The 69651-nt window shown below is 55.6% G+C and overlaps 3 protein-coding genes across 5 annotated transcripts; 1 reads left to right on the forward strand and 2 right to left on the reverse strand.

Annotated features, from left to right (window-relative positions):
- Positions 1–6353: 6353 nt before the first annotated feature.
- TADA3 (transcriptional adaptor 3) lies at positions 6354–21014 on the reverse strand. 3 transcript variants are annotated; one of them, XM_032966399.2, is made up of 10 exons: positions 20833–21014; positions 19827–20065; positions 18638–18771; positions 17001–17168; positions 15740–15845; positions 12722–12854; positions 12492–12601; positions 10994–11103; positions 10029–10214; positions 6354–8024 (listed from the first exon to the last, which is right to left on the reverse strand). In XM_032966399.2, the coding sequence occupies exons 2-10, from the start codon at positions 20031–20033 to the stop codon at positions 7832–7834; spliced, it is 1347 nt and encodes a 448-aa protein (XP_032822290.2). In that variant the 5' UTR covers positions 20034–20065; positions 20833–21014; the 3' UTR covers positions 6354–7831. The 3 variants fall into 3 exon arrangements, with proteins under 3 accessions (XP_032822290.2, XP_032822287.2, XP_032822288.2); XM_032966396.2 differs by having other exon boundaries at positions 17001–17198; XM_032966397.2 differs by having other exon boundaries at positions 17001–17198; positions 20885–21009.
- A 1993-nt stretch (positions 21015–23007) lies between these two features.
- Positions 23008–31785, forward strand: ARPC4 (actin related protein 2/3 complex subunit 4). Its single transcript, XM_032966394.2, has 6 exons — positions 23008–23112; positions 25822–25940; positions 28057–28168; positions 28293–28388; positions 29693–29863; positions 31039–31785. The coding sequence occupies exons 1-6, from the start codon at positions 23110–23112 to the stop codon at positions 31042–31044; spliced, it is 507 nt and encodes a 168-aa protein (XP_032822285.1). The 5' UTR covers positions 23008–23109; the 3' UTR covers positions 31045–31785.
- Positions 31786–31848: 63 nt separating this feature from the next.
- Positions 31849–60683, reverse strand: LOC116949466 (prestin-like). Its single transcript, XM_076071977.1, has 16 exons — positions 60627–60683; positions 58869–59129; positions 58138–58290; positions 49524–49606; positions 46769–46916; positions 45693–45806; positions 44767–44844; positions 44334–44429; positions 39911–40017; positions 39642–39711; positions 38243–38335; positions 37146–37226; positions 33708–33929; positions 32815–32869; positions 32548–32693; positions 31849–32012 (listed from the first exon to the last, which is right to left on the reverse strand). The coding sequence occupies exons 1-16, from the start codon at positions 60681–60683 to the stop codon at positions 31992–31994; spliced, it is 1785 nt and encodes a 594-aa protein (XP_075928092.1). The 3' UTR covers positions 31849–31991.
- Positions 60684–69651: the final 8968 nt, after the last annotated feature.

Here is a 69651-nt window from a genome sequence, read left to right on the forward strand (position 1 = left end):
GAGCTGGCTCGCTGACTGGGCTGGCTCGCTGACTGAGCTGGACTGAGCTGGCTCGCTGACTGGGCTGGCTCGCTGACTGGGCTGGCTCGCTGACTGGGCTGGCTTGCTGACTGGGCTGGCTCGCTGACTGGGCTGGACTGGGCTGGCTCGCTGACTGAGCTGGCTCGCTGACTGGGCTGGGTCGCTGACTGAGCTGGCTCGCTGACTGGGCTGGCTCGCTGACTGGGCTGGCTCGCTGACTGGGCTGGCTCGCTGACTGGGCTGGCTCGCTGACTGAGCTGCCTCGCTGACTGAGCTGCCTCGCTGACTGAGCTGGCTCGCTGACTGGGCTGGCTCGCTGACTGAGCTGGCTCGCTGACTGGGCTGGACTGGGCTGGCTCGCTGACTGAGCTGGCTCGCTGACTGGGCTGGCTCGCTGACTGAGCTGGCTCGCTGACTTGGCTGGACTGGGCTGGCTCGCTGACTGAGCTGGCTCGCTGACTGAGCTGGCTCGCTGACTGAGCTGGCTCGCTGACTGGGCTGGACTGGGCTGGCTCGCTGACTGGGCTGGCTCACTGACTGGGCTGGCTCGCTGACTGGGCTGGACTGGGCTGGCTCGCTGACTGGGCTGGCTCGCTGACTGGGCTGGCTCGCTGACTGGGCTGGCTCGCTGGACTGGGCTGGCTCGCTGACTGGGCTGGCTCGCTGACTGAGCTGGCTCGCTGACTGGGCTGCCTCGCTGACTGAGCTGCCTCGCTGACTGGGCTGGCTCGCTGACTGGGCTGGCTCGCTGACTGAGCTGGCTCGCTGACTGGGCTGGACTGGGCTGGCTCGCTGACTGGGCTGGACTGGGCTGGCTCGCTGACTGGGCTGGCTCGCTGACTGAGCTGGCTCGCTGACTGGGCTGGACTGGGCTGGCTCGCTGACTGGGCTGGCTCGCTGACTGAGCTGGCTCGCTGACTGGGCTGGCTCGCTGACTGAGCTGGCTCGCTGACTGGGCTGGACTGGGCTGGCTCGCTGACTGAGCTGGCTCGCTGACTGAGCTGGCTCGCTGACTGGGCTGGACTGGGCTGGCTCGCTGACTGGGCTGGCTCGCTGACTGGGCTGGCTCGCTGACTGGGCTGGCTCGCTGACTGGGCTGGACTGGGCTGGCTCGCTGACTGGGCTGGCTCGCTGACTGGGCTGGCTCGCTGACTGGGCTGGCTCGCTGACTGGGCTGGCTCGCTGACTGAGCTGGCTCGCTGACTGGGCTGGACTGGGCTGGCTCGCTGACTGGGCTGGCTCGCTGACTGGGCTGGCTCGCTGACTGAGCTGGCTCGCTGACTGGGCTGGACTGGGCTGGCTCACTGACTGGGCTGGCTCGCTGACTGGGCTGGCTCGCTGACTGGGCTGGCTCGCTGACTGGGCTGGACTGGGCTGGCTAGCTGACTGGGCTGGCTCGCTGACTGGGCTGGCTCGCTGACTGGGCTGGCTCGCTGACTGGGCTGGCTCGCTGACTGAGCTGGCTCGCTGACTGAGCTGGCTCGCTGACTGGGCTGGACTGGGCTGGCTCGCTGACTGGGCTGGCTCGCTGACTGAGCTGGCTCGCTGACTGGGCTGGCTCGCTGACTGAGCTGGCTCGCTGACTGGGCTGGACTGGGCTGGCTCGCTGACTGGGCTGGCTCGCTCGCTAGTCTGGGGTCGGCAACCCTGTGTGCTCTGGAAGGGAGGGACTGGCTTCGTGCGACGTGAGGAGTTATCAAGGGTCCCCCCGTGGCGTGTTCACCACAGTGCAATTGCGGTTCCTGAAAGATTGAGGGTTTTTTATTGTTGTTCTTGAATTAAAACGAATTCGAAATGAGAAATAATGGCTCTGTCTTGTTCTTTTGGTTGCACCCCCCACCTCCACGTCTGGGCCGGATGGTTGAAGCTGGTGGCCGTGGCTGCTGCAGCTCCCTCTCCATCCCTCTGTGGTGAATCTCGCCGCGGTGATCTCCACGCCACAGCGTCCAGCCACCGTCTGGGTGCGGATTCCGTGCGGGGTGCGCTCCGTGCTCATGTCCAGAGGACGATCTTTAACGTCCCCATGGGTGCAGTTTGCGGGGGGGGGGGCACGGGGGCAGGGGGCAATACCCCTCCCAAGTGTGAGAGGCAAAGCGAACCCCTGCCCCTCCTCCCAAGCCCCCCGAATATAGAAGTCAAACTCCGCTATGCCCCCCCCCCACCTCCACTTTGACATCCACGCATCCGCCAGCGCTGTGGGTGGTGAAGGTTCGCAGCGCGAATGAGGCTGGCGCCTGTGAGCGGGATCTGTCTGGGCCCGCTGGGAGCCGGATTCGTGTGGTGATGATGACAACAGCGACGACGATGCCAATAATGACGATACTCTTTTTATATTCAATCAAAAAATGACGATACTCTTTGGTTCTTTCGGTAAAGCCACGTAGGTAGAAACAGAATGGATCACGACATTCGATCGCAACACAAGCGACCGTCTTCAGGTGACACAACCACAGCCAGAAAAAAAAAACTGCTGTTTTTTTTTGCGATCGATTCTTTTTCTACCTACAGTGACTTTACCGAAATAACCAAAGAGTATGGATTCCTGCAGCCACGAAAGCTTCAAATCAACAATGACGATGCCGTTTATAACGCGCAGGCAAAAGTCAACAACTCTGAGGGCGCTGAGCCAAGCTCGAAAGCCGCCTGATCCTGGCAGAGATCGAGAGAGGGCCTTGAGGTGCTCCTTGAAAGCCAGAGTGCGATTGCTCCGAGTCGCGAATCTTGACGTCGAGTTGCGTTTCGTGGGGCCGCTCTGCTCACACCCCGGCGACGGCGTCTCGGCTATTTGCCTGCTTTACCGTTCCTCTCCGTTGCACTGCTGTCCTGTTTGCTGTACTCTATTGTGTGTATTGCGTTTGCTGTAACTTCGTGACTTACTCTCTGGTTCTTTCGAGTAAAGTCACGGAGATAGAAACAATAATAAAAGAACACGACGGTGACGGACGCTTGTGTTGCGACCGAAACGTCGTGTTCTTTTATTGTTGTTGTTTTTTTCTACCTACGTGACTTTACCGAAAGAACCAGAGTATATGGATTCTTGCAGTCACGAAAGCTTCAAATAAACTCTGACTTCTTTACTGGAAACAGCTGTGATAAAAAGAGCTTTATACCTCATCGGATTCCTCCTCCAGGATGAACAAAGATTCTAATTTTTTGCACGCAGTGAGCGCCTCGCGTCACTTCGCACCTCAACCACGGATTTTTTTTATTTTAAAGGGCACCCCCAGCGGCTGGTTTTTAAAACGATTTTCTTATTATACCACGTAGGGCCCGCTGAGCCACAAACTGTAGCTCTTTTTCAGAAGCGACCTGGCTATCACAAATGATAGCTCAACGAAGTGGCCTTAACATCAGGTGGACATGTATAGCAGCGAGAAAACTCTGAACGCGTGATGTTGATTCTAAATGTGGAGGGGAATAAACGGAGGACTCTGAGAAAAAAATCCACGTGACCACGAGGAGAGAGACATGCAAACTACAAATATACTATTTAAACGATTTTAAAACTATTTTTTAACTAGGTAATGCTCACTGAACTATATATAGTTCTTTTTCAGACGTGACCTGGCTATCACAAATGATCGCTCAACGAAGTGGGGTCGGGAGAGTTGGGAGGAGAGCGAGGTGAGAGACGGGAGAGAGGGGAGGGGAGAGTCTAGAGAGAATGGTTTGTCAATGTTTGCCCAGGTGGTATGCTCACTGCGATTTTTAGAATGGAATTTGACATTCAAAGTTACGTGTTGCAGACTTCATGTTTGTTTAGCCAGAAATCGCGTTAGTGCACTGCTGGATATTTAGGGAACGTTGGCAATATCTCGCAGTGGATTTTTTTTCTCGAGACAAAATCGTGGATGTTTGTCGTTGTCGGAGTTTTCATGCCACATTTCAGCGTGTCTCTTGGCGACTGGAAATCGCACTTTTACCAATTTCACGCCACTTTTTTTGTTGCATTTCGCTGGCAAAGTTCGCTGTTATGTTGCAAGCCACCCCCCCTCCCCTTGGCTTACGGCTTCAATTAATCGAAAAGCCCGGTTTCAGTGACAATGTTCGTAAAATGACACTCCCAAGTCAATTTAAATGCAACGGCGCCCCCTAGTGACATAATCGCTTAATTTGCCAGTAGGCAAACACCGGCGTCAGAAAATTTTCAATTTTTGGTTGTTTCACCAAGTAACCCCCACTGAGAAATAAAATCTCTTTTTTTGAGACGCGACCTGGCCACAATTATAGCTCAACAAAGTGGCTCATCGTATGGAAATTTATAGCAGCCAAATAACCCTAAACGCGTGACGTTGATTCTAAATGTGGAGGGAAAAACCTGGAGAAAAATCCACATGACCACGGGGAGAGACACCGTAAACTCAAAATATACAACACGTGTCAGGGTCGGGATCGAACTCACGGCCTCCTGTATACCCCGCGAAGTAGTTAACATCTCTTCACCATCGTGCCCCCCACTACCCCACGTGGGCTCTATGCGAGCAGTCCATGTCCTGCTTATTACATCATTGAAATTTTTGACATTTGTATTGCAGATTTAGTTTGTACGTGCATGAAATATTTAGTAAAATCGAATAAACACATTCCCCGTTTTGCTTTGTATGATTCAAACAGAAATAAAAATGAGATCGAGTCAGCCGAACACGTCGTGGGCTTTCACGACCAATATTACACGTTTTGTTGGGTTAGATCGCGTACATTTTTAACATAATCGTTTGACTCGAAGTGTCAACGTTGTAGCGAGTTTACTCTCCGCCACACCGGTGGATGCTATACTAGTAACTGGGTGGTGGCAGGTGTTAACGACATTTACGCAAAGTAACCCAAAACAACCTTTTACGGATGAGATGTTAACGACCTCGCTTGGTATACAGGAGGTCGTGGATTTGAACCTGGGACCCCATGGCTCACAGCCCGGCACGTAGTTATTGTAAGCTCAGACAAGGTCATCACGTCACCTTTCTAAGTTAGCAAAAGTTCGTTTGGGGATTTGAACCCAGTTCACAAGCTTCAGTCGCAGCTGCGATATCCACTGTGCCACAAGCGATTGGTGGATGAAAATGCCCTGGGTTCTTAAAATGTTTATAATTTTACATAGCTGTATTTAAAATGAGAAAAAAGTCGAATTTGAACCGAGGACCCTATGAGATGTTGACTACCTCGCCTGGTAAACAGGTTATGGCTTCCATCCCAACCCCGACACCTGCTGTATATTTGGAGTTTGCGTGTTCTCCCCGTAGTCATGTGGATTTTTGTCCGGGTCCTCCGGTTGTTTTCCTCCACATTTGCATTTATAGAGTTTTGCCTGCAATAAAATCCCACCCGATAAAGCCACTTCGTTGAGCTGTCATTTGGGAAAGCCAAGTCGATTCTGAAAAAGAGCTACATAGCTCAGTGGGACTTACCTGGTAAAATAAAAAAAAGTTTAGTTTAATAGTTGTGTTTTTTAGAACTCACAGGGCCGAATGCTCACCACTTGGCCACCATGCGACCTGCATCTGATACCACGTAGACTTCGGAACGTCTAAACAGTAGCTGCCACGGTTTTTCATTTTTCACGGATGACTTTTGGCTCTTGGCCAAAACTGCTTCCAGGCACTAACTGCCAAAATGTAACAGCTTCTTGCACAATCCTGCAATGCAACAATCCATCCATCACGTGCGCATGGACTGATCCCATCGTTCCATCTCTTGGACATTTATGGGTGATTAATGTTGAATGATAAGAAAAGTGAGTCCAAAGGAGGTATTTTTTGGGTTAGATTACATAAATGTGTCGTTAAACCAGCCACCACCCAACACAGCCAGTTAAAAAAGTATATATTATATTCTTGGGTCTTTTGGTAAAGTCGCGGAGATAGGTTCAAAGAAAATAAACACAAATTTTCTTTGAACCTATCTACGTGACTTTACCGAAAGACCCAAGAATATAAAATCCTGCAGACACAAAAGCTTTTAAGTCAAGATTTAATATTATGTGTATATTGGACGCGAAAGCCTTCGTGTTAAAAATAAAAGTGAAGCTTGGGCAGGACACATTAGTAAGGCTTGAAGGGATGGTGGCCAGTGGTCAAGATTAACGATGGAGTGGCAGCCAAATGGGAGAACGATCCTCGCCCCAGAAAGTTTCTCACTCGTCCCGGAGACATTGATTCACACACGGTCACTTGTACACACACTCGACACACAACACATTCGCCTGTGTACGATCTCACCTAACGCACTCGTTCACACGACCTCCGACTGATAATACACCACACCACACTCTTCTACGAGGCCGAGCTGCAGCCGAATTTAAAACGGCACGTATTTGTGCGATTCACGACAAGCGCTTGGGATTTCAAAAATATTTATTAAGTGTTCAGCAACTCAACATTGCTCTTGTTTTAACTTGTCATGTGCAACTCACGTGGAGCAGAACCACAGAACCGCACTGACATAAACCACACACCAGGTACCAAAACTCAGGAACCAACCACACTCGCGGACACTAAATCACACAGACGAGTACAAACCGACCACAAATACCAACCACCCGGGTACTGACCACACGGTTATAAACCATACATTGGTCGCGACCACACTCAAAGTGAAGTACAAACCACACACATACACGAAGGTAGAAACCACTCACACAGAGGTACCGACCACACCGCACGCACACGCTACTTGTGGAGGACGAGGCGATACACGCGTGGCCCCGACGGCTCGCCAAATATCCACAACCGAACGCCTAACACCTGCGGAAAACCACAACCCTAAAACCTTCTTGCAAAACACTACCACTACCTCAATACACGGCACAGAACTACCCAGATACCCTAACCCCCTAAAACAGCACTAACCCTGTCCCGAACTCCTAGTGATGTTACCTGTGAGGTTAACGCCTGACCTTTTCTAATGCTGCGAGCACTAGCCGAGACTCTAAACCCTTAACACCAATACCAATGCTGTGTTTTCCACTACCGCTGGGAAGCATGCCGGTTTGTTAGCGAGCCGGGCAACTTGGCTCAGGCCGGATTCCCACGTTGGCTTCACCGGGCCCAGCTGACCTGCGTGCAAGGGCCTCTGCTTGGCTCGCTTTGTGAGCTGCACGCCGTCAGCCGGGCCCCGCCCTTGGAAACCAGCGGTGGCATCGCGGCTTCAACGAGGAAGCGAGAGGTGTGGTGAATCGCGCCCATCGCTGAAGTTAGTTTCGGGGCCGTGCACATCTAAAACACGGCTGAAAAGCATAAATCAAGATACTTACTTGGGAACTCCTAACACACACCAGGCCTGCATTATTTTTATCTGTCCTCTCTTCCCTCCCAGGCCTCAGGAGGGAATGGGATGTAATGATAGAGGCCTCCAGGACCATTCCTGGGCCAATGAGCCGGCTTCTTCGCAGTCGTGGAAACGCAGCAAACCGATTACCCAGCACCCTACCCACCGGGCGTGTAACGGTGCATCGGGTTCAAATCGATTCCTGTTCTCAAGATGCACACGTTATCTAAATCGTGCGCGAGAAGTCGCGACTTGCAAACTATACAGAGGACGCGGTCGCGTTACAAGTGTCGGCGAGTGGGGGGTAAATAAAACTGTACAAACGAAGCGGAGGAAACGCGAGAACGAGACGTTTAAAAACGAGACGAGAACTGACCGTTTAACGGAATCGCCAACCCGTCAAATCGAACGGCGACGCACGCGAGGATCGGCACGCGGCCGCTGTCGCTCCCACGCCCCCTCCCGGAAACAACGGTGCAGGCGCGAGCCCCGGAGGGCCGACGACGCGGCGATGGCCTCTCTCCCCCCGCCCAACCCGTTGCCGTCCTCACGCGTCCAGCAGCTTGAGGATGCTCTCCCTCTCCTTGAGCACCTTCCAGGCGTGCTCCTTCTCCTTCTTGGTGGGCGTCCGCTTCTTCTGCCGGGCGCCCATGATGCGCCGGTAGGCCTCCATCACCTCCGTGTCGGCCACGCGAGCGCGGGCGCGCAGCTCCTGACGCCGCATCTCCTCCCGCGCCATCCTGCGCGAGAAGACGCGTCACGGTACACGCTAACCCGAACCTCGGGGACAGAGAGACGCGTGTCCAGCGGTGGCGCATTCACCGCTTGTTGCGGGGATTGGCAGTTCAAGCCGCCCCGGCTGGCCTGGTTAATACCGCCGGTGTATTCACCGTAATAAAGGAGTAATACAACCCCCCTGGGTTTACGTCGGGGGATTGCGTCCCTGTAAATTTTGCGACGAAGAATATCAAAACGACGTCAATGGGAGCGGTTTACAGGGTAGCAGTACGGTGGTGGGGCAGGTGAAGGCTGAGAGGACGACGGATAACGAGTAAGGACAGACGATGCTGTCGGCGACGCGAGTTGCGTGGGGTTGAGGCAACGCAAATCGGGTAGCTGTGTTATTAACACAGCGACGATGTGCTTGCGAAATGATGTAAAAAGGGGGAAACGTAAATCGGAGTGTCACTGTGCAACGAAGAGCCTTGCTTAGCGATGGGACGTGAAGTCTCCCGTGATGTTATTTGACAAAAGCAGTAGGCCATGTGCGCTGGAGTCGTCGGTCCAAAAGTGCGAGATTAGAAAAGTTACACTGCAAATTTTACTTAAATTGGAACGACCACTAGAAACATCGCCCCCTGCTGGCAGACCGGTGCCGTGTTCAGGTTCGCACTGCACACGTTGGACAGCTGCCACTCGGCGTTTTGAGCTACGTTATAGGCGCAACGTAATTGTGAGGATTGTTATTATTTATCCGAATATTACTTAGACTTCCCCGTTCCGAGACGCCTGCGTAGTGTGGGTGTCCCCGTTCACCGCCGAATCTCGTAAATGCGCAAGCGGCCCGGCATCAATTTTATTTAGAGAGGCGTCATAGTAGCGCCGCTTTTTATAAAGACGTCGCGACTCACGGCGAAGAACCGTAGCGACGCGACCGTAACTTTACGATAGCTGCCGCCAAACTGTGCCACACACGCCCCTCCCGCATGGCCTTTTAACTTTGAATCCGTTTTGATGACGTACGTGACGTACGTGTACGTCGATCGGAGCAAAATCGGAAGAAAAACTGATGACGTACGTCATGGGAATGGGTAAGGGTTAACAGACTAAAAATTGTTTCCCAAGCTTGTAACACGTGCATTGAATTGTGCAATGCTGTTTTTCCCAAAATATATATACGACACACACAGTAGAGAACAAACAAGCGGAGGTTAATAAAAAAATATCACATTGACCGTCAAGACAAGTGCTTGGGCCTGGGCAGGACGAGTCGTGAGCTGGGCACGACGATAAGCGGCCGAGAACGTTGCCAGGGAAGGGAGGCAATGTGCCGGGGAGGACGTCCACCGCAGGGGCTAAGAGGAATGAAATCAACCCGATTGCCGGCGCGACGTTGGCCATCAAAGCGAAACACCACGAGAGAGATGGCGACGGACTTTGGGAGGTTCTCATCCAGCAGCGGACAGAGCGTGGTCCGATTGCGCGGATGATACGTCGCACGCAGTTAAGTTCACGTTGCCCATGCGATCATGAGAGGCGCGAGCCGTTCACCACGATGTTAAACAAAACCATTCATGAATTCATTTACGACTCTGAAATTGCGACAATTCATCAAATGTCCCAGTGGGATTAATCGATCCGCTCGGGTGGGGATGGGCAATCTGGTGAGGTGGCTTTAGCGGTAGAGCGAGCGGCTCACTACGGGAAGGTCGCCAGGGGTTTACTCGGCCAATTATCCCTCCGAGGGCCCTATAAAACAGGTGCCACTTTGTGGGAAAGTCAAACAGTTGGTTTGTTCTACGGACAAACACTCGTCCCCGCCATTGAAATGTGGAATTTCTACCACTGGCTCAGAGTTGTAAGCAGGAGATGTATGTATGTATGTTGAACTTCTTTCGCACCGTACGTAGCCAATCGTGCTAATCGGAGGTGTGGGGGGGGGGAAGGACAACAAACTAAACACAAAAAGCAGTTTGAGATGAGCACCAATGCATCAATGCTCATTTGAGTAAGCAGGACCTCACCGCAGGAGGTCCTGCTTGCGTGCGCGGTTGTGCGCGGTGACGGCGCGCAGCTCGGCCTGCCGCTTGCGCAGCTCGGCCAGAACCTCGTCCTCGGAGTCCTCCCCGCCGCGGCCCTCCGAGTCCAGCAGCCCCTGCGCCAGCAGCTCCTCCCGGATGCGCGCCTCCAGCGACTTGGTGTGCGGCACGCTGAGGTGGGCGAACGCGCGCACACGCACGCACACGCACGCACAAGTCCCAAAGCACGACCGACACGTGAGGTCCTGCACACGGGTACGGCGCTCGCGGGCGCACGTTACAAAGGCAAAGGTCCCCTGGGATAGACATGAACAGACTGTTGGTTCTGGCGGAGAGAGATGTTTAGTTTAACACGTAGGCTTTCATGACCAATATTATCTGTAAGAAATTTTTTCGGGTTAGATCGCGTAAATATAAATGTGTCGTTAAACCTGCCACCACCCAGCACAGCCAATTAGTGAGGTTTGTTACGTAAACAAGGGGATCAAGGTAATTTTAAATGTTGTAGATACTCTCAAACACACTAGTAACTCATTGGCGAGATTTTAACGACCCCGCTCAGTACACAGGAGGTCGTGGGTTCTATCACGACCCTGACGCCTGCTGTATATTTGGAGTTTTCCCGTGGTCATGTGGATTTTTCTCCGGGTACTCCAGTTTCTCCCTAACATTTACAAACGTGCATCTGGAGTATTTGGCTGCTATAAATATCCACATGACAAGCCACTTCGCTGAGCTTTTATTTGTGGCCTGGTCGCTTCTGCAAAAGAGCTACACAGCTCAGTGGACCTTACCTGCCAAAATACAAAAAATAGTTTAAATAGGTTAACCACTCGCCATTGTTGCTTACGGGTCTCCTCCACAGAGGCCGATCTTGACACTGCTGGTAACCAGTCTATCAAACAAACATGGACCGATACAGATCCTCACACACACACACACACGTCTACCTGAAGGGCTTGGCTTGGCTGCGGGGGGATGTGGCCGCCCCATCCCCTTCACTGGCCTTGCTGGCCAGTTCCGGGATCGGAGACTCCTCCATGGGTGAGATGATGTTCTCCTGCAAGGCGGACACCGTCGTTACAACCAGCAGAGCCTTGTGTGTGTGCTAAGCAACAATGCCATTTATTTTTTTTACCTGGGAAAGCCTTGACGAATCCTGAGACTCTGTTTAGGAGGGTCCTACTACTTTAGGTCCTTTGACCAATTCCATAAATGGCAAGTTTTGCATACTTGAGAGAACCAGCGTCCCACGGTAACCACAGGCAGACAAGGGAGTAATATTCAAAACGGCCCTAGGGATTTGAGAACCCACTGCTGTATTGTCACTTTGTGTGGCCATCCGGCGAATAACTATGAGTCTTGACTCCATTGGCACTATGAGATGTACTGCATCATGGGAGGCAGGCCAAAAACCAGAGGCGGCCAACCTGTAAAAGGCCAAGAGCCAAAGAGTACCCATGAGTTCTGCAAAGAGCCAAGTGTATATATATACATATAATATATACATATATATGTATATATATACATATATATGTATATGTGTACAGATAGTCCCCGAGTTACGATGCTCCGACTTACGACATTTCGATCTTACGATGGCGATAGCGATACGACAAAATTGTTAAATATTTTAACTTTCGCGCGGCAGGCAAACACAGCAGAGGACGAGGTACGATGCTGTACGTTGGGACGCTGCAGGGATGTACGCGTCTCCCGCCCTGTGTGGTGATGCCTCACTCTCACCAGCGGTCGACGGAGTTAAGTTGTCTCGGTGTTAGCGCGTGTATTTTTTTCTGTGTTTTTTGTGTTTCAAAGCATGTTAAAAGTTTTTATAGCAGATAGGATTGTTTCCTGAAAAAAACTCTATTAAATTGCAGCTCATATAGGTAGGCTAAGAATTTACCTTGTTTTTTTACTTTACATTTTACTGTGCAATATAGCATTGTAATGAATAAATACATACAGTATATAGTTTATACAGTACGGTACTGTAAATTGCTGTTTTGCTAAATTATCACCATTCTTTAAGACTCCTTGGTAGGCTAGGCCATCTTCGACTTGCGATATTTTTGACTTACGATGGGGTCGTCGTAACGCATCTCTGCATATGTAATGACAGTTTTCGGCAGACATTCATAATTATTTGCTACCACTGTGATAGTACGTTCTACGTTATGCCCCTTCGATAGAGCCATATGTGGGTGCACTGCTGGCTGTAAACAATAAATGACGGTGATGATGATGAACACACTATCGGCAGGAAGGGCCACAGTGAAGAACGTTGCTTTTTGCCCTGCACGTAGCACCCACGGCCGTCGACGGCACATCCACGCCCGAGCAATCGGGTCGCACGACCGAATCGCCTGCTTACAATGTGGACGTCGTCTCTGGTAGCAGGCAACCAAGAAGCACAACCAATTGCTCAGGGGTGGACCCGGCCATTACCTCCACGAGGGCCTGCACCAGGCGCTGGGTGAGCGGCCCAAAGGGGCACGCGTCCTCCGGCTGCTCGTTCTGCGTCCCCGCATCGTTACGCCGCATCAGGTTGTCCACCTCTGCACACGCACGCACAGTTCCTGCCGCGCTCCGGAAAAACGTCCGCACTGAGAATCCGACGGTGGCTGTGGCCACACACCTTTAAAAAATGTGCGCTTCTGGTGCCAATGATCCCTGACCTGTGTTTCCCAGGGTGCCTTGGGTCCCCTTCTTCCTGTCGGCCGCGCTTGCAGGGCGAGAGCCGTCCCTCTGCTCCTCCTGCAGGTCCTCCTGCGCCCAGCGCTGGCAGTAGTGTTTGCCCAGCGGGGGGACCTGCGCTCCAACACACACACACACACACCAAAAACACACTGACATGAGCCCCCAACACGTTACATGAGCTCCAACTAGAATACCAACAAACTCCACACACACTCTGATATGAAACTAAATATTTTTATTTTAGATTTGAAGCTTTTGTGACTGCAAGGATTCATACTCTTTGTTTTTTTCAGTAAAGTCACGTAGGTGACTTTACCGTCAAGGACACTGTACTATCTCCTGACGATATCCTCGTCAGCTTTGATGTGGTCTCGCTGTTCACCAAGGTCCCAGTGCCTGACACCTTAACAATAATTGAAAATCTGGTCCAATATGGACTGAACCCTGAATTACCTGCGCTGGTTAGGCACTGCCTCACCAACACTTACTTTACCTAGAATGGTACCTTCTACAAACAAAATGATACCCCGATGGGTTCTCCCTTGTCACCAGTGATAGCCAATGTTTTCATGGAGAAATGTGAATCAGACGCCATCCAGACATCCACCCTTCGTCCTTCCCTGTGGAAGAGATATGCGGATGACACTTTCGTCATTTGGCCACATGGCCTCCCAGCTTTGAACCATTTCCTAGACCACATAAATTCCAGACACCCATCCATCAAATTCACTATGGAAGTGGAGAAAGATGGCAAGCTGCCATTCTTGGATGTTCTGTTTGAGAGGAGGACGGATGGCTCTTTGGGTCATTCTGTTTACAGAAAGTCCACCCACACAGATTCATACTTGAAGCCTGATTCCCACCACCACCCGGCTCAAAAGAACCCTCTCATCAAAACATTATACCATAGGGCTCATTGCATTTCTGACCAACACCACCTGACCAGTGAATTAAAACATGTACATCTGGCCCTCAAGAGGAACGGATACTCTGACCGTACCATCCGCCAAGCTGTTTCTCCCACCATACAGAAACAACCGCCTGATACTCCGATCAAAACCATCACACTGCCATACATAGCAGGCGTTACCAAAAATATTTCCAAAATTCTAAACAAACACAATATCCAGGTCCGGTTCAATAGAATACACAAAATCCGGGATCTTATCCCATCCGTAAAGGATGTCATTCCTGACTTCCAGTACCCCGGTGTTTACAAAACTGAGTTGTACCTGTGGTGACTGCTATATCGGGGAGAAGAAACGACATATTTCTGACCGAATTCGTGAGCACAAATCAGATTTGAAACACGGCAGAACGAATTCTTCGGCCGTGCCTGATCATTGTTTCAACACAGCAGGTTATCATGACATTAATTTCTCTGATACCAAAGTACTATGCAAACCTCCCGGTTATTACCAAAGATTTGTCCATGAAGCCATCCAAATATACAAACATAGACACAACTTCAACCGAGAGGATGGTTTCAAATTGAGCAACTTTTGGAAAGATGTCATCAACCAAGTTAAACGTTAGCTGGGTTATAATTATACAGCTGTTTCCGTTTACACCAGGATGGTGCCTGCGCTCGTGCAGCACGCCATCGGCCTCCCCCCGAACCCCCTGCAGTAAAAAGGGTGTTGTACTCGCTTTCTTGCAGTGCACCACCGCTCCCCCCGAACCCCCTGCAGCATAACAAAAGGTGGGTTTTACCCGCTATCTTGCAGTGCACCACCGCTCCTCCCGAACCCCATGCAGCATAGCAAAAGGTGGGTTTTACCCGCTTTCTTTCAGTGCACCACCGCTCCCCCCGAACCCCCTGCAGCATAACAAAAGGCAGCTTAACTTAGCCCTCCCCTCCCCACCCACGTCCCTTCCTGGCTCTTCCCCCCCCACCCTTAACCTGTACATAATCTCGGGTATTCCAGAGCTGTTCATTTGTGGATACAGCGAATTTTGCTGTGTCTGTTCCACCTGAAGACGGAAGCTTGTGTTGCCTCCGAAACATCGTGATTTAATTTAGTTGTTTTATTTTATTTTACCTACGTGACTTTACCGAAAAAACCAAAGAGTATTTTTATTTTACCAGCTAAGGCCCACTAAGCTATATAACTCTTTTCAGAAACGACCTGGCCTCACACAATAGCTCAATGAAGTGGGTAATCATGTGGAAATTTATAGCAGCCAAATACTCTGAACGCATGTTTCTAAATGTAGATGGAAAAACCGGAAGACTCGGATAAAAATCCACACGACCACGGGGAGAATATGCAAACTCCATAGACACAGGCGTCAGGATCGGGATCGGACCCACGACCATCTGTATACCAGGGGAGGCAGTTAACTTCTCGCCCCCGTGTATGCATATGAGCCCCAAATACAATCCCAACACAGATCCTGAGACCCCAATAACAGTCCTTTTCTACGAAGCAGGAGTGATGTCACCACAGCGCTCATGCAAGGCGAGCTGCACGTAAAGCGTCAGAGGATCATTGGTAGGTCACAGGACAGACCCGTGTGTTATTGGCTGACTGACATGACTGGCACCAAGTGTGCTCCCAACTGCGCTACCTTGCAACGTTTTAGCGGCCCAGAACTCTGCCCGTTGTTATTGCTGGAGGGCGACTGCCTCCAAGTGTCCAGTGGCATCCTTCACGAGCCTCCTCCACAGAGGGCGATCTTGACACTGCTGGCATCGGTCGGCGGCAAGTTCACTCAGCTCCACATCCGGCTGTACCAGATCAGCCCATTTCTCCCTCTATCCATCTAAACGAAAGCTGCTGGGGCAAGTGGTGGCTGGCATGGGCTACATGACCCAGCTAAAATAAGAACCCCCCCCCCCATTAAAGCCGAAACAGGCTGCTGGGGCAAGTGCTGCTAGCGAGCACCTACGACGGTCCAGCCAACACACACGTGCATTGAGCAACGCACGGAGATGGGGGGGGGGGGTAGCGCCTGTGACCGCCCGCCAGGGCGACTCCTGGGTGAGAGTTCACCTTGTAGTATTCGGCCTCATCCTCCGGAACCTTGAGCAGCTCCTCCAGGACTCGGATCTCCTCGGCCGTGATGTCGGCACAGTACGGCTCTACCGACGCCCAGAAGCTGTGCATCACGCGCAAAATACAAAGATTCCCCTGTATAGCGTTAACAAACTGGTGGGCCAAGTGCTGTTAGCGAGCACCCTATTAAAGACCATACAGCAAGCAAACAGGTGGGTGGCCAGCACTACGCCTGGCTGCTATCGTCTCCCCAATGCTGATGCTTACACAAGGCACCAGGAACCAATTTAAGGCTAGATCGCCCTGGGGGAGGCCCAGAACGAGTTGAAGTATTTATCAAGTTGCAATGTTACATAGGTCACCGGGTTTGTAGTGCAGTGAGCTAAAAGTCTGTTGACAGGGAAAGAGTCTTCGTTTTATTTTGTTGTGCGCACTTGAGAGTATATACGGGTGTCCCCGTGTGTAAGCATGTGTGTCGGCAAACACGTTCATATTTGCGCACGCGTGCATATATGGCCGTGTACGTGTGTAATTGTGCAAGTATGCATTCATAATAAAGGTTTTTGGGTTAGATCGCGTTTATTTATAAATGTGTCGTAACCCTCCACCACCCGACACGGCCAATCAGCAAAGAAAAGTGTCACGTTGACAAAAGACAAATAATTCACTACTTCAGCCCACCGGTGTGTTGAAGAGTTAATCCACATTTATAAATAAACGCGATCTAACCCAAAAACCTTTATTATGAATAATATTGGTCGCGAAAGCCTACGTGTTAAACCAAGTATGCATGTGCGTGCATGTATGTATATGTGAGCGTGAGCCTACATTTGTTTGTGCGCGCATACGTTCGTGAAATTGTGCATCAGTTTAACACATGGTAGGCTTTTGCGACCAATATCCATAATAAAGGTTTTTTTGGGTTAGATCACGTAAATATGAATGTGTCGTTAAACCTGCCACCACCCGACACGGCCAATGAGTAAGGGTTGTCACGTAAACAAAAACGTGCCAATTTGTCACGAGTTCAGCACACCGGTGTGTTGGTGTGTGTGTGCATTTTGGCATGTGTGTGCGTGTGCTTCGGGCGTGTGTAAATGTGTGGGTTTAAAATGTGTGGATTTTTGTGCGCGCCATAGCATGCACGTATGCGTGTGCACGCGTGCGGGCATCTTGCGAGTACGCATGTGCGTGCTACGTGGGTGCATACACGGGCGTGTCCGTGCTGCGCGTGCTACGCGCTCCGTGCGCATGCTACCGGCTGGGCGCGTCGTTCTTGGGCGCCCGGGGCTCGTCCATCACGTCGTCTGGGAACTCGTACTCCTGGAACTTGGGCTGGAGGTTCTTGGTCTTGGGCCGCCCGGGCCCATGGCCCCCACCGCCTCCCCCCGTCCCGTGGGCGCCCCCGGCCCCCGCCGAGCCATGCCTGCGACCCGCACCGACGGTCTCGGCGTCGCTACCGGCACCACGCCGCCCCACCACCAGCCGCTTTAGCGTCAGCAAACGACGGAAGGCCGAACCTCCGAGGGGAGCCAGAGGTTGAGCCAGGCTCGTCCCACATTTCCGGTGACTTTGTGTTCCCAAAAACATCCTCGCGGTGTTGAATGAAACAAACTACTTTGAAGGGCGTATTTTGTCTGAGGTGCGAGCACGTGCAGGCCAATTTCTGGTCAAAAACTTTGAATGAGATTTGTACATCCATCTCTGGCCAAGCGGCGTTCGAAGGAATCGACGGGAAGATAATATTTATTCAGATAAATGCAGATGATGTTTAAAACCAGGCCACCGAACAGAGGGAAAGATCAGAAAAGCCGATTGTTGTACCGAACTTCTACGATGCTCCCTGCGCCTCCACCAAACAGCACTGGCCAGCATGGGGAAGTATGGTCAAATTACCCCCACAACCCGTGTGGAGTGAGGAGGCCCTCAGCCAGCAGTGGAAAAATGGGCTGGACAGTCTGTTCTGTTCCCCTATAACACGGTAGTTCCGTTCCTGAAGAGCACCGCGTTATGGGAAAATCGCGTCATAATAAATATACAATATAGGGCGTAAAGCAGTCAACAATAACACGTGAGATGCGTATGCAGGCCAAACAAAGATTGAGGCACGTGGGTAGCATCTAGAAGCATCCCAATGCCTTGTGTGATCACGCTACGATGAAGCAGCTGAACAGCTGCTTACTCCTCCTCGCGTGACGTAGTTCCATTCTCTCGATCACGTTATATCCAATTCACATCCGCGGCACAACAAAAAAATGTGTTCCCTAACATATTCATGGCGTTATATCCAATTAGCGTTATGATAACAACACGCTTAACAGGACAACAGACTGTACGTGTACACTGGAGGCATTGAGAGGTTGTCAAGGAAAACCTGGGTCAGAAACTTCAAGAAAGTGCCGCAAAACACGAGTAAAATCTAGGGGATAAGTTGTGGATGAAAACAATTTGGATTTTGGGATATTTAAAGACAATTTCACATCTCTTTTGGGGTTTTCAGATCTATTACATTTTCTACTCGTGCTAACACAAGCGAGGTCACCCACCGCGCCCGTGAAGTCGCGTTTGGTAGGAGACACACACGCGCTCGCAAGCGAGATGGCGTCAACCCCTTATGAGTGCCTACCTTATTACATACCAATTCATAATGTATTGGTCAACTCGTGCCCTTATAAATCTCAACGTTCATCCTACAAAGTCCCATCACAAGGGAGAAACACAAACGAAGGCACTTTTTTTTGTCCATATTGAAACGGCTGTACGCTGTATGGAACTCAAAACTCAATTTTCCTGTACAAGAATAAGGGTAAACGGTATGGGTTGACAGGTATGATTATTGTGTGTAGTTTCGAAGACCGGCTGGCTGGCAGTAAGGTCCCCCCCCCAAACACTCACCCATGGCCCCCCTTGCTGTCCGGCTTCTGTTTCTTGGGTTTGCTGCCTCCGTGCTTGCCTGTCGAGGACGCCACATGCTCGGCCGCCTTCGTGAACTTCTTATCACCCTTACGATCCTGCCAGTCGGTCAGGATCTGTGCGGCACCACAACAGAGGGGCAAGGGCAAGGGAGGGGTCATGGTCATGGTGCCATACCTTTAAAGCCCTTAAGAATGCCTACCTCTTCTTTGGTTCTTTCGGTAAAGTCACGTAGAATGAGAATAAAATAATAAATTAATAAAATAACACAATAAAATTCTCACGACGTTTCGGCCACAACACAAGCGGCTTTCATCAGCTGAAGGGACGAGACTGTCTGGAGGACAGCGCTTTATTATTTTATTCTCATTCTACGTGACTTTACCGAAAGAACCAAAGAAGATGAATCCTTGCAGTCACGAAAGCTTTAAATCGAAAAATGCCTACCTCATTACAGACCAATTCAGCCCTTATTGGTCACCCCATGCCCTTATAAATCTCAACGTTCATCCTACAGTCTCATCACAAGGGAGATACACAAACAAATCGACAAACAAAAAATGCCCGTATTGAAACGGCTGTACGCCGTATGGACCTGAAGACTCCCTGTACAAGAATACAGGTAAACCGTATGGGTTGACAGGTATGCAAATGCATTCGTGGCTCAAACACGCGTGAAAGATCCCCTTAACCAGCCGCGCCTCGCGACCCCTCATCACCTGGGTCTCTCATGCCCTCACCTGCACCTCATTTGGACCACCAGCTCACTCATCATCATCCCCTCATCTGATCACACCCCTCTCCTCACTCCCATCTGTCGTCTGCTCACCCCATGTCTCTGCTTACCCTTTATTCACCGGGGTCTCAGTCCGTTAGTAGCTCCCCTCACCCCTCCACTCTCCCCCTCCTCTCTCCTTACTTGGGATCTCTCCCTTCACATATCCTATCCCACTGCTGGATTTCTATTCTTCTGACCCCTGAACTCTCAACCCTCTCCTCACCTGGATCTCTCCTCCGCTCATCCAATCACTCCGCTCACCCCTCCACTCTCTCCTCGCCTGGGATCTCCTCCTCCTCCTCTGCTCATCCCATCTCTCGCTCCCCAGCCAAGTTCCACCCCATCACCTCCACCACCACCGACCACCCTCAAAGCCCACCACCACCACCACACCTGGATCTCCGTCTCGAGGTTACGCAGGCGGCGTGACGCCGCTGCAAGCAGAGTCTCGAGCTCGAGCTGCAGCGTGTCCAGCTCCTCGGGACCCACGCCGTCCTCGGCCGGGCGGCTCAGCACGGCCGTGTAGCGCGGGCACTGGCGCGTGTGCTCCACGGCGCGGAAATCGTGGAACTCCAGCGGGCACTCCTTGAGCTCGCTCATGGCGACCACGGTTCCCCGCCCGTCACGCACGCCTTCAAGAGACGCCACAAACAACAGAATCTTTGTACTGTACCGGAGGAATCCGATGATCAATGAAGGTTTTTTTTCCGACAGATGTCCAGACGGCGCACTTAAAACACCGGTTCCCACACACATAGCACAACACTCACAAGTCTCAGAAAACTCACTCAGTTCACACACCACAGCATGGCTCACCAAGCCCAGACTTTGCTCACTGGGATTCCAACGCCACAAGGCGGTCACCGAGACCCAGGGCCCACGCTCACCCAAATCCCAACCCCACACGGCGGTCACCGAGACCCAGGGCCCACGCTCACCCAGATCCCAAACCCACAAGGCAGTCACCGAGACCCAGGGCCCACGCTCACACAGATCCCAACTCCACACGATGGTCACTGGGACCCAGGGCCCACGCTCACCCAGATCCCAACCCCACACGGCGGTCACCGAAACCCAGGGCCCACGCTCACCCAGATCCCAACCCCACACGATGGTCACTGAGACCCAGGGCCCACGCTCACCCAGATCCCAACCCCACACGATGGTCACTGAGACCCAGGGCCCACGCTCACCCAGAGCCCAACGCCACACGATGGTCACTGAGACCCAGGGCCCACGCTCACCCAGATCCCAACCCCACACGATGGTTACTGAGACCCAGGGCCCACGCTCACCCAGACCCCAACTCCACACGATGGTCACTGAGACCCAGGGCCCGGCATTCACCCAGAACCCAATGCCACAAGGCGGTAACCGAGACCCAAGGCCCAGCACTCACCCAGATCCCAAGCCCACAAGGCGGTCTCACGGACCCAGGGCCCGGCACTCACGCGGCCCGCAGTCCCCACTGCTCGCGGTCCCCTCTCGCTCGGCCTCTCGGCCGCTTTCTTTCCGCGCGCGCCACAGCCAATCGCAGCCGCCTCCGCGCGTCACGTGCCGCCCATTGAGCCAACCGAACGTGGGTTTTGTTAATCCGTATTACATTTTCAAATACGCGGTTTGGTCGTGCCGCCGGTCACGCGGTGCGGTTGGACCAATAGCGTTCACGACTGGAGGCGGTTTACGCCTTATACGGGGTATGTTTTTAAATTTCAGGTGTTCCCCATTACACACATAGGGGAAACGCGTAAAGTAAAGTGTGCTTCTTTATATTCTTAGTTCTTTCGGTAAAGTCACGTTGAAGGGAAACAACAAAATAATAAAGTATATATAAAACAATACAAAATTCTCACGACGTTTCGACCATAACACAAACGGTCGTCTTCAGGTGTGTTGGTTTGCATACATTTATTTTTAAACGGTGTGCTTCTTTATATTCTTGGTTCTTTCGGTAAAGTCACGTAGAAGGGAAACAATAAAGTAATACAAACATAAAACAATAAAATTATCACGACGTTTCGACTGCAACACAAGCAATCATCAGGTGTGAAAACCACAAGAAAATTTGAATTCTTTAATTACAAATATATATTCTTAGCTCTTTCGGTAAAGTCACGTGACTTTACCGAAAGAGCTAAGAATATGAATGACTGCAGTCACGAAAGCTTTAAATCAAAATACAAATAGATAATTGCTCTTTTAACGCCATCGCTGTACAACTACATGGTTTACAGTTAATTTACAAGAGTAAATCAGAAGTCACCAGATAGACGTGTCTGAATTCAGCGAGAGATTCGTTCATGAGGCCATTCACATATACAAGCACAGAGACAATTTTAACCGAGAAGATGGATTCTGGCTTAGTAACCATTGGAAAGATGTTTTAAACCATTTATGTTCTTAATTAATTGTATTTTATGATGACCTTCAGACCGCAGCTCTTTCGCTGGCATTGACTCTTAATACCTCTCACACCACGGTTAATGGTATGGTTTACAACATGGAGTATAATAGCGCCTCGCAGCTGTCTCTCTCCCCCTCCTCTGTTCCGACAATGGATGAACTCGTCCGTCTGAACGGGGCTCGTAGCTGTCCGTGGTGCTAAAGTTGAGGGTAAGAATCCACCCATTTTTTCGCCATATAGCATTGTGATATATAACGACTTATTGTTGGTAGCTTAGCTGATTGGAGAATATAGAGTTTATTGATAACATTGAGGTAATTTATATTTTAGTATTTTTTATTGGTTCACTATATAGTATTCATTATATATTGTATTGTATACCCAGTTACTGTGAACAGCTCAGATGTGTAGGCCTTGACTTCAACATAGCCATTTGTGTGACCAGTCACTAGCTAATCACTCATTTATTTCAATGCTAAATTCGCCTAGTTATTTCAATGCTAAATTCTCCTGTTTGATTTGTACTAAGTGCCTCGGTGAATGTGTATGCTCTGACTTTAACATAGCTATTTCTGTGACCAGTTACAAGCTAATCACTCAGCTATTTCAATGCTAAATTCTATGCTAATTCCTTTGTCAGGGGGTGCCTCTGCGGATGTGTATGCTTTAACTTAGCTATTTCAATACTAAATTATATGCTAATTCCTTTGTCAAGGGGTGCCTCTGCGGATGTGTATGCTTTAACTTTTAACATAGCCATTTCTGTGACCAGTCACAAGCTAATCACTCAGCCATTTCAATGCTAAATTATATGCTAATTCCTTTGTCAAGGCGCTTTGTTTCCTCTCACACAGCTTAAAGGTCGTGATCTGAACGTGGCTTTTTCACTCCAGCACTGTCCTACCAGACAGCTTCGTCCCTTCACCTGATGAAGGCCGCTTGTGTTGTGGCCGAAACGTCGTGAGAATATTATTGTTATTTTATTTTGTCAATTAATTATTTTATTCTCATTCTACGTGACTTTACCGAAAGAACCAAAGAAGATGAATCATTGCAGTCACGAAAGCTTTAAATCGAAATTTAACTGTTGGTAACTGTAGGAATATATAAAAATATGTAGGGATTTGTAACCCCCCCCCCCCGCCGCCTGGGCTAAGTGGTTCGGCCCGTGCCTCGTGGGGGGGGGCAGCGTCAATCAGGGCGGGGCGTCAATCAGGGCGGGGCGCGCATGCGCAGTGAGCGCGGCGGCACGCGAGGAGACGGAACGCAGCCATGGTGAGGGCGCGGCGGGGCGCGGCGGGGCCGCTTCGGGTCGCTTGGTAGACGATCACTCGCCCCCGATTGGGGCTATGGTCACCGGTCACGGCCCGGGTCTCTCAAACGTTGGGCTCGGTGGCGAATTGGCGGAGTGTTGCGTCCTCGTGCCCGGAGTCGAGCGGTGGGAGCGGCGCTCGGGCGCGGTCGCGATTTCGCTTCCGCGTTCCGCTGCGTTCACTCGAGGAGCGCGGCACCAGTGGTGGTGCTGTGGTACACTACGCGTGTGGTGGTGCTGTGGTACACTACGAGTGTGGTGGTCGTGCTGTGGTACACTACGAGTGTGGTGGTTCTGTGGTACACTACGAGTGTGGTGGTGCTGTGGTACACTACGAGTGTGGTGGTGCTGTGGTACACTACGAGTGTGGTGGTGGTGCTGTGGTACACTACGAGTGTGGTGGTGGTGCTGTGGTACACTACGAGTGTGGTGGTGATGTGGTGCACTACGAGTGTGGTGGTGATGTGGTGCACTACGAGTGTGGTGGTGCTGTGGTACACTACGAGTGTGGTGGTGCTGTGGCACACTACGAGTGTGGTGGTGCTGTGGTACACTACGAGTGTGGTGGTGCTGTGGCACACTACGAGTGTGGTGGTGGTACTGTGGTACACTACGAGTGTGGTGGTGCTGTGGCACACTACGATGTGGTAGTGCTGTGGTGCACTACGAGCGTGGTAGTGGTGCTGTGGTGCACTACGAGTGTGGTAGTGCTGTGGTGCACTACGAGTGTGGTGGTGCTGTGGTAGTCCACCCGGGGCCATGCCCCTGTAATCAAGCGCCCGCTACATCGCCCCGGGTAGCCGCTAGACCCGAGGCGGCGCGTGATTCGTAGACGCGGCGATTGTGGGTCTCCAGTACAGTACCGGATGTCGGTGTTCCGGAGTAGGGAATATACTAATTGGTTCTTTCGGTAAAGTCACGTAGGTAGAAATAAAATCAAACGAAAACACGTTAGGAAATATGTTCCGAGTCATTGCTGCCTCTGACCACATCGCCAGTGCGTAATCGGAAACTGAGAGAGATTAGAGCTTGGTTGGGTCGTGCTTGCAATTCCATACCTGTCAACCCCTTATCAGTGCCCTACCTTATAACAGACCAACTCAGACTTGATTGGTCACCCCGTGCCCTTATAAGTCTCAACGTTCATCCTACAAAGTCCCATCACAAGAGAGAAACACAAGCAAATAGACAAAAATAAATATATATTGCCCGTATTGAAACAGCTGTACGCCATATGGACCTGAAAACGAAATTTCCCTGTACAAGAATGCGAGTAAACCATAGTATGGGTTGACAGGTTTACAATTCAGCCCGTTATTCCTCCGGGGGTCGATAAAACTCGCCACCCAGTATCAGGGAATGTAATATTTTCATAACTCGTTTTTTACGTGTTCAGTGCTGTGGAACGGATGACCACCAAATTGTAACAAGCAGCCGCTGCTGCTATCGGTGGCCCTTTGGGGGCTTTCAAGATCTGCAGTGGCCAGCGCATCAAAACAACCCTCTTGGTTTAAGTTAGTTTTATGTAACCAGGTGAGAAGGCGAACAAGAGACGCGAGATGAGTCTCATTTGCAAGAGTGATCCCGGAGGCATTAGTCTGATGATTTTAGCAAATTGCTGAATCCCATTTGAGCAATGTGTGGGCGATTTTGGAATTTGTCAAATTTGTACACGTTAGATATTTAACTCTTACGATTGGCATCAGGCGGTGTGGGTTGGTGGGGGTCTTTAACGTCCAATGTGAAGCGTCCTGCTCCGGCTATTATTCCCACAGTATTAATCAGGTCGACCGTTGCATTCAAAACTACTACCAACCTCTGTAACAAGCAGCGAACGCCTATTGCCACAAGGCCATGCCACCGGCCCCCGCGCTACTCTACGATACAGTACTTATTTAAAACCATCTGAGAGCCAGCTGAGCGGTGAAGTCAATGATTGCATTGTACGTCTTACGATGCGCACATGCCCACGTTCTCCCTAGCCTTTAAATCTGCACTGACCGACAATGGTGGGGGGGGGGGAAGTATGGTCAAATAACCCGTACCGTGCGGCACGCCGCGTCGAGGAGGCTGTCCATGTGTGTACTGTAAACGAGACGGTATTTTGAAAATGCACACACATTTGTCAAAAAACAGTGTGTCCTTCAAAGTAATAAACAGCAGTAGGTGACGTGTCAAGCATTGGCCCTGCACAGCACATAGGCCACAGGTAGTGTCTCACCTCTCCCCGTCGCCAAATAGAGATATACATATTCCTTTTAAGGCAGTGTTATTCCCTTGCTGATTTTGTCAAGGAGTGCACGGACCATCACGCAAACTCCAGAATCATCCCTGGATAACACGGCGAACAAAGACGGTGGTCACTGCATCGCGCGGCGCTTTCGGATGCCCTTATTCAGCAGTCTGGAATGGTCTTCCGATATAAGGAAGCCACTGGAGCTAAGCACTTTTTAAAATCTACATTGAAAACTAATTTATTTAGAACTGCTTTTTGTGTTTAGTTTGTTATCCTTCCCCCGCACCTCCAATTAGCAAACTTGGGAGGACCCTCGTAAAATAAGAGTCATGAGTCTCAGTGAGGCTGTCCTGACTGAAATAAAATTACATAATAGTCAACAGCGCTTTCCACCTGTGTGCGTGTGCACCCCTGTGCGTGCGTGTACGTGGTACAGACGGCGACTCTGCGGCCCTACCTGAATGCGGTGCGCGCCACGCTACAGGCCACACTCTGCCTGGAGAACTTCTCCTCGCAGGTCGTGGAGCGGCACAACAAGCCCGAGGTGGAAGTGAGGTACGTGGTCCCTCCTGCTCCCTCCCTCCTTTCTGCTCCCTCCTCCCTCCGGTTTCCTCATGCTCCCTCCCTCCACCTGCTCTTCTTCCACCTGGACTGCAAGCCGCAGCACACTAAGCTCAATTAATTTATTGAAACAACGTTAAATTTTGATTTAAAGCTTTCGTGACTGCAGGGATTCATGTTCTTGGTTCTTTCGGTAAAGTCACGTGAGAAATGTATTGTTTTATATTTTTATTATTTTATTGTTTGCCTTCTACGTGACTTTACCGAAAGAACCAAGAATATGAAACAACGTTGTAAGAGGCAGTGCTGTAAGAGGAATGCCTGCACTGAGGTGGCTATGCTGAGATGACTATTTTAGTGGCTGTACTCAGGTGGCTATGCTGAGGTGGTCAGACTGAGAAGGCTATGCCGAGGTAACTGGACTGAGGTGGCTAAACGAAGAAATATAATTTGAACATTAATATTATTAAATAGGAGCTGGGAATGGGTACATACAAAATAAACACGATTCAGGATATCTTATTTAGGCATGTAGTTCATAAATACATGGATTAGAGAACACACGCAGCTTACTGATATCATCCAAACTTTTAATAAAGGGTAAGTGGATATGGGCAGGATGTGTCATGGCTAAAAAGGATGGTGATGGACAGCGGTGAATGACGGAGTGGCTGTCCCGGCATGGATTCATCCACCGAGGAGATGGGAGTGATGAAATCCTTTCGTGTGCACACGATGGATGGATTTATCATCTTTGCGGGATCGTGAGAGGCAGCAACGGCTTGGGGAGAGGATTTCATCCAGCAGTAGATTGAGCACGACTGACGATGAGTTCGGATGTGCAGAGGTTTTTAGTCGGCAAAATAAAGCGGGTCAAGGAAAAGAGGTCGCGTCCAAATTAGAAATCATTTGCCAACATGAGGGGACGATCGCTTTCGGCCGTGGCTCTCGTCACCAGACGGGGAAGAGACTTGGCCAGAAATCGGAATGGCCGGAGAGAGTCTGCGAGTCGTCTAGCGAGTTGCCTGCGTGCTCCGACTTGTCATTGTTACCAAGGCGCTCGGTCACACGATCGGGACGCGCGGTCGTGATAACTTCGACTTGGGCCCGCCGCCAGCGTCGCGACAAGCGGTGGCGCTTGGCGCAGGTGAAACGCGCAGCGTCGCACCGCCCAGTCCGCCCCGCATCGACCCCCGAGAGCCCGGGAAGCCAGTTGCGCGTTGCAAGCTAAAATAATATTTTATTCTACGTTCAGACCACTGTATATTCTATTCAAGTAACAAATAAGCGGGTAGTTCCACTACCTGGTCACCAGGGAAGGCCCACTGAGCTACTTATATATTTTTCAGACGTGACCTGGTCACAAATGATTGCATAACGAAGTGAGTTCTCACATGTAAATGTATAGCAGCCAAATACTCAAAACGCCTCTTGATTCTAATTGTGGAGGGAAAAACCGAACGATCCGGATAACAATCCACGGGGAGAGAGACATGCAAACTCAATATATACAGTAGGCTTCAGGGTCTGGATCGAACCCACAACCTCCTGTATATCAGGCGAGAGAGTTAACATCTCGCCACCGCAGAGCTGCTGATCATGGACGAACTGTCGTGTACACAAGTATACTGCTGGTGGTCAGAAGTGGCGAGGGGAGTTAGGAGAATCACACCGTTGTGTTAACTGACCTCGTGCTGGCCATCAGACCCTACAGCTCCCAAAATTCAGACAACACAGAACGGTAAATACAGGGAAAGCCCAGCAACGTTGCTCAGCGGGGAGAAACAGCAGCTCCACAATCTAGGTTTCACCTCCTGGTTGGAGGTTGACTTGGCCCATCATCCTTCGGGAGGGGGGTCTATAAAATAGCTACCACTTTGTGCGGAAGTCAACCGTGGTTGTCCTGTGGGAGAGACTCGCCCCCGCTATACGAATGTGGAATTTCCACCAGTAGCTCAGGGCTGTGAAGTGGAGATGAGCACCAATGGCTCCATGTTCATTTGAGGAGCGGGAAATCACCCGTAGGCAGGTGATGGCACTTTGCCGAAACACACCACGTGTGGCCTCACGCGCGTTTTTACGGCCGCCTTCCCCGTGCTGCCTCGAGCAGGAGCGGCAAGGAGCTGCTGCTGCAGCCCGTGATGATCAGCCGCAACGAGAAAGAGAAGGTCCTCATCGAGGGCTCCATCAACTCCGTGCGCATCAGCATCTCCGTGAAGCAGGTACCGCTCGGACGCCTGCACGCACGCACCCGGCCCGCGTTGGCCTCGTGTTAAAGTGCGCACCCCATGTGCCGTGCGGGCCCTGACACGCACCTTGCCCTTGCCCCCCCACCGCTCTCCCCAGGCCGATGAGATCGAGAAGATTTTGTGCCACAAGTTCATGCGCTTCATGATGATGCGGGCGGAGAACTTCTTCATTCTGCGGCGCAAACCTGTGGAGGTATAACCCCTCACCGCTCGTCGCCCCTTCACCGCTCGCCCCCCCGCCCTCACCTCACCTCTCCTCGCCCTCAAACACACGTCTCAGCTTCCTCACCCCTCTCCAAATCCTCTAAACTAACTAAACTAAACTTTTTATTTTACCAGGTAAGGCCCCTACTGAAATATGTAGCTCTTTTTCAGAAACAATCCTGGCCATCACAAGTGATTGCTCGGCGAAAGTGGCTTGTCGTCGCATGGGAATTTACAGCAGCCAAATACTCGAAAAGCATGACGTTGATTGTAAAATGTGGAGGGGAAAAACCGGAGGACCCGGTAAAAAATCCACGCGACCGCGGGGAGAGAGAGGGAGAGACACGCAAACTCCAAATATATACAGCAGCAGGCGTCACGGTCGGGATAAAACCCGCGACCCTCTGCATACCCGGAGAGGTAGTTAACATCTCCTAGCCACCATGGCGCCCTCCTCACCCCTCTAACCCTACACCCTCCCTGCCTAACCTCTTAACCCTCACTCTAGTCCTCACACTTCATCCCCCTGTGTCACCCTTTCCTCTTAATTCCTCAACCTTATCCCCGTGTCTCACCTATCCACCTGTGGCATAGGGGTATGTGTGTGTGTGTCTGTATTTGCAGCTCGTTAGAGATTGAGCTGGTAGTGCGTGGTGTCACGGAGTGTTAGTGGTGTGTGTGTCGTGTTTATGGCGGAGTGCACACACAACGGTGCGTGTGGTTGTGTGCGACCGACGCGAATTTGCTGCTCCGACGAGCACCGAGGCGGCGCTCGCATCCTGCATAAAGCCCCATGACCAGTGCTGGCAATTCCACATTTCTACGGTGGGGCTGAGACTGTATCGGACAACCGCTGTTGACTTCCCCACGTAATCGGTACTCGTTTGCAGTCAAGCCGCAGTTCCTCCATGACTTGAAAACTCGCATCCGTTTCCCCATTTTCTTAAGGAACCAAAACCTTGGACCATCGTTATTTTATAATAACTATCGGCCTAAATCAATGCTGCCATTTTTTTAAGCAAAAAATAACTCGTTGACAGACTACAGATGCGGGAACATCTGTACTCTGGAAGACTTGTTGAGAATCAACCGGTCTGGAATTCGTCCCCCCCTTTATAGCACTGAGACAGTGTGCCGTGTGCCATGTGCAGTGTAACGGATATGGTGTACGGTGTGCCCTGTGCGGTGTACGGTGTGCCCTGTGCAATGTGCCGTGTGCGTTGTACACTGTGCTACGCCTGCTACATCGAAAACGGCCTCTTTCCCCCCCCCCCTTTTGTGGGCGCTGCGCAGGGCTACGACATCAGCTTCCTCATCACCAACTTCCACACGGAGCAGATGTACAAGCACAAGCTGGTGGACTTCCTCATCAACTTCATGGAGGAGATCGACAAAGAGATCAGCGAGATGAAGCTGTCCGTCAATGCCCGCGCTCGCATAGTGGCCGAGGAGTTCCTAAAAAACGTGAGGCTATCACCGAGACTCCTCATCGAGACTCACCATCACAGAGACTCATCACTGAGACTCACCATCACAGAGACTCATCACTGAGACTTGCCATCACAGAGACTCATCACTGAGACTCGCCATCACAGAGACTCCTCACTGAGACTCACCATCACAGACTCATCACTGAGACTCACCATCACAGAGACTCATCACTGAGACTCACCATCACAGAGACTCATCACTGAGACTCACCATCACAGAGACTCATCACTGAGACTCACCATCACAGAGACTCATCACTGAGACTCACCATCACAGAGACTCATCACTGAGACTCATCACTGAGACTCACCATCACAGAGACTCATCACTGAGACTCACCATCACAGAGACTCATCACTGAGACTCACCATCACAGAGACTCCTCACTGAGACTCACCATCACAGAGACTCATCACTGAGACTCACCATCACAGACTCCTCACTGAGACTCACCATCACAGAGACTCATCACTGAGACTCACCATCACAGAGACTCCTCACTGAGACTCACCATCACAGAGACTCATCACTGAGACTCACCATCACAGAGACTCCTCACTGAGACTCATCACCGAGACTCCTCACCATCACAGAGACTCATCACTTAGACTCACCATCACTGAGACTCACCATCACAGAGACTCACCATCACAGAGACTCATCACCGAAACTCCTCACCATCACAGAGACTCATCACTTAGACTCACCATCACAGAGAGTCATCACTGAGACTCACCATCACAGAGACTCCTCACCGAGACTCACCATCACAGAGACTCATCACTGAGACTCACCATCACAGACTCCTCACTGAGACTCACCATCACAGAGACTCATCACTGAGACTCGCCATCACAGAGACTCCTCACTGAGACTCGCCATCACAGCTACTCATCACTGAGACTCGCTATCACAGAGACTCCTCACTGAGACCGTCACTGAGACTCCTCACAGAGAGACTCCCTGAAACGCCCTCACCCATTACCGAGGGCTCGCTCGCTACCGTCAGTCACTCGGCACTCGAGACCCAGGCACCGCCGTCACTCACTCAGGGTCCTCTGGGTGCTCATTTAGAAGCTGGCTGCTGCTGAGAGGTTGCGGATGAAATTCCGTGGTGGTGGTGACGCCTCCTGTCTTTGTCGTTACAGTTCTAGGCTGAGACGGCGGGAGCCCTGCAAGACGTGCCCAGCCGAGGACAACCGCCCCCCCCCCCCCAGCTTGCGTCCACACGGCGCAACCCGGCCCCGGTCCCTCTAGCGGCGTGCTGCCACCTCCACGGATTTGTTTTTGTACAAAGAAATTGTTGGCAGTGGGCTCGCTTGTAAACGACGTGTGATTCGGATGATGTCAGTGACGATGCATATTCATTCATGAGCCGTTAACCAGCCACGCTTTTGAGAACCATTTCCATCCCCGGCTTATTTTTGTATGTGCCTCCTCTTCCTCCTCGCCTGGCAGGGCCGAGCGCATGCTGATGTGCACCTGGGGGAGGGGGGCGGTGGTCACGCCGCTAGGGTTTTTATTGACAGCTCAGTGGGGGCGGTCTAACGAGCCTGATGGAAAGACAGCGTCAATAAAAGCAATAACACCCTCTCGGCGCACAGCCCTCCTTGAACCCTAATCGTGATGCCCCCGCCTCCCCCCCCCCCCACAGATTCTATTCTCAGAATGTATTCTCAGATTGTATTCTCGCCGTTCGTTCACTGGGGCAGCGGCGCGACCTCCCAGCGGTGGAGAGCGTGTTCGCTGCCCTTAAGATGCCCCGGCGTAAAGCACAGAGGGGAGCGGCGGTGTGTGGGGGGGGACACGGGCGGGCGGTGGGGGTCTGGGCCCAAGTGAGTGCCGTAAGTTTTGTCACTGGAGCATCCGAATAAAAACGACCGCAGCTCGCCGAACCCATGTGTGATGTGCTCTTGCTCGAGGGAGACAAAAAAAAAATGTGATTCGACCGACCATCATAGGTTTTTTTGTTTTTTTAAAGCAGTCCTTTATTATTTCTAAGTCTATGCTAACGGGGCGCCGGGCGGGTTGGCGAGCAAGGATGCAGCAGCTCCTCGCGGCTGGTCGGGTGGATCTCGCGCTCCTCCGCGCCACCCGCGGCTCACCCCAGCTCTGTGTGCACCTGTGGGCAGGGGACCAAGGGGAAAAGCGTGGGCGGTCGAGGTGAAAGAGTCGGTGAATGGGAAAGCACGGGTGGGTGAGGAGTTGAGTGAGTGAGCGGCTCGGCGGGTGGATGAGTCGTTGGGTGGAAGCGAGCAGAGGTGGGTGGGCTCGTGCAAGGCAGTGGTTGGAAGTGAACGGATTTGTGGGTGAGCGGGTGGGTGGGTTACCGGTAGGTGGGTTGGTCAAAGTGAGCGGGTGAAAGTCTGCAATTAGGTGCGTGGGAAAAAGAAGCAAGTTGGCGATAGAATCCCTGGCATGGCTGACGGTGTGGGGAGCAGTCCCCCACGCCCGTGGGCAGCCAAGCGATGGCGCGAGCGTTTCTACCGACCGCGACGGGAGCCCGCGGGGCCAGAGCTCGGCAACGGCGCCCGTTAGTCGGTGGAGAGCCTCGGCGGAGCCGCGTGCCCCGGCTCCAAACCGCGCCACTTCGGGCACCGGCGTGGAGACGGCGTCCGTGCTCGGCGTGGTTGCGGTGCGGCGTTGTCCGTGCGTACCCCGCTTCGGCCCCGCTGCAGGCAGTGGACGGCAGCCGCGTGCACGCTGGGGAACAGCCTGGCGCCTCCCGGGTCCGTTGCTGTGCCCGTCTCCGTGACGCCGGGCGTGAAGAACCCACAGGAGTGGAGCTGCTCCAGGACGCAGTCTCCTCGTGCGGGGGGCGGGGTGGGGGAGACGGTGACGGGCACGGTGCCACCGTCACGGCCGTGCGGGCGCGGGCGCGGCAACGCGGGCGCGGGTCGAGTATGTGCGAGCGCAGCCCTTACCCTGACAGGCGGCGATGCACACCTCCAGGCCCATCGCGCCCAGCCCCGCCATGGCCTGTGACGCACACGCCGAGCGCAACAACAGCAGCAGCAGGAGCCGACGTTCGCCAGCAAGTGGTGGGGACGTCACCACGGTGATTTGTGCCGAGCGCAGGCCGATAACGGTGACCCTTCCCGGAGACGTCGGGCCAGGCCCCGGCTCGAGAGTCGCGCTCTCACGTTGAGGAGATGCACCTGCTGGTTGCGTCCGCTAGCGGATGCCCACCGCGACTCGTGCTCCTAATGGCCTATCCGCCCCGTGGTCTCGCGTCGTCGCTTTGTGGGCGGGAATTGCGAGTGGCGAGGAGCAGCGGAAGACGTCGTGGTCCCATCGGTTATCAGATCCATGCGGGGAGGTGGCCGGGTGGCTCGGAGGCCAAGATCGCTGAGCCAGCGATGCTGAGATCCTAGGTTCTAATTCGGGTTTCAAGCCACCATTGTGATTAAACCGGATACTCAAGTGTGGTGAGTTGATGGCCCCAGGTACGGTCACCAATGGATGCACGCAAAAAAAACACATTAAATCACGCGAACTCCGGTCATTCTCGCAGCGGCGTTTGGCTAAGATGGTCACTACATCTTTCAGATGTGCTGCGGCCATCTGGAACGCTCTTCCGATATGAGGAAGCCACTGTTGCCGTGCACTTTTAAATCATCTAGATTGAAAACTCATTTATTTCGAACTGCTTTGTGTGTTTAGTTGTCCCCTCCCCCCGCACCTCTGATTGGCCACGGTTGGCTACGTACAGTACGAAAGAAGTTGGCTGGCCACCGGTAGTTCGGGTGACCGTGGAGTGAATCGGCGAGCAGCGAGCGACACGGCCCGCCTGGGTTACGCCTCCACGTGTCCTCACCGTCTTGAGGGTCTTCACGGCAACGGTGTCCACCAGGTTGACCGGAGAGAAGTCCAGAATGAGCGAGTGGGTGTCGGGCCGGGGAGCCGCGTGGTCCTCGGTGTCCGGCGCCATCAGCCCCGGCAGCCCCAGCACGCACGCCCTCCCCGCCGGCTCCACCGCCAGCCCCGGCTCGGCACCGGGCGCCGTCATCTGGGCCCCGTCTCCCGTGGCTGGTGCCACCTGCAGATGGTGGGGGTGGGGGGGCGGCCACATCGCAGAGTGACACGAGTCGTCGGTGGGGCCATCGATATCGTGGGCAGCGGGGAAGGTCATCGCATTTCCACTGTGCCGATGTTCGTTGCAGCGCCACTGGAAGCCCTCTGATGGCCTTTAGTTGCGGCCCCCTGAACGTGCGCCCCCCCCCCCAGACAATACACGACATTTGAAACACCCCCCCTCCCATCATCATCGCGCTGCCGTCACACCCCCCAATGCTTTCACATGGTGTGGCGGTCCCTCGCTCACACTGATGATGTCTTATCGGCGAAAGTGGCCCCAATCTGAAAATTGGTCAAGAACACTGCCATGTACGGCGGGGTCGCGGACATCTGTAAGCGGTCATAATATTTGCATAGGCGTAGCCAGGGTCATACACGGTAGTGTCAATGGCAGGTTTAATTGGAATCGCTCTTTCATCATTCCAACACGAGTGTCATTCATTGTTCGGGGTATCCGTAGGCTCATGATTATCCGAATCATCAGCCGGGTCAACAATCCTATAGAGGTGCGTGGTTATTGCATTTTCACAGATGTCGGGACATCATCGTGGCCATCGGCTGTCCGTGGCCGCATCGGTGCTGGGTCCTGGAGGAGGTGAAAGTTGACGAGGCACGAATGGACCATGAGATGAGAGTGAAGCGAGAGCGAGTGGAGGAGATGAGAGATGAAGCGATGGGAGTTGCGTACAAACGAGTAAATTCAGGTCTGGCTAGGGGGTGGAGTTACAGTAGGTGACTGTCAGGGTGAGTGGAGAAGCGGTAGTGTAGCAGCGCGCTGCGCTACGAACCCAGCGACCCTAATTCGATTCCTGCTCGCGACCAATAACGATGACGAATATCTGGACCCGGTCCTGGCCCACCCCTAGGTCAACTCGGCCTCGAATGAGTGCCTCTTTGCGATGTGTCAATATCGCCGCTCGGGAGGCAAAGGCGGTCGGGCGTGGTGCTGGCTACCCACCCCCTCCCTCGTGTGCCGTGCCGGCCTTCATTAAGTGCTCGCTAACAGCACTTGCCCCAACAGTCTGCTAAGGCTATACAGCAGATCTTTGTCTTTGGGATATGAATTGGGAAGGGGGTAGATGATGTGGGTGGATGGGGTTGGAGCAAAGGCAGATACAACTATAAACTATTACAACTATAAACTAGTACAACTATAAACTAGTACAACTATAAACTATTGCAACAATTGTTTTTTTTATCTTACCTGCAGGTACGTCCCACTGAGCTGTGTAGCTATTTTTCAGAAGTGACCTGGCAATCAACAATGATAACTCAACGAAGTGGACTGTCACGTGAAAATCTATAGCAGCCAAATACTCTAAATGCGTGATGTTGATTCACTGTGTAAAACAAATAGTGTCCCTGGGTAGTAAGTGTTATTTCCTAATTGCTTATGTGACCAGGACACAACAGCAAAGTTAATAATCCACTCCATTAATAACACTAACAAATACATTAAAATTGTGTCCCTGGGTAGTAAGTGTTATTTCCTAATTGCTTATGCCTCAAAAGTACATAAAATGGCTATTCCCCACAAACTTTGCTTTTGTGACCAGGACAGTGATATTTTGAAATGTTACTATTTTCAATGAGAAAACGTGGTGTGCATTTGTGTCATTCCTTCACGTAAAGTCCTGGTCACAAAAGCAAAGTTTGTGGGGAATAATAGCCATTTTCTATACTTTTTAGGCATAAGCAATTAAAAAATAACACTACCCAGGGACAAAAATCGTGTTACATAGTGAATTCTAAATGTGGAGGACCTGAGAAAAATCCACGCGACCATGGGGAGAGAGACACACAAAGTCCAAAAAAATTACAGCACGCGTCAGGGTCGGGATTGAACCCACGTCCTGTATACCAGGCGAGGTGGTTAACATTTCGCCACCGTGGCGTGAGTCAATAAGGTGTAAGTGGCAGAATGAGAGGAGGAGGAGTGAGTGGAGGCGGTGTGAGTGGAAGAGGTGTGAGTGGAGGTGTGAATGGATGTGAGTGGAGGTGTGAATGGATGTGAGTGGAGGAGTAAATGGAGGATTGAGTGGAGGAGTGAGTGGAGGAGTGAGTGGAGGAGTGAGTGGAGGAGTGAGTGGAGGAGTGAGTGGAGGTGTGAGTGGAGGAGTGAGTGGAGGAGTAAGTGGAGGATTGAGTGGAGGAGTGAGTGGAGGAGTGAGTGGAGGTGTGAGTGGAGGTGTGAATGGATGTGAGTGGAGGAGTGAGTGGAGGAGTGAGTGGAGGTGTGAGTGGAGGAGTGAGTCGAGGTGTGAGTGGAGGAGTGAGTGGAGGTGTGAGTGGAGGAGTGAGTGAAGGAGTGAGTGGAAAGGTGAGTGGAGGTGTGAGTGGAGGAGTGAGTGGAGGAGTGAGTGGAGGAGTGAGTGGAGGTGTGAGTTGAGTGAGCTGAGTGAGTGGAGGTGTGAGTGGAGGAGTGAGTGGAGGAGTGAGTGGAGGAGTGAGTGGAGGTGTGAGTGGAGGTGTAAGTGGAGGAGTGAGTGGAGGTGTGAGTGGAGGAGTGAGTGGAGGAGTGAGTGGAGGGGTGAGTGGAGGAGTGAGTGGAGGAGTGAGTGGAGGAGTGAGTGGAGGTGTGAGTGGAGGAGTGAGTGGAGGATTGAGTGGAGGAGTGAGTGGAGGAGTGAGTGGAGGAGTGAGTGGAGGCGGTGTGAGTGGAAGAGGTGTGAGTGGAGGAGTGAGTGGAGGAGTGGAGGTGTGAGTGGAGGAGTGAGTGGAGGTGTGAGTGGAGGAGTGAGTGGAGGTATGAGTGGAGGTGTGAGTGGAGGAGTGAGTGGAGGATTGAGTGGAGGATTGAGTGGAGGTGTGAGTGGAGGTGTGAGTGGAGGAGTGAGTGGAGGTGTGAGTGGAGGAGTGAGTGGCAGAGTGAGTGGCGGAGTGAGTGGAGGATTGAGTGGAGGATTGAGTGGAGGTGTGAGTGGAGGATTGAGTGGAGGTGTGATTGGAGGAGTAAGTGGAGGAGTGAGTGGAGGATTGAGTGGAGGATTGAGTGGAGGTGTGATTGGAGGAGTGAGTGGAGGAGTGAGTGGAGGAGTGAGTGGAGTGAGTGGAGGAGTGAGTGGAGGATTGAGTGGAGGAGTGAGTGGAGGAGTGAGTTGAGGAGTGAGTGGAGGAGTGAGTGGAGGTGTGAGTAGAGGTGTGAGTGGAGGAGTGACAGAAGGATGAGTCGTCTCGCCTTGTTGTTCCCTGGAGCCCCGTGAGCTCTTTGCCTGGAGCACCTCCTGTCTGGAGCCCGAGCCTGCTCCAGGAGCCCCGTCTGCGAACCGATGTCACGCGGTGAGCGGCGCCGACTCGCGACGGCGCATCTCGTTCACGGTGGCCCTGAGATGCTAACTCCCTCGCCTGCTACACAGGAGGTCGTGGGTTTGATCCCAATCCTGACGCCTGCTGTATATTTTGAGTTTGCGTGTCTCTGGGTCCTCCGGTATTTCCCCTCCACATTTTGTGTTTGGCTGCTGCTATAAATTTCCACGTGGCGATGATGATGAGCCCCACTTCATTGAGCTATCGTTCGTGATAGCCAGGTCGCTTCTGTAAAAGAGCTACATTGCTCAGTGGGCCTTACCTGGTAAAATAAAAAAAAACAGTTTTAGTTTTTATCATTCACAGGGGAGAGCTCCCGGCTGCCCCCACAAGCAGACCTCCGTAAGAGGTTTGTGGGTTAGATCGCGTAAATATACATGTGTCGTTAAACCCGCCACCACCCGACACAACCAATCAATAAGGTTTGTCACGTGAACAAAACGTGGTCAATTCGTTACGAGTACAGCACACCGGTTGTGTGTTCGAGAGTAAAACCCACGCCAACATTTACAATTGAGACATCTACAACATTTACAAGGAGACCTCCACATCCTGACCATCGGCCGAGTCCACCAACTCGAGAGAGTCGACCCCGGGCGCAGAGCAGCGGTGCTCGCAATCGGAGGGTGGAGGCGCGGACTACTCGCTGTCTTCGTCCTTAAACCCTTCACCATCCTCCCGCCTTCCCCTCCCTAACTCCACCACCCTCCCTTTCCCGATCATCACCCTCGCTTGCCATCCTACCTCTCCCCCTTACTCGCCTCGCCAGTCCTTCCTTGCCCTATCATCGCCCTTCCTTGCCATCCCTTCCCCTCAACAACTCAAACTCCATCCATCATCATCAGCCAATAACTAATGCACCTGGCCTGGCACGGGCGCCGCGGTGACGTCGCCGTCACTTAGTGGCGAATGGCGAGTGGGACAACAACGAAAAGAGGGGGTGAGGAGCCGCCACCCCTAGGCCTTCACCTTCTTGACGAGGGCACGCACGTACAGCTCGACGTTGGCGAAGTAGAGGGCGGCGTTCGCCCGGAAGATCTTCACGCCAGGCAACTCCCGAGCCTGCACAGAGAGGCAGCGACCACCACCCCGCACCCAGCCAGCGTGTGGTCGCCACACGCCACGTGACCCGGTTACATCACAGAGGGCTCATGGCCCGGTCTTTGGAAGCTCTTGGTGGTGGTTAGCGGTGGTGGTTAGCGGTGGTGATTGGTTGTGGTGGTTAGTAGTGGTGGTTAGCACGGCGGTTAGCGAGCGGCTGCTCGACAAAAACCCGAGAACCGCGAGTTCGATTCCGGCTCGCGGCCAACACCGGTGACGATTATCTGAACCGGTCCTGAGCCTCCCACCGTAGATCGACTCGGCCTCAATTGAGTACCTGGCGCGGTGTGTAAATATCGCTAATGGGGAGACATAGGCGGTCGGGCGCTGTGCTGGACACCCACCCCCCTCGTGTACCGGCTCCGCCTTCATAGGCGTTACTCGTTAACAGCACTTGCCCCAACATTCTGTTAGAGGCTACACGGGGGATCTTCGTCTTTGGTGGTGATGGCGAAGTGCTGTGGTGATGTCGCTTTCACCGAGTGGCAAGTGGCAGTAGTTGATAGCGATTGGGTGTTGTGGTGTTGTTGGTGACATTGGTGATATCATGGTTTATGATGGTAGTATGGTTGTGCTGACGATGTTGACGATGGTTGTGGTGATTGTAATGGTGCTGTTTGTGGTAGCGGCGGTATTGATGGCGAGAGTGACGCTGTTGGTATTCTTGAAGGTGGCGATGGTGGTGATGGAGGTGGCGGTGGTGGTGATGGATGTGGTGATGATGATGATGTCAGTGATAATGACAACGGTGATGATGGCTGGTGTGTGCTCCATCCAGCGTCTACTACCTCCTTGGATTGGTTGAAACAACTTTTAGCCTTCAACCATTAACACGTTTCAACACTGTTGCTTTTCCATGCGCACGTACAAAAGAAGATGGTAGTGGTAATGATGGTGGTGGTATTCGCGGTGGTATGGTGGTAATGGTGGTAGTGGCGATGATAGTAATGCTGCTGGTGGTGGTGGCGGTGGTGGTAGTTGTGATAGTAATGCTGGTGGTGGCGATGGTGGTGATGGTGGCGATGGTGATAGTGGTGGTGGCGATGGTGGTGGTGGTAGTTGCGATAGTAATGCTGGTGGTGGTGGCGATGGTGGTGATGGTGGCGATGGTGATAGTGGTGGTGGCGATGGTGGTGATGGTGGTGGTAGTTGCGATAGTAATGCTGGTGGTGGTGGCGGTGATGGTGGCGATGGTGGTGGTGGTAGTTGCGATAATAATGCTGGTGATGGTGGCAATGGTGGTGGTTGGTGATGGTGGCGATGTCACCACGCAGTTCTTCTCAATGTCACAGTACGTCTCGCAGTCCGGCAGCTTTCCCAGCAGTGAGTAGCGCGGCCTGTGACAACGACAAAGATCGCTTGCAGAGCCTTTAGCGAGTAACCGCTACACCACCGCTCCCCACACATGCGCACGCACACACCACCACACAGCCACAACACCACCCTGGGTCAGCCACACCACCCCTGGATCGAACGAAACCAGCCAAAGCGGCAACACTAACTCGGGCAGCCTCACCAACCCCCGGAGAGGCTCACCTCTGCGTGCGCACGATGACCGTGAGGAGGGAGAAGGCCACGGAGGCGGCAAGGCCCAGGTCCAGCCCCAACAGAACCACGGCCACGAAGGACACCAGCCAGATGGCCTGACACACCACACAGTGTCGGTGAAGCGAGGTGCTCCACCCCGCCAGCTAAAACCATGGACCCCACCAGCTCCTCCCTGAACTTTGCCAGCTCCACCCAGGACCCCATCAGCTCCACCCTGGACCTCACGAGCCCCACACTCGACCCCTCTACCTCCACCCTGGACCCCACTAGCTCGACCATGGACCCCTCCACCTTCACCATGAACCCTAGCAGCTCCACGTGGACCTCTTCACCTCCAGCCTGGACACCGCCAGCTCCACCCAGGACCCTGCCAGGACTCCACCAGCTATACCCAGGACCCCATTAACTTAACCCTCGACGCATCCAGCTCCAACCTAAAGCCCGCCAGCTCCACCCAGGGCCCCACCAGCACCTCTCAGGACCCCGCTAGCTCCACCCTGGACCCCACCAGCTCCAACCCTGGACCCCAACCGGCTCCACCTAAGACCTCACCAGCTCCACCTAGGACCCTGCCAGCTCCACCCTGGACCCCTGCCGCTCCACACTGGCCTCGAACAGCTCCACCCTGGACTCCTTCAGCTCCATGCTGGACCCCGCCACCTCCACCCCGGAACCCGCCAGTTCAACTATGGACACCTCCAGTTCCTCCCTGGACACCTCCAGCTCCACCCAGGACTCCACCAGCTATACCAGGACCCCAATAACTCAACCCTAGATGCATACAGCTCCAACCTAAACCCTGCCAGCTCCACGCTGAACCCCACCAGCTCCACCCAGGACCCTGCCAGCTCTGGCCTGGACCGCACCAGCTCCACCCTGGACCCCTCCAGCTCCATGCTGCACCCCTCCAGCACCACCCTGCACCCCTCCAGCTCCACCCTGGACACCTCCAGCTCCACCCAGGACCCTGCCAGCTCTGGCCTGGACCCCACCAGCCCCATCCTGGACCCCTCCAGCTCCACCCTGCACCCCTCCAGCTCCACCCTGCACCCCTCGACCTCCACCCTGGACACCTCCAGCTCCACCCAGGACCCCGCCAGCTCAACCCTGGACCCCACCAGCTCTACCCTAGATGCATCCAACTCCACGCTGGGCCCCACCACATCCACCCTGGATACTGCCAGCCCCACCCTGGCCCCCAAACAGCTCCACCCTAGACCCTGCCAGCACCTCCCTGGACCTCACCAGCTCCACCCAGGACCCCACTAGCTCGACCATGGACCCCTCTACCTCCACCATGGACCCTAGCAGCTCCACGTGGACCCCTTCTCCTCCAGCCTGGACACCTCCAGCTCCTCCCAGGACCCTGCCAGGACTCCACCAGCTATACCCAGGACCCCATTAACTCAACCCTAGACGCATCCAGCTCCAACCTAAACCCCGCCAGCTCCACCTAGGACTCCCACCAACCCGACCCTGGACCCGACCAGCTCCATGCTGGACCTCACTCGCTCCAACCTGGACCCTCTACCTCCACCCTGGACCCCACCAGCCCCCACCATGGACCCCTCTACCTCCACCCAGGACCCTTCCAGCTCCATGTGGACCCCTTCACCTCCAGCCTGGACCCCACCAGCTCCAACTAAGACCCTACCAACTCCACCTAGGACCCTGCCCGCACCACCCTGGATGCATCCAGCTCCACCCTAGACCCCAACAGCTCCATACTGGACCCCAGCAGCTCTACCCAGGACCCTGCAAGCTTCACCCTGGACCCCGACAGCTGCACCGTGGACCCGGCCAGCTTCAACCAGGACCCCACCAACTCCACCCAGGAAGCTGTCAGCTCCACCCTGAACCCCACCTGCTCCACCCTGGACCCCACCAGCTCCACCCAGGACCCTGCAAGCTCTGGCCTGGACCCCACCAGCTCCACTCTGGACCCCTCCAGCTCCATCCTGGACACCTCCAGCTCCACCCTGGATCCCGTCAGCTCAACCCTGGACCCCACCAGCTCCACCTTAGATGCATCCAACTCCACGCTGGACCCCACCACATCCACCCTGGATCCTGCCAGCCCCACCCTGGACCCCCACAGCTCCGCCCTGGACCCTGCCAGCTCCACCCAGGACCCCACTAACTCCACCCTGCACCCCACTAACTCACCCTGCCACCCCACTAACTCCACCCTGGACCCGGCCAGCTCCAACCAAGACCTCACCAGCTCTAACCTGGACCCCTCCAGCTCCACTCTGGACCTCACCATCTCCACCGTGGTCCCCACCAGCTCCACCCTGGACTCCTCCAGCTTCACCCTGGACCACACCAGCTCCACCCAGGACCCCACCAGCTCCACCCTGGACCCCTCCAGCTCCATGCTAAACCCCACCATCTCTACCGTAGACCACATCAGCTCCACCCTAGACCCCGACAACTCCACCCTAGACCATGCTAGCTCCATCCTCGACCCTGCCAGCTCCTCTCTGGACCGCACCAGCTCCACCCTGGACCCCACCAGCTCCACCCTGGACCTCACCAGAGCACCCAGGACCCTACCAACTCCATCCTGGACCCCACCAGCTCAAGCCTGGACCCCACCAGCTCCACCCAGGACTTCACCATCTCCACCGTGGACCCCACCAGCTCTACGCTGGACTCCGCCAGCTCCACCCAGGACCCCGCCAGCTCCTCTCAGGACTCCACAAAGCCTCACCCTGGACCCCTCCAGCTCCACACTGGACCCCTCCAGCTCCACCCTTGGTCACTACAGCTCACCCTGGACCTCACTAGCATCACCCTAGTCGCCAGCAGCTCCACCCAGGACCCCTCTAGTTCATCTCAGGACCCCACTAACTCCACCCTGGACCCCTCCATCTCCACCCTCGACCCCGACAACTCCACGCTGGAACCCACCATCTCCACCCTGGACAACTCCAGCTCCACCCAGGACTCCACCAGCTATACCCAGGACCCCATTAAATCAACCCTAGACGCATCCAGCTCCACCCTAAACCCTGCCAGCTCCACCTATGACCCCACCAACCCGACCCTGGACCGGACCAGCTCCATGCTGGACCTCACTAGCTCCGACCTCGACCCTCTACCTCCACCCTGGACCCCACCAGCCCCACCTGGACCCCAACAGCTCCATACTGGACCCCACCAGCTCCATCTAGGACCCTGCAAGCTCCACCCTGGACCCGGCCAGCTTCACCCAGGACCCCACCAACTCCACCCAGGACCTTGCTAGCTCCACCCTGGACCCCGCCAGCTGCACACAGGACCCCGCCAGCTCCACCCTGGACCCCACCAGCTCCACCCAGGACCCTGCCAGCTCTTGCTTGGACCCCACCAGCTCCACCCTGGACCCCACCCGCTCCACCCTGGACCCCACCAGCTCCACCCTGGACCCCTCCAGCTCCACCCTGCACCCCTCCATCGCCACCCTGGACACCTCCAGCTCCACCCAGGACCCCGCCAGCTCCACCCTGCACCCCACTAACTCCACCCTGCCACCCCACTCACTCCACCCTGGACCTGGTCAGCTCCACCCAAGACCTCACCAGCTTCACACAGGACCCCATCAGCTCCACCCTGGACCCCTCAAGCTCTATGCTGAACCCCACCATCTCTACCGTGGACCCCACCAGCTCCACCCTGGACCCCGACAACTCCACCCTGGACCATGTCAGCTCCATCCTCGACCCTGCCAGCTCCTCTCTGGACCCCACCAGCTCCACCCTGGACACCTCTAGCTCCATCCTGGACCCCTCCAACTCCACCCTGGACCCCCCACCTTCCCAGCTCCACCCAAGTCCCACCAGCTCCACCCAGGACCCCACCATCTCCATTCTAGGCCCGTCCAGCTCTACCCTGGATCCCGCCAGCTCCAACCAGGAACCCACCAGCTCCAACCAGGACCCTGCCAGCTCCAGCCTGATCCTTACCAGCTCCATACTGGACCCCACCAGCTCCACCCTGGACTCCACAAGCCCCACCCTGGACCCCACCAGCTCCACCCTGGACCCCACCAGCTCCACCCTGGACCCCACCAGCTCCACCCTGGACTCCACAAGCCCCAACCTGGACCCCTCCAGCTCCATCCTGGACCCCACCAGCTCCACCCTTGGACTCCACAAGCCCCACCCTGGACCCCACCAGCTCCACCCTGGACCCCACCAGCCCACCCTGGACTCCACCAGCTCCATCCTGGACCCCACCAGCTCCATCCTGGACCCCACCAACCCCACCCTGGACCCCACCAGCTCTACCCTGGACCCCTGCAGCCCCACCCTGGATCCCACCAGCTCCACCATGCACCTCTCCAGCCCCACCCTGGATCCCACCAGCTCCACCCTGCAGTCATGGGCTGGACATCCTCAGCGCCCACTCCCCCCGGGTCTGCACTCACAAAGTCGGCGCGGCTGGTTCTCCACAGCACGGGGAGATCCCCGAACTGGCAGAACATCCCCCTGAGGTTCACCACGATGATCGCGGCCAGCGTGGCCTGGGCGAGGGTGGCACGGGATGAGAGGGGGTGAGGTGGGAGCCGGGGGAGGGGTGGGGCGGGGGCAACGTGGTTGTCAATTTGAGACAAAGGCAGCCGGGCGTGGTGGTGCTGGCCACCTACTTTATGGCCTCATCCCCATACCGACCTTTCAGGTGCTACTCGTTGTCTGCACTGGCCTCAACGGTCTGTTACAGACTGGTGGCATTGGTGGCACTGCAGGTAGTTGGTAGTGGTGGCGATCGAAGGGATCTTTCATCTTGTGTGTGCATGTGTGTGTGTGTGTGTGCGTGTCTGCGCGCGTGTGTGTGTTTGCATGCGTATGCCTGTCACTCACCCTGGGTAAAGGCTCCAGGAGACGCCCCATGGACAGGGTGCTCACCAGCACCACCAGGCCGGCCACCAGACCTGCCACCTACACAGAGACACAGGCCCCCCGTGTACCATTTCGTGTAGCTGTTGGGGCAAGTGCTGTTAGCGAGCGCTTGATAAGGCCAGCACGCCACACACACACACAAAACGGGCTGGGTGACCGGCACACCGCGCCTGCCCGCCTTTGTATCTCCAATGCCGATGCTTACACACCACACCAGGTACACGTTTAAGGCTGAATCGTCCTTGGGGGAGGCCCAGGACCGATTTATAAATTCTTCACCGATGTTTGGTCCCGAGCGGGAATTGAACTCGGGTTGCTGTGCTCGTAGTACAGGTGCGTTACAGGGAGGGAGGTGGAAGGGGGAGGTATGTAGGGGTTTTGAACTTCTTTCACACCGTACATAGCCAACCGTGCTAATCGGAAGTGCAGGGGAACGATAAACTAAAGACAAAAAGCAGTTGTAAAGAAGTGAGTTATGGATCTAGATGATTTTAAAGTGCACAGCTGCAACAGCTTACTAATATCGAAAGGGAGAGCGTTCCAGACGGCCACAAAAGCGCAACTGAAAGCACCACGCGATGCGGTGACCACCGTCTTTGTTCGATGGCCAGCCAAAGCAGCTGCTCCTGCAGCGAGGATGACCGCTGGAGTTGGCGTGATGGTTTATGCTCCTTGACGAGATCAGCAAGGTGTCGTGGTTCAATTTGTGGAAAGCGCTTTGTGTTCAATGAGCGCGACCTTATCACGAATTCGTTTTGCAACCGGAAGCAAATCCGACACTCTGCTGCACGCCACCGTGTTGGCTATGTCACGGCTCAATAGTGATCGAATGTGGCGGAGAGTCCTGATGTGAAAATTGCAGAAGGGGAGGGCGGGAAGGCCCTCACCTGCGTGTGGCCTCCGCTGTTCTCCTGCAGGAGGCTTCTGGACATGGAGCAGGCAATGGGGAAAGCGCCGAAGAAGGCGCCGAGGACGTTACTCAGACCCAGGGCCAGCAGCTCCTGCACGAGAGCGGGGGGTGAGAAATATTATTTGAGTTCTTTAAAAAATATTTGAAATAATCCATTCGGTGTCTGTGCATGAACGTCAATCCACGCGTCCCAGGCCACCACCACTCCACCGCTCACTGTCCCTAGTCGCAAGATTTGCCTCCTCCAGTAGTGGCTCGCTACGTGGGTCTACGGCTCTCTACGAGAGTCTTTGGTACTCTACATTAGTTTATGACTCTACGTGTGAGTCTGTGGGTCTCTTTGAGAGCCCGTGGTCTCTATAAATGTGGGTCTTGACGTGGGTCTAATCGTGAGTGCTGTAAGGAGAAATCCATCCATTGCACCGCCGATCATTGCGCAATACAAAAATCTTGCCTGACGTATAAACAGCCATCCGAGATGCCATCAGATGGCTTTCTAAATTAAACGAAGGCAAAGATCCCCCATATAGCGTGAACAGAATGTTGGGACAAGTGCTGTTAGCAAGCATCTTTGGAGGCCGGAAGGGCAAACGAGGGGATGGGTGGCCAGCACCACGCCCGGCCGCCTTTGTCTCCCTAGTGGCGATGTTTTCACACTGCACCAAGTACTCATTTTCGGCTTAGTTGACCTAGGGGAGGCCCAGGACCAGTTCAGATAACTGGTGTTGGCCGTGAGCGGGAATCGAACTGGGGTCGCCAGGTTTCGTAGTGCAGCATGGTGACCGCTACACACCCGCTCTCCACTCAACTCCCACGCACACACACATATTCTGGACCGCCTTGCGAATGAGATGTTCCACCCGGTGGATTTTTTTTCTGCCAGGTGCAATATTTTTTGGAAATTAAAGAACTGCGATCGCTAACTCCGTCCGTTGCTTGTTCACCGCCCGTACGAGAGCAGAAATCAGGAAGGGTAGGAGGGGGGCACTGTGGCGCGGAGAACTTGGGGCAGGGGGGAGGAGGGTGGGGTGAGGGGGAGGAGGAGGGCCGCACCTGGGTGCCGTCCACTGTGTAGCCGTGCTTCTGCGCGAACATCTTCCCTAGGGACACGGCCACCGTGTAGCCCACCACGGCGAGCGCCAGCGCATCCCCCACGAGGCCCACGGATAGAGCGAGCGACGGCCACTCCGGGGCGGCCAGCCTGGTGAAGCGTGGAGAGACACACACACATACGTACAACAACAACAACCAACATTCCTCACTAAGTGGCGGTGACGTCACCACGGCGCCTGTGCACAGAAGTCGATCTTGACACTGCTGGTACCAATCATCGGCAAGTGTATTCAGCTCCACGTCCCCTTGCACCATATCACTCCATCTCTTCTCTAGCCCGTGCCGCGCCCGTTCAGCCCCCTCTATCCTCCCGAACAAAAGCTGTTTAGGCATGCGGTGACTGGGCATGTGGGCTACATGGCCCAGGCAATGCAGCCTTGCCTGCCGGAGGAGCTCACCGATAGGACTTTGTCCAGATTTTTCGAAGAATTGTGAGCTCCTCACACAAACTAGGGATGGATCGTAGGCAGGCCATCCTAAATGTTTCTAACCGGCAAAGATGTTGCAATAGGGGGGTCCACATTTCGCAAGCATAGAGAAGGGAGGGCATGACCGTGGCCGAGAAGACCCGAAGCTTCATGTGGATCGACAGACCAGGTAACTTCCACACAGCATTACGCAGCAGATTTACTACTATCTTTACCCAAGAATGTCAGTGTGTAACGCGCGTGATGTCACTCCACGTCGACCAGCCCCCCTCATTAATAATCATGAGCAGGTTAGGTCCTCCACATGGACCCACCCCTCATTAATAATCATGAGCGGGTGACGTCACTCCTCATGGAGAACCCCCCTCATTAATAATTATCAGCAGGGGACGTCACTCCACATCGAAAAGCCCCCCTCATTAATAATCATGAGGAGGTGACATCCTCCAAATGGACACCCCCCCCCCATTAATAATAATTAGCGGGTGACGTCACTCCACATGGGGGGGCGAGGCACCTCCTTCCCCCTCCTCGGCATCAACTTACAACCCTCACTACAAAGGCAGAACCCTCACGTCACGTGATCTCTGTAACCCTGTTGAGACATAGAAGTAATAAGGACGTCATGACGAACAAGGGATTATAACCTTAAAATGAAATAGGTCTGTGTCACCGCGGCCTTACAAATTGCACACGCATTGATGCAGTGAATATCATGTCGCCGTCTGATTTTCGCTTGCAGTTTCAGATTTACGGAAATACACCCGTCCTTGGATGGGCAAAAGGCAAGTGAAAAGATTATGCTGCTCGACTGATTTGGAGTGAGACCCCTACTGTCAAACCGGAGGTGGTCATAAGCACACTGGCCATGTATGCAAAACACTCCAATCTCTCCACAACTGCCCCATCACCACTGGGGAGTTGAGGTGCTGCAGCGTTTGATGGCAAAAAATACCAAGGCAGCTGCTTAGTTTTGGTGGAGCTGATGGTAAGGCCCCACCTCTTAGTGGCACGCTCCAGTCTCAGCAGCAGCGTCTCCAACCGCTCCTCTGAGTGAGCAGCAATTACCAAATCACCCTTGACTACACCCGGGCATCGATCAGCCTCCCATTATACCTGTACCAGATCGAGATTCCTCCGGTACAGGCATGGAAGGCTTCTCGAACTACGTGGTCGAAAAATATGTTAAATGTGGGAACCAGAGGAAATCCCAAGGTGAACAGGAAATGGCTCCGACTCCCGGCTACGTAGTTTTACCCGGGCCTGCACACCATCATGAAGAACCTTAATGATTGTGAGTAAGGAGTCAGGGACTCCGAAAGTATGAAGGAAACCCAGAGCCCAGGCCTATTGATGGCATCAAGGCCTTGACCAGGTCAATAAAGCAGAGATGTAAATCCTGTTGGAATTTTCTACACCTCTGCTGTAGTAAACGGACAGAAAATATGGCATCTGTGCAGGACCGCCCTTTCCTGAAACCACATTGCGGCTCTGCAATCCTCTCCTCAGCGTGTCTAGCAAGGCGATGTAGAATGATCCTTGCCAGGATGGTGGGAGTGGGCCTGTCGCTTTTTCTCAACCAGCCGGAACACCTCCTCCATCAGCCCGGGTCTCTGGGGAGGTTTGGTCCCTGTACACAAAGCAGCCATTGTAGCTGCATGATCCACAGTCCCGAACCTCGGCCCTTTCCCCTTGGCATCAGGAGGGGGGACGATGCCAGCCCCAGTTGCAAGCGATGATGAATTCTTGCTTGAAACTCTCATCAGCTAGCTGAGACCAGGCCACTGTGGGTTTTAATGGGGTCCGAGATGGACAGCCACCACCGGAGTGGAAGAATGGCAGGCGCATCTTACAGATGACTAGTCAATGGTCAGAGGACAGATCAGCTCCACGGTAGGTCCTGGTGTCAAGCACATGGGCCCTCATCCGCTGGTCCTTTACTATATAGTCCAGCAGATGTTCTTGCTTGGACCCGGCATGCATCCATGATGCTATGTCGATGTGCCAATGCTGGAACAGCATGTTGGTAATTACAAGCCCAGGGGTTACAGAGAAGTCTAGCAGCCTCCTAACGTTGTTTTTTAGCTGATCTGGCCCATGCCTTCCCATCAATCCGTACGCACACACACACGTACGCACACGCACACACACGTACGCACACACGCACACACACGCACACACACGGAGCACAGGTGAGATGTCAAGGGCATCTTTAGCGCAGGTGAGACGATTGGGATCGGGGGGGGGGGGGGTGCTTCGGGTTATACCCGGAAGGGATGAGCCCCACGACGTCCACGCTGTGATCCGGGCTCAGCTGCAGCTGCTCGGAGAGAACCGTGCCCAGCACTACCTGCACATAGACACGGGTACACAGACACACGCAGGTACACAGACACACGCAGGTACATAGACACATGCAGGTACATAGACACACGCAGGTACACAGACACACGCAGGTACATAGACACACGCAGGTACACAGACACACGCAGGTACATAGACACACGCAACACAACAACAACAACCGCCATTCGCCACTAAGTGGCGGTGACATCACCACGACGCTTGTGCCAGGCCATGTGCACCTTGAGGTCACGTGAAGTGTCGAACACTCGCTGGCAGGAGGTCACGGGGCAAACCCAAGTGCCACGGGTCGACTGACTAAGATGACAGATGACTGGCTGATCAGAATCAGAATCAGAAAGGGTTTTATTTGCCATGAAAGTTCGCACAGACAAGGAATTTACTTTGGCAGGCAGGTGCATACATTCAACATATAGGAATCTTAAATCTTAAATAAGTGGTATACAAGTCTAACTATACTAAAGGTACAAAGTCTAACTAACACTAAGGGGCTAAAGTATGTAAAATCTTGAGTATATATCTAATATAAAGTAGCTATAAGATACAATCTAAAAATACAAAAATACAAATAGGGTAACATAGTGTAAATATGGCAAGGTGTCATTTGTAGATAAAATGTTAAAGTCAGTGTAAGCCCTTGGCCTTGTTGAAGAGGCCAGCAGCGGATGGGAAGAAACTGTCTTTGTGGCGTGAGGTTTTGGTCCTGATGGACCGCAGTCTTCTGCCGGAGGGAAGTAGCTGGAACAGAGAGTGTCCAGGGTGGGTGGAATCGGCCACATCATCCTCGCTCGCCTCATGGTCCTCGAGGTGTGCAGGTCCTCAAGGGTTGGTAGATTGCAGGCAATCACCTTCTCAGCAGTGGGGATGATACGCTGCAGTCTGCTCTTGTCCTTGGCAGTAGCAGCAGCATACCAGACGGTTATGGGAGGAGGTGAGGATAGATTCAATGATTGCTGTATAGAAGTGCACCATCGTTGTCTTTGGCAGGTTTAATTTCTTCAGCTGCCGTAGGAAGTACATCCTCTGTTGATGAGGGAGCTGATGTTCAGTTCCCACTTGAGGTCCCGGGAGAGAATAGTGCCCAGGAAGCGGTATGACTCCACAGTTTTGACTGGGGAGTCACACAGGATGATGGGGGTGAGTGGGGCTGTATTCTTCCTGAAGTCCACAACCATCTCAACTGTCTTTAGAGCATTTAGCTCTAAGTTGTTCTGGCTACACCAAGTCACCAGGTTGTCAGCTTCCCACCTATAGTCAGACTCATCCCCACCAGAGATCAGCCCAATGAGGGTGGTGTCGCCGGCAAACTTCAAGAGTTTGACAGACAGATGATTGGAGGTGCAGCTGTTGGTGTACCGGGGAGAAGAGCAGTGGGAAGAGGACGCAGCCCTGAGGAGTTCCGGTGCTGATGGACCTGGAGTCAGAGACTTGTGTTCCCAGCTTAACGCACTGCTTCCTGTCAGACAGGAAGTCTGTGATCCACCTGCAAGTGGAGTCGGGCACGTTCAGCTGGAAGAGCTTGTCCTGAAGCAGGGCAGGGATGATGGTGTTGAAGGCAGAGCTGAAGTCCACAAACAGGATCCTGGCGTAGGATGCTGGGGAGTCCAGATGCTGTAGGGTGAAGTGGAGGGCCATGTTAACTGCGTCGTCCACAGACCTGTTGGCTCTGTAGGCAAACTGAAGGGGGTCCAGGAGAGGGTCTGTGATGGCTTTGAGGTGTGCCCGGACTAGGCGCTCAAAAGACTTAATTACCACAGAGATAAGGGTGACCGGTCTATAATCCTTTAGTCCTGTTGGCCTTGGCTTTTTGGGCACAGGGATGATGGTGGAGGACTTGAGACAGGCTGGTACATGGCATGTCTCCAGGGAGGTGTTAAAGATGTTGGTGAACACCGGAGACAGCTGGTCAGCGCAGTGCCTGAGGGTGGCTGGAGAGACAAAGTCCAGCCCAGCTGCTTTGCGTGGGTTCTGCCTCTTGAAAAGTATATTAACTTCTCCCTCCTGAAAGGAGAGAGTCGTCTCTGTAGTAGGGGTGGGGGATGGGGCCTCTTGGGTGGGAAGGGGTAGTTCAGGACAGTCTAATTGTCTTTCAAATCTGCAGTAGAACTCGTTTAGGTCGTTGGCCAGGCGGGAGTCGTTAGTGATGTGGGGGGCTCTGGGCTTGTAGTTGGTGATCTGCCTGAGCCCTCTCCAGAGAACTGGTGTTTTAGTCTCTCTGAGTACAGTCGTTTAGCCTCTCTCACCGCCTTGCTAAATCTGTTCTTCGACTCCTTGAATCTGTCTCTATCCCCACTCCTAAACGCTTCCTCCTTCTCCAACCTCAACCTTCTGAGCTTTGCTGAGAACCAGGGCTTGTTGTTGTTGTTGAAGTTCACCCTGGTACGTGTTGAAATACAGCAGTCCTCACAGAAGCTGATGTACGACGTCACAGCCTCTGTGAGTTCATCCAGACTATTGGTAGCAGTCGTGAACATATCCCAGTCAGTACAGTCCAAGCACGCCCGCAAATCCTCCACAGCCTCACTGGTCCACTGTTTAGATGTCCTCACAGCAGGTTTGCAGAGCTTTAGTTTCTGCCTGTATGCAGGAATCAGGTGGACCATGGCATGGTCAGAGTGTCCCAGTGCTGCTCGGGGAACGACGTGGTAGGCTCTACTGACTGTGGTGTAGCAGTAATCCAGAGTGTTCCCTTCTCTGGTAGGGCATTTAATGAATTGTATGCATTTGGGAGTTCGTGGCTGAGATTACCTTTGTTAAAGTCGCCAAGTACGATGATCAGCGAATCTGGATTTGCTTGCTCCACACTCAGAATCTGGTCGGTGAGCATTCGTTTAATGTTTGTACAGGGGTGTAGGAATTTGCATGAGCAGGGGTGACTCCCAATACATTATCAAAAAGATTACCAGCTTCAGAAAAATGAAGGTTAAAATTGTCAACTATTTTTTGGGATCTGAAAAATATTCCCCATTTTAGTTAAGCTCAACGGGCAGATTGTCTGTTTTGGATGCCTTTTCGATACATTTGATTGTTTTACAGAAAATCCTGACATTTTCATGTGATTCCAGGAGAGTGGAGGAAAAGTAGGCATTTTTTTTCATGCAATATTTTTTGACGCATCTGGTGGGGCTGATGGTAAGGCCCCATCTCTTAGTGGCATGCTCCAGTCTCAGCAGCAGCGTCTCCAACTCCTCCTCTGAATGAGCAGCTATTACCAAATCATCAGCATACATAACGTGGTTGAGTAATAGGGAGCCATCCCTTGACCGCACCCGGGCATCGATCAGCCTCCCATTATATCTGTACCAAATGGAGATTCCCCCGGTACAGCTATTGAAGGCTTCACGAACTACGTGGTCAAAATAGATGTTAAATAATGTGGGAGCCAGAGGACATCACTGTCGCACCCCAAGGTGTACAGGGAATGGCTCTGACTCCCGGCCACGTAGTTTTACCCGGGCCCGCTCACCATCATGAAGGTCCTTAATGATCGTGAGCAGAGGGTCAGGGACTCCAAAAGCACGAAGAGCAACCCAGAGCCCAGGCCTACTGATGGTATCATAGGCCTTGACCAGGTCAATAAAGCAGAGATGTAGGTCTTGTTGGAATTCCCTACACCTCTGCTGTAGCAGACGGACAGAAAATATGACATCTGTGCAGAACCGCCCTTTCCTGAAACCGCATTGGGACTCCGCAAGCCTCTCCTCAGCGTGAAGGGCAAGGCGATGTTGAATTATCCTTGCCAGGACCTTTCCCGGCACACTGAGGAGTGAGATGCCCCTGTAGTTGTTACAGTCCTTCTAAAAGAGGGGGACCACCAGGGCATCCTTCCAATCCTGCGGAACCCGTCCAGTGGTCCAGACTGTTGTTATGATGTCATATAGGGCAGTCTGTGGACAAACGCCACCCTCCCTCAGCATTTCGCTTGGGAGATCATCTCTGCCCAGTGCTTTCCTGGTCTCAGACTCCGGATCGACTTCAGTACTTCCTCAACAGATGGCACCTCAGTCAGCCACTCACAGGGGGAGACTTCTTCCAATATTTGAGGCACCGCAGCCTCAGCAGGTTCATCCCCACTTTGTGCCACGATGTTTTCATGGCTGAGGGATTTCCCCCTCCCCCAGGACCTCACAGAAATGCTCAGCAAATCTGCAAACCTGTTACTGGTCGGAGATTGGGTCACCGTTTTTTTCCCTAATGATGGTAATAGGTGTGGCGCTGCAGGTTACTTTTTTGATGGAGTTAAATAGGTATTTGTGATCGCGGGCCACTGAGGCAGACTGCATCTCCTCAGCAACCCGCGACCACCACCCATCCTTGCAGCGCCTCACGGCTCTCCGAACCTCCGAGCAAAGGTTGCGGTAAGCCTCCTCATTCTCTGGCGTGGGATTCTGTAGACGATGACAATGGGCCTGTCGCTTTTTCTCAACTATCCTGAACACCTCCTCTGTCAGCCAGGGTCTCTGGGGAGGTCTGGACCGCGTTCCCAAAGCAGCCATTGCAGCTGCTTGAGTCACAGTCTTAAACCTCGCCCATTTACCCTCGACATCAGGAGGAGTGGGGGACGATGCCAACCCCAGCCGCAAGCGATGATGAAATTCTCGCTTGCAAATTTCATCAGCTGAGACCAGGCCACTTTAGGTTGGAATGGGGTCCTGGGTGTACACCCACAACGGCAGTGGAAGAATGGCAGGCACATCTTACAGATGACTAATCGATGGTCAAAGGGCAGATCAGCTCCACGGTAGGTCCTGGTGTCAAGGGCATGGGCTCGCATCTGCTGGTCCGTCACTATGTAGTCCAGCAGATATTCTTGCTTGGACCCAGGATGCATCCATGATGTTGTGTGGATGCGCCGATGCCGAAACAGCGTGCTGGTAATTACAAGCCCATGGGCTGCACAAAAATCTAGCAGCCTCCTACCGTTGTTATTGAGCTGATCTGGCCCATGCCCTCCAATCACTCTAGACCAGGTGCCAGCATCATGATCAACTCGGGCATTGAAGTCACCCAACAAGATGACTCTATCCCAAGCGGCCACTTTAGCCAGCACCTGTGATAGAAGGTTATAGAAGGCATCTGACTCATTGGCTTTGCCTGCATCCCTCCACGGATGTTCGTCTTCGGTGGGGGCATAAGTAACCACGACCACCACTCCTCGCCTCCGGTTGATGGGAAGGCGAGCCCAAAGTAGCCTGGGGCTTACAGCTTCCCACACCTTACCGCCACGCTCCCACGCCCCCTTCATTCTTTTGTTCAAAAGAAGAGCCACACCCTGTTGTTTGGCAGTCTGCTGCCCCGAGTAGAGGACTGTCCACCTCTCATAGTGGCAGGAGCCAGAACTGGTCCACCGGACCTCCTGAGTGCCACAGAGATCCAGGCGGTACTGGTCCAGCTCCCGACAGAGGAGTGGCAGCCTCTCCTCCGCAGTGAGCGTTTGAACATTCTACGTGGCCACACGAAGTGGCTTTTCGTTGTTTCTGGAGGAGCCCCGAGGGTGGAGATTCAATCTCCTGGCTCTGCAAATGGGGTTTGGCCAGGAGACGTCATAGACGCCTGTCCCCCCGGGGCCTCCGGCACAAGCTTATTAGTTACATAGTTAATTCGTGGTTTCGTGGTAATTTATTGAATGTGGAGGGGTTACCAGCCCCTCGCACCCGTCCAGGTACATAAACACACGTGGGTACATACACATGGGTACATGGACACACACGGGTACATAGACACACACGGGTACATAGACACACATGGGTACATAGACACACGTGGGTACATAGACACACGGGTACATAGACACACGTGGGTACATAGACACACCAATAGCATCACCCGCCATTCGCCACCAAGTGACGGCGACGTCAGCACGGCGCCTGTGCCAGGCTGTAATTGACCACGGCCCCTTACGTTGTGGCAAGCTTCGGGACCACTTCCTGGAGTCATGGAGTTCTTCCATTACTCGTACGGGACATTTCATTAAAGCGTGTTTTTTTAAGTTTTTTTAAATATAACTTTTTTTTCAGAAGCGACCTGGCCACAAATTATAGCGCAATAAAGTGGCCCACATGTGGAGATTTGTAGCACCGAAATAATATAAATAATCTCAATAAATCTCTTTAAAATTGTCCAGAATATATATTAAAAAAGTAAAACCTCACAATAATGCATTATCGCATGTTAATCAAATGCAGTGCATTATTAGTAGTAGTATTACTTTATAAAGAAGCAGATGAGTGTTGGTGCTCCGAGCACAGGAGGGTTGCGAGGTGAGCGTGACGATGGAAGCACGAGGGACTCGAACACGTGACGCGACATCACGTGCTCCCCACGGCGCGTCACGCGTCACAATCGGAGACTGCAGGAGGAGGAATCCGATGAGCTTCGAAGCTCTTTGTCACCAGACGTCCACCGGGGAATCGCTCCGTTCAGGCGTCACCCCGAACCCCCCTTCCTACCCCTCACGTTAATTCTCTCCCCCCACGTTGTTGTTCCCGACGAGCACTCCGACGTGAACGTCTCTCCACCTTCAACAACAACAATTCCCACTTCTGTGCCCCCCTGCGATGGCTCCTCGACGCTGAGAATCAAACTCGCTGCTCGAACTCACGAGGAGCTCCTCGTTGTTAGACCCCCCCCCCCCCCACCGGCGAGTATCTTTATTTATTTATTTACGAATAGGGGGGTAGGGGGGGGGTCTCTCGGAATCGCTCACGCCCACTGTTGCTTCATTGCATGGCCACCACCAGAGGCCACTAGCGGCCCCTGGTGGTGGCCTTCAGTGCTGCCCCTCGGCAACACCGCTTGTCAAAACACCCTCCACCCATCGTCCTCGTGCTGCCGTCGAACCCCCAATGGCCTCGCATGCACTGTATGTTGAACTTCTTTCTCACCGTACGTAGCCAACCGTGCTAATCGGAGGTGCGTGGGAAGGACAACAGACTACGGGTCTCTGTGTGAGTCTATGTGTCTCTGTGTGAGTCTGTGGGTCTCTGTGTGAGTCTATGGGTCTCTGTGTGAGTCTATGGGTTTTCTGTGTGAGTCTATGGGTCTCTGTGTGACTCTATGTGTCTCTGTGAGAGTCTATGGGTCTCTGTGTGAGTATATGTGTCTCTGTGTGAGTCTGGGTCTCTGTGTGAGTTTATGGGTCTCTGTGTGAGTCTATGGGTCTCTGTGAGAGTCTATGGGTCTCTGTGTGAGTTTATGGTCTCTGTGTGAGTCTGTGTCTCTGTGTGAGTCTCTGTGTCTCTGTGTGAGTCTATGGGTCTCTGTGTGAGTTTATGGGTTTCTGTGTGAGTCTATGGGTCTCTGTGTGACTCTATGTGTCTCTGTGAGAGTCTATGGGTCTCTGTGTGAGTATATGTGTCTCTGTGTGAGTCTGGGTCTCTGTGTGAGTTTATGGGTCTCTGTGTGAGTCTATGGGTCTCTGTGAGAGTCTATGGGTCTCTGTGTGAGTTTATGGTCTCTGTGTGAGTCTGTGTCTCTGTGTGAGTCTGTGTGTCTCTGTGTGAGTCTATGGGTCTCTGTGTGAGTTTATGGGTTTCTGTGTGAGTCTATGGGTCTCTGTGAGAGTCTATGGGTCTCTGTGTGAGTTTATGGTCTCTGTGTGAGTCTGTGTCTCTGTGTGAGTCTGTGTGTCTCTGTGTGAGTCTATGGGTCTCTGTGTGAGTTTATGGGTCTCTGTGTGAGTCTGTGTCTCTGTGTGAGTCTGTGTGAGTCTATGTGTCTCTGTGTGAGTCTGTGTGTCTCTGTGTGAGTCTATGTGTCTCTGTGTGAGTCTATGGGTTTCTGTGTGAGTCTATGGGTCTCTGTGTGAGTCTATGGGTTTCTGTGTGAGTCTATGGGACTGTGTGAGTCTATGTTTCTCTGTGTGAGTCTATGGGTTTCTGTGTGAGTCTATGGGTCTCTATGTGAGTATATGGGTCTCTATACGTCTATGGGTCTCTGTGTGAGTCTATGGGTCTCTATGTGAGTCTATGGGTCTCTATAAGTCTATGGGTCTCTATGTGAGTCTATGGGTCTCTATAAGTCTATGGGTCTCTATAAGTCTATGGGTCTCTATGTGAGTCTATGGGTCTCTATAAGTCTATGGGTCTCTATGTGAGTCTATGGGTCTCTATAAGTCTATGGGTCTCTATGTGAGTCTATGGGTCTCTATAAGTCTATGGGTCTCTGTGTGATTCTATGGGTCTCTATACGTCTATGGGTCTCTATAAGTCTATGGGTATCTGTGTGAGTCGCTGGTTCTCTGTGTATGCTGATCTTCTTTCGCACCGTACGTAGCCAACCGTGCTCATCGGAGGTGCGGGGGAAGGACAACGAACGAGATACTAAAGGCGTTGCGGCACCTCGCACTGATGACGTCTTATCGGTGAAAGTGCCCCCCACCGCCCACTCTCTGGAATGAGCGAAGAACACCGCCTTGCACGTCGATAAAGGACACTCAGAGAGAGAGAACAGCAGCACGTGTCGCGAGAAGCTCGGGGCAGGGGGGGGGGCAGGGGGGGCAGGGGGGGGCAGCGTTACCAGCAGCAGCTCGGCGGGCACGGGCACTCGGCGCAGGCGCGGCACGGAGTGGACCACGCGCTTGAGGAGCAGCATGGAGCAGAGCGAGAGGAGGCTCACCAGGGCCGTGACCACGTTCACCTGCAGCACGCCCCGGCACACGTCACGCGCCGTCTGCGCACACAGCCGTGGGGGGGAGGGGGGGGTGTCACGGGTTAAGGGGTCGGGACCGGAGTCGTGGTCGGGGCGCGTGTGGGGGAGCGGTGGGGGAGCGGTTAGGGCGCTGCGCACGCGGCGAACCGAGTTCAATTCCCGCTCACGGCTGCCAACACCGGTGAAGGTTATCTGAAAACCGGTCAGAGGCTTTCCCTAGGTCAACTCGGCCTCAAATGAGTACTTGGTGCGGTGTTTAAACAACGCTACTGGGGAGACAAAGGCGGCCTGGCGTAGTGCTGGCCCACCCACCCTTTGCCGGCCTTCATAGGTGCTCGTAAACAACACTTGCCCCAATAGGCTGTGGAGGCTACACGGGGGATCTTTGTCTCTACGTGCCGGGGTTGGCTCGTCTCCTTGCGCAGAGCGCTCGCTTAATCGCAGGGGACTCACGCAGGATGCTCCTGCAGGGTGTTCGCGTACCGCAGGTTGCTCGCACAGGGCGCTCACGTACCCACGTACGCACTCGCTCACCCTGCCCCATGCACCCGGGCACGGGGCAGGGCGCTCGCACGGCCGCAGGGTGCTCGCGTACGTACGTGCAGGGTGCCGAGCACCTGGTCGTGTCGCCGCGGCAGGGCGAGTCCCAGCAGGTGTTTGAGCTGCGACACGAGCACCGTGACCGAAGCGGCGGTGCTGAACCCGCGCACGAGCGGCTCCGAGAGGTAGGTGGCCACGACCCCGAAGCGGAGCAGCCCAGCCCCACCCTGGGGTGCGGCAAGCAGAGGAGGAGGGAGGGGAGGGGTAGCGCTCGGTACCAGCGGCGACGCACAAAGACAAAGCCAACCCCCCCCCGTAGTCTCAACAGGGCGTTAGGGGCAAGCGTTTTAAACTAAACTAATCTAATTAAAGTTGTTTTGTTTTACCGGGTAAGGCCCCCACACGGAGCTGTGTAGCTGTTGTTTTTAGAAGCGACCTGGCCACCGCAAACGAAAGCTCAACGAAGTGGGCTTATTGTCATCGTCACGTGGAAATATCATGGAGGGGAAACCCGGAGGACCCGGTGAAAAATCCACGCGGCCACGGGGAGAGAGAGAAACACAAACTCCAAATACACAGCAGCAGGCGTGAGGGACCGAACCGACGGCCTCCTGCATACCAGGCGAGATAGTTAACATCTTCATGCCACCTCCTAGATACCAGACGAGATAGTTAACATCTCCTAGCCACCTCCTGCATACCAGGCGAGATAGTTAACATCTCCTGGCCACCTCCTGCATACCAGGCGAGATAGTTAACATCTCCTAGCCACCTCCTGCATACCAGGCGAGATGGTTAACATCTAGCCACCTCCTGCATACCAGGCGAGATAGTTAACATCTCCTAGCCATCTGCATACCAGACGAGATAGTTAACATCTCCTAGCCACCTCCTGCATACCAGGCGAGATAGTTAACATCTCCTAGCCACCTCCTGCATGCCAGGCGAGATAGTTAACATCTCCTAGCCACCTCGTGCATACCAGGCGAGATAGTTAACATCTCCTAGCCACCTGCATACCAGGCGAGATAGTTAACATCTCCTAGCCACCTCCTGCATACCAGGCGAGATAGTTAACATCTAGCCACGTCCTGCATACCAGGCGAGATAGTTAACATCTCCTAGCCACCTTCTGCATACCAGGCGAGATAGTTAACATCTCCTAGCCACCTCCTGCATACCAGGCGAGATAGTTAACATCTCCTAGCCACCTCCTGCATACCAGGCGAGATAGTTATCATCTCCTAGCCTCGTCCTGCATACCAGGCGAGATAGTTAACATCTCCTAGCCACCTTCTGCATACCAGGCGAGATAGTTAACATCTCCTAGCCACCTCCTGCATACCAGGCGAGATAGTTAACATCTCCTAGCCACCGCAGCACTCTGTGAGCACCACGCCCGGCCGCGACTGTCTCCCAAAGTGGCGATGTTTACTCATCGCACCAAGTACTCATCGCACCAAGTACTCATCGCACCAAGTACTAATTCTATTCCGAGTCGACCTAGGGGAAGCCCAGGACCGGTTCAGTCGCGGGCGGGAATCGAAGTCGGGTGTCCGGGTTCGCAGCACAGCGTGCTGATCGCTACGCTCCCGCTCCCCGTACACGCGTACACGCATCATCCAAAGACCCCCCGCCGTGAAGCGTTCACACGCGCACACAGCCCCTCACCCGCACCCCCACGAGGACTTCGGTGCGAGTGACGTCTTTGCTGGCGGAAGGTCGACCGGTGAACAAAACGGACACGGGGCCACTGTCGAGGACAGCGGGACACTGCAGCGGTGCTGCGCCTGTACTTTGTAGAGTCTGATCAATACCGTCTGCGGCATTCGATCCGCCAGGAATATTGTCCTTCGAAGTTCCTCCTCGCACATCCCGGCTCAAAGTACCCCACACCGTGGGAGAACCAAAACTATAAATTAAACTAAATTATGTTTTTCCCCACCCAGGTAAGGCCCCGCTGAGCTACGTAGTTCTTTTTCAGCAGCGACCTGGCTGTCACGAATGATAGCTCTACGAAGTGGCCCATCACGTGGAAATGTAGAGCAGCCAAATACTCGAGACACGTGATGTTGATTCTAAATGTGGTAAGAAAAACCGGACGACCCGGAGAAAAATCCACGGGGAGAGAGAGAGAGAGACACCGAAAACTCCAAATATACAGCAGGGGTCACGGTGGGGGTGGAAGCCACGACCTCTTGCATACCAGGCGAGGTATTTAACATCTCGCCACCGTTGTTAAACACCTCACCTGCTATCGCGTGGTGGCGAGATGTTAAATTCCTTCCGTGTGGTGACCCCTAATCTCTGGAGTAACCTCGCGACAACGTTTTAGATAAAAATATAAAAATCCTTCACCGTCCATGGCCTACTTTAATCAACCACTTTTGGACCTCAGATTTCATTTAAAGTTTAGGTGGAGGGGACGGGAACCGAAGGGCGGAGGGTAGGTGGTGGGGAGGGAAAGGGAGTAGGTGGGGGGGAGAGGGAGTAGGTGGGGGGGAGAGGGAGTAGGTGGGGAGGAGAGGGGGTAGGTGTGGGGGAGAGGGAGTAGGTGGGGGGGGGAGGGAGTATGTGGGGGGAGAGGGAGTAGGTGGGGGGGGGAGTAGGTGGGGGGGGGGGGAGGGAGTAGGTGGGGGGGGGAGTAGGTGGGGGGTGGAGAGGGGGTAGGTGGGGGAGGGAGAGGGAGTGGGTGGGGGTGGAGAGGGAGTAGGTGGGGGGGAGGGAGTAGGTGGGGGGGGGAGAGGGAGTAGGTGGGGGGGGGGGGAGGGAGTAGGTGGGGGTGGAGAGGGAGTAGGTGGGGGGGGAGAGGGAGTAGGTGGGGGGGAGAGGGAGTACGTGGGGGGGGAGGGAGTAGGTGGGGGGTGGAGAGGGAGTAGGTGGTGGGGAGAGGGAGTAGGTGGGGGGGGGAGTAGGTGGGGGGGGAGGGAGTATGTGGGGGGAGAGGGAGTAGGTGGGGGGGGGAGGGAGTAGGTGGGGGGGAGAGCGGGTAGGTGGGGGGGGAGAGGGAGTAGGTGGGGGGGAGGGAGTATGTGGGGGGAGAGAGAGTAGGTGGGGGGGGGAGGGAGTAGGTGGGGGGGGGGGGGAGAGGGGTAGGTGGGGGGGGAGAGGGAGTAGGTGGGGGGGGAGAGGGAGTAGGTGGTGGGGAGAGGGGAGTAGGTGGGGGGGGAGTAGGTGGGGGGGAGGGGTATGTGGGGGGAGAGGGAGTAGGTGGGGGGGGGGGAGTAGGTGGGGGAGAGCGGGTAGGTGGGGGGGAGGGAGTAGGTGGGGGGGGAGGGAGTATGTGGGGGAGAGAGTAGGTGGGGGGGAGGGAGTAGGTGGGGGGGGGGGAGAGGGAGTAGGTGGGGGGGGGGGGAGGGAGTAGGTGGGGGGGGAGAGGGAGTAGGTGGTGGGGGGGAGAGGGAGTAGGTGGGGGGGAGAGGGAGTAGGTGGGGGGGGGAGGGAGTATGTGGGGGGAGAGGGAGTAGGTGGGGGGGAGGGAGAAGGTGGGGGGGGGGAGAGGGAGTAGGTGGGGGGGAAAGGGAGTAGGTGGTGGGGGGGAGAGGGAGTAGGTGGGGGGGGGAGAGGGAGTAGGTGGGGGGAGAGGGAGTAGGTGGGGGTGGGGGAGGGAGTATGTGGGGGGAGAGGGAGTAGGTGGGGGGGGAGGGAGTAGGTGGGGGGAGAGAGGGAGAAGGTGGGGGAAGGAGAGGGAGTAGGTGGGGGGGGGGGGGAGAGGGAGTAGGTGGGGGGGGGAGGGAGTAGGTGGGGGGGGAGAGGGAGTAGGTGGGGGGGGGGAGGGAGTATGTGGGGGGAGAGGGAGTAGGTGGGGGGGGAGGGAGTAGGTGGGGGGGGAGAGGGAGTAGGTGGGGGGGGAGAGGGAGTAGGTGGGGGAGGAGAGGGAGTAGGTGGGGGGGGAGGGAGTATGTGGGGGGAGAGGGAGTAGGTGGTGGGGGGAGAGGGAGTAGGTGGGGGGGGGAGGGAGTATGTGGGGGGAGAGGGAGTAGGTGGGGGGGAAGGGAGTAGGTGGGGGGGGAGAGGGAGTAGGTGGGGGGGGAGGGAGTAGGTGGGGGGGGGAGGGAGTATGTGGGGGAGAGGGAGTAGGTGGGGGGGGGAGGGAGTAGGTGGGGGGGGGAGGGGAGTAGGTTGGGGGGGGGGAGAGGGAGTAGGTGGGGGGAGAGCGGGTAGGGGGGGGGAGAGGGAGTAGGTGGGGGGGGAGGGAGTAGGTGGGGGGAGGAGAGGGAGTAGGTGGGGGGGAGAGGGGGGGAGAGGGAGTAGGTGGTGGGGGGGGAAAGGGAGTAGGTGGTGGGGGGAGAGGGAGTAGGTGGGGGGGGGAGAGGGGAGTAGGTGGGGGGGGAGGGAGTATGTGGGGGGAGAGGGAGTAGGTGGGGGCGGGAGAGGGAGTAGGTGGTGGGGGGGGGGAAAGGGAGTAGGTGGGGGGGAGAGGGAGTAGGTGGGGGGGGGAGGGAGTAGGTGGGGGGGGGGGGGAGAGGGAGTAGGTGGGGGGGAGAGGGAGTAGGTGGTGGGGGGGAGAGGGAGTAGGTGGGGGGGAGAGGGAGTAGGTGGGGGGGGGGAGAGGGAGTAGGTGGGGGGGGGGAGGGAGTATGTGGGGAAGAGGGAGTAGGTGGGGGGGGAGTAGGTGGGGGGGGAGAGGGAGTAGGGTGGGGGGGGGGGAGGGAGTAGGTGGGGGGGAGAGCGGGTAGGTGGGGGGGGGGAGAGGGAGTAGGTGGGGGGGGGGAGGGAGTCTGTGGGGGGAGAGGGAGTAGGTGGGGGGGAGGGAGTAGGTGGGGGGAGGAGAGGGAGTAGGTGGGGGGGGAGAGGGGGGGAAAGAGGGAGTAGGTGGTGGGGGGGGAAAGGGAGTAGGTGGTGGGGGGAGAGGGAGTAGGTGGGGGGGGGAGAGGGAGTAGGTGGGGGGGGAGGGAGTAGGTGGGGGGGGGGAGGGAGTAGGTGGGGGGGGAGGGAGTATGTGGGGGGAGAGGGAGTAGGTGGGGCGGGGGAGTAGGTGGGGGGGGGAGAGGGAGTAGGTGGTGGGGGGGAGAGGGAGTAGGTGGGGGGGGAGAGGGAGTAGGTGGGGGGAGAGGGAGTAGGTGGGGGGGGGAGGGAGTATGTGGGGGAGAGGGAGTAGGTGGGGGGGGAGGGAGTAGGTGGGGGGGGGAGAGGGAGTAGGTGGGGGGGGAGGGAGTAGGTGGGGGGGAGAGCGGGTAGGTGGGGGGGGGAGAGGGAGTAGGTGGGGGGGGGGAAGGTGTATGTGGGGGGAGAGGGAGTAGGTGGGGGGGGAGGGAGAAGGTGGGGGGAGGAGAGGGAGTAGGTGGGGGGAGAGGGGGGGAGAGGGAGTAGGTGGTGGGGGGGGAAAGGGAGTAGGTGGTGGGGGGAGAGGGAGTAGGTGGGGGGGGAGAGGGAGTAGGTGGGGGGGGGGGAGGGAGTATGTGGGGGAGAGGGGAGTAGGTGGGGGCGGGAGAGGGAGTAGGTGGTGGGGGGGGAAAGGGAGTAGGTGGGGGGGAGAGGGAGTAGGTGGGGGGGGAGGGAGTAGGTGGGGGGGGGGAGAGGGAGTAGGTGGGGGGGGGGGAGAGGGAGTAGGTGGTGGGGGGGAGGGAGTAGGTGGGGAAGGAGAGGGAGTAGGTGGGGGGGGAGAGGGAGTAGGTGGGGGGGGGAGGGAGTATGTGGGGGGAGAGGAGTAGGTGGGGGGGGAGTAGGTGGGGGGGAGAGGGAGTAGGTGGGGGGGGGGAGGGAGTAGGTGGGGGGGAGAGCGGGTAGGTGGGGGGGGGGAGAGGGAGTAGGTGGGGGGGGGGGAGGGAGTATGTGGGGGGAGAGGGAGTAGGTGGGGGGGAGGGAGTAGGTGGGGGGGGAGGAGAGGGAGTAGGTGGGGGGGGAGAGGGGGGGGGAGAGGGAGTAGGTGGTGGGGGGGGGAAAGGGAGTAGGTGGTGGGGGGAGAGGGAGTAGGTGGGGGGGGGAGAGGGAGTAGGTGGGGGGGGGAGGGAGTAGGTTGGGGGGGGGGAGGGAGTAGGTGGGGGGGGGAGGGAGTATGTGGGGGGAGAGGGAGTAGGTGGGGCGGGGGAGTAGGTGGGGGGGGGGAGAGGGAGTAGGTGGTGGGGGGGAGAGGGAGTAGGTGGGGGGGGAGAGGGAGTAGGTGGGGGGGAGAGGGAGTAGGTGGGGGGGGGAGGGAGTATGTGGGGGGAGAGGGAGTAGGTGGGGGGGGAGGGAGTAGGGTGGGGGGGGGGAGAGGGAGTAGGTGGGGGGGGAGGGAGTAGGTGGGGGGGAGAGCGGGTAGGTGGGGGGGGGGGAGAGGGAGTAGGTGGGGGGGGGAAGGTGTATGTGGGGGGAGAGGGAGTAGGTGGGGGGGAGGGAGAAGGTGGGGGGAGGAGAGGGAGTAGGTGGGGGGGAGGGGGGGGAGAGGGAGTAGGTGGTGGGGGGGGAAAGGGAGTAGGTGGTGGGGGGAGAGGGAGTAGGTGGGGGGGGGGAGAGGGGAGTAGGTGGGGGGGGGGAGGAGTATGTGGGGGGAGAGGGAGTAGGTGGGGGGGGAGAGGGAGTAGATGGTGGGGGGGAAAGGGAATAGGTGGGGGGGAGAGGGAGTAGGTGGGGGGGGAGGGAGTAGGTGGGGGGGGGGAGAGGGAGTAGGTGGGGGGGGGGGGAGAGGGAGTAGGTGGTGGGGGGGGAGAGGGAGTAGGTGGGGGGGGAGAGGGGGAGGAGTAGGTGGGGGGGGAAAGGGAGTATGTGGGGGGGGGGAGGGAGTATGTGGGGGGAGAGGGAGTAGGTGGGGGGGGAGGGAGTATGTGGGGGGAGAGGGAGTAGGTGGGGGCGGGAGAGGGAGTAGGTGGTGGGGGGGGGAAAGGGAGTAGGTGGGGGGGAGAGGGAGTAGGTGGGGGGAGGAGAGGGAGTAGGTGGGGGGGGAGAGGGGGGGGGAGAGGGAGTAGGTGGTGGGGGGGGGAAAGGGAGTAGGTGGTGGGGGGAGAGGGAGTAGGTGGGGGGGGGGAGAGGGAGTAGGTGGGGGGGGGAAGGAGTAGGTTGGGGGGGGGAGGGAGTAGGTGGGGGGGGGAGGGAGTATGTGGGGGGAGAGGGAGTAGGTGGGGCGGGGGAGTAGGTGGGGGGGGGGAGAGGGAGTAGGTGGTGGGGGGGAGAGGGAATAGGTGGGGGGGGAGAGGGAGTAGGTGGGGGGGAGAGGGAGTAGGTGGGGGGGGAGGGAGTATGTGGGGGGAGAGGGAGTAGGTGGGGGGGGAGGGAGTAGGTGGGGGGGGGAGAGGGAGTAGGTGGGGGGGGAGGGAGTAGGTGGGGGGGAGAGCGGGTAGGTGGGGGGGGGGAGAGGGAGTAGGTGGGGGGGGGGAAGGTGTATGTGGGGGGAGAGGGAGTAGGTGGGGGGGAGGGAGAAGGTGGGGGGAGGAGAGGGAGTAGGTGGGGGGGGAGAGGGGGGGGAGAGGGAGTAGGTGGTGGGGGGGAAAGGGAGTAGGTGGTGGGGGGAGAGGGAGTAGGTGGGGGGGGGGGAGAGGGAGTAGGTGGGGGGGGGAGGGAGTATGTGGGGGGAGAGGGAGTAGGTGGGGGGGGGAGAGGGAGTAGATGGTGGGGGGGGAAAGGGAATAGGTGGGGGGGGAGAGGGAGTAGGTGGGGGGGGAGGGAGTAGGTGGGGGGGGGAGAGGGAGTAGGTGGGGGGGGGGGAGAGGGAGTAGGTGGTGGGGGGGGAGAGGGAGTAGGTGGGGGGGGAGAGGGAGTAGGTGGGGGGGGGAAAGGGAGTATGTGGGGGGGGGGGAGGGAGTATGTGGGGGGAGAGGGAGTAGGTGGGGGGGGAGGGAGTATGTGGGGGGGAGAGGGAGTAGGTGGGGGCGGGAGAGGGAGTAGGTGGTGGGGGGGGGAAAGGGAGTAGGTGGGGGGGAGAGGGAGTAGGTGGGGGGGGGAGGGAGTAGGTGGGGGGGGGGGAGAGGGAGTAGGTGGGGGGGGGGAGAGGGAGTAGGTGGTGGGGGGGAGAGGGAGTAGGTGGGGGGGGAGAGGGAGTAGGTGGGGGGGGGAGAGGGAGTAGGTGGGGGGGGGGAGGGAGTATGTGGGGGAAGAGGGAGTAGGTGGGGGGGGAGTAGGTGGGGCGGGGAGAGGGAGTAGGTGGGGGGGGGAGGGAGTAGGTGGGGGGGAGAGCGGGTAGGTGGGGGGGGGGAGAGGGAGTAGGTGGGGGGGGGGGAGGGAGTATGTGGGGGGAGAGGGAGTAGGTGGGGGGGGAGGGAGTAGGTGGGGGGAGGAGAGGGAGTAGGTGGGGGGGGAGAGGGGGCGGGAGAGGGAGTAGGTGGTGGGGGGGGGAAAGGGAGTAGGTGGGGGGGAGAGGGAGTAGGTGGGGGGGGGAGGGAGTAGGTGGGGGGGGGGGAGAGGGAGTAGGTGGGGGGGGGGAGAGGGAGTAGGTGGTGGGGGGGAGAGGGAATAGGGTGGGGGGGGAGAGGGAGTAGGTGGGGGGGAGAGGGAGTAGGTGGGGGGGGGAGGGAGTATGTGGGGGGAGAGGGAGTAGGTGGGGGGGGGAGGGAGTAGGTGGGGGGGGGGAGAGGGAGTAGGTGGGGGGGGAGGGAGTAGGTGGGGGGAGAGCGGGTAGGTGGGGGGGGGGGAGAGGGAGTAGGTGGGGGGGGGAAGGTGTATGTGGGGGGAGAGGGAGTAGGTGGGGGGGGAGGGAGAAGGTGGGGGGAGGAGAGGGAGTAGGTGGGGGGGGGAGAGGGGGGGGAGGGAGTAGGTGGTGGGGGGGGAAAGGGAGTAGGTGGTGGGGGGAGAGGGAGTAGGTGGGGGGGGGGGAGGGAGTAGGTGGGGGGGGGAGGGAGTATGTGGGGGGAGAGGGAGTAGGTGGGGGGGGAGAGGGAGTAGATGGTGGGGGGGGAAAGGGAATAGGTGGGGGGGGAGAGGGAGTAGGTGGGGGGGGGAGGGAGTAGGTGGGGGGGGGGAGAGGGAGTAGGTGGGGGGGGGGGGAGAGGGAGTAGGTGGTGGGGGGGGAGAGGGAGTAGGTGGGGGGGGAGAGGGAGTAGGTGGGGGGGGAAAGGGAGTATGTGGGGGGGGGGAGGGAGTATGTGGGGGGAGAGGGAGTAGGTGGGGGGGGAGGGAGTATGTGGGGGGAGAGGGAGTAGGTGGGGGCGGGAGAGGGAGTAGGTGGTTGGGGGGGGGAAAGGGAGTAGGTGGGGGGAGAGGGAGTAGGTGGGGGGGGGAGGGAGTAGGTGGGGGGGGGGGAGGGAGTAGGTGGGGGGGGGAGAGGGAGTAGGTGGTGGGGGGGAGAGGGAGTAGGTGGGGGGGGAGAGGGAGTAGGTGGGGGGGGAGAGGGAGTAGGTGGGGGGGGGGAGGGAGTATGTGGGGGAAGAGGGAGTAGGTGGGGGGGGAGTAGGTGGGGGGGGAGAGGGAGTAGGTGGGGGGGGGGGAGGGAGTAGGTGGGGGGGAGAGCGGGTAGGTGGGGGGGGGGAGAGGGAGTAGGTGGGGGGGGGGGAGGGAGTATGTGGGGGGAGAGGGAGTAGGTGGGGGGGGGAGGGAGTAGGTGGGGGGAGGAGAGGGAGTAGGTGGGGGGGGAGAGGGGGGCGGGAGAGGGAGTAGGTGGTGGGGGGGGAAAGGGAGTAGGTGGGGGGAGAGGGAGTAGGTGGGGGGGGGAGGGAGTAGGTGGGGGGGGGGGAGAGGGAGTAGGTGGGGGGGGGGGGAGAGGGAGTAGGTGGTGGGGGGGAGAGGGAGTAGGTGGGGGGGGAGAGGGAGTAGGTGGGGGGGGAGAGGGGAGTAGGTGGGGGGGGGGAGGGAGTATGTGGGGGAAGAGGGAGTAGGTGGGGGGGGAGTAGGTGGGGGGGGAGAGGGAGTAGGTGGGGGGGGGGAGGGAGTAGGTGGGGGGGAGAGCGGGGTAGGTGGGGGGGGGGAGAGGGAGTAGGTGGGGGGGGGGGAGGGAGTATGTGGGGGGAGAGGGAGTAGGTGGGGGGGGAGGGAGTAGGTGGGGGGAGGAGAGGGAGTAGGTGGGGGGGGAGGGGGGGGGGGAGAGGGAGTAGGTGGTGGGGGGGGAAAGGGAGTAGGTGGTGGGGGGAGAGGGAGTAGGTGGGGGGGGGAGAGGGAGTAGGTGGGTGGGGGAGGGAGTAGGTGGTGGGGGGAGAGGGAGTAGGTGGGGGGGGGGAGAGGGAGTAGGTGGGGGGGGAGGGAGTATGTGGGGGGAGAGGGAGTAGGTGGGGGGGGGGGAGAGGGAGTAGGTGGGGGGGGAGGGAGTAGGTGGGGGGGGGAGGGAGTAGGTGGGGGGGGGGAGAGGGAGTAGGTGGGGGGGGGGGAGAGGGAGTAGGTGGGGGGGGGGGAGAGGGAGTAGGTGGGGGGGGAGAGGGAGTAGGGTGGGGGGGAGAGGGAGTAGGTGGGGGGGGAAGGGAGTATGTGGGGGGGGGAGGGAGTATGTGGGGGGAGAGGGAGTAGGTGGGGGGGGAGGGAGTATGTGGGGGGAGAGGGAGTAGGTGGGGGCGGGAGAGGGAGTAGGTGGTGGGGGGGGGAAAGGGGAGTAGGTGGGGGGGAGAGGGAGTAGGTGGGGGGGGGAGGGAGTAGGTGGGGGGGGGGGAGAGGGAGTAGGTGGGGGGGGGGGAGAGGGAGTAGGTGGTGGGGGGGAGAGGGAGTAGGTGGGGGGGAGAGGGAGTAGGTGGGGGGGGAGAGGGAGTAGGTGGGGGGGGGGGAGGGAGTATGTGGGGGAAGAGGGAGTAGGTGGGGGGGGAGTAGGTGGGGGGGGAGAGGGAGTAGGTGGGGGGGGGGGGGAGGAGTAGGTGGGGGGAGAGCGGGTAGGTGGGGGGGGGGAGAGGGAGTAGGTGGGGGGGGGGGAGGGAGTATGTGGGGGGAGAGGGAGTAGTAGGTGGGGGGGGGAGGGAGTAGGTGGGGGGAGGAGAGGGAGTAGGTGGGGGGGGAGAGGGGGGGGGGGGGAGG

This window comes from Petromyzon marinus, chromosome 36 (genome assembly GCF_048934315.1).
Source record: "Petromyzon marinus isolate PM22_M1 ecotype Great Lakes invasive population chromosome 36, UKy_Petmar_22M1.pri1.0, whole genome shotgun sequence".
NCBI classification, from domain to species: Eukaryota; Metazoa; Chordata; class Hyperoartia; order Petromyzontiformes; family Petromyzontidae; genus Petromyzon; species Petromyzon marinus.

Excerpts from the sequence above, each read along its gene's own strand:
- TADA3 (XM_032966396.2), bottom strand. The coding sequence starts at position 20,033 with ATGAGCGAGCTCAAGGAGTGCCCGCTGGAGTTCCACGATTTCCGCGCC. Across the intron at positions 12,602-12,721 it reads AGGCACCCTGGGAAACACAG|AGGTGGACAACCTGATGCGG; the intron begins GTCAGGGATCAT and ends GTGCGTGTGCAG. Across the intron at positions 8,025-10,028 it reads CGCAAGCAGGACCTCCTGCG|GATGGCGCGGGAGGAGATGC; the intron begins GTGAGGTCCTGC and ends CTTCTCGCGCAG.
- LOC116949466 (XM_076071977.1), bottom strand. The coding sequence starts at position 60,683 with ATGTGCGAGGAGGAACTTCGAAGGACAATATTCCTGGCGGATCGAATG. Across the intron at positions 44,430-44,766 it reads TCCTGGAGCCTTTACCCAGG|GCCACGCTGGCCGCGATCAT; the intron begins GTGAGTGACAGG and ends ACCCTCGCCCAG. Across the intron at positions 33,930-37,145 it reads GGGCTCCAGGGAACAACAAG|GTGGCACCAGCCACGGGAGA; the intron begins GCGAGACGACTC and ends CACCATCTGCAG.
- ARPC4 (XM_032966394.2), top strand. Across the intron at positions 28,169-28,292 it reads TCAGCATCTCCGTGAAGCAG|GCCGATGAGATCGAGAAGAT; the intron begins GTACCGCTCGGA and ends CGCTCTCCCCAG. Across the intron at positions 28,389-29,692 it reads TGCGGCGCAAACCTGTGGAG|GGCTACGACATCAGCTTCCT; the intron begins GTATAACCCCTC and ends GGCGCTGCGCAG.